Genomic DNA, 72,089 nt, shown 5'->3' with positions numbered 1-72,089 from the left:
GGCATGCTCATCTTCCAGTGGGTCTGATATGCTCTTTTTCTGGGTCTTGGTCATGTCCACGAGCAAATAAGTGTCAAGTATTCATTTTGAATGTCTCTGACCTAAGAATGCTCGAAGATGTGAATAAACTGCATTTCAAGTCTGGTACTTGCCACAGATTTACAGCTGTGATCTATGCCGATCAGGGATGTCCAGAAACACCAGGATATCTCCAGGGAGGGATGAGGAGATACTTGTGGGTATGTGTGTGTGTGTTTGTGTTTAGGAATTCAAGTAACACAGTAGTCTTTAGATCAAGGTACAGTTTCTTGCAATATGTCTTTAGTTACGTTGTGTGCACTGGAGCTAAAGAGGTTGAAACATGTTCTCTGTAACTTAAAGATTCTAAGCTGAAACTTCAAAGCTGCCAATTTTAGTATGCCTTGAACAAGAACTACAGAGTGATTTGAGAAAAGTGCTTGAGAGTTTCACACACTTCTGAAAAAACTAGATTGTTTCCAGAATACGTCATTGTCTTTCTGGAAAACCAAAATTGTGTCATACTTCATTACCATTTCCAAACACCTCAATAAATAAGGCACTCTAACTTTGGCAAATTAGGACAAGCTTGCTCTGCAATCAAATTTTCAAATAAGAAGTTGCAGAGAACTATAGCCATTAAAAATTGTACTGGCATATATGAGAAATGAACCACTGAAAAGTAAAAAGTTTAGTATAAAAACCAAATTTGAAAAAAAGAATACAAAACCAAAAACCAGCAGGTAAACCAAGGTGAAGAGAGTTCATTTTATTTTTTACTGCAGGCTCCTGTGTGTGTTAATTGAAGTGAGAAACTTATGCAAACTTTATCAAAACAGTAGCAGTTGCTTGCAGAAATCAATATTTTTTTATGATCCAAGAAAGTCCTAAGTAGACAGTGTATTTCTGTGATAAGTATACATTAGTTTGTTTTTTTTTTTAAACTCCAAGCTCCCAGTCAAAAGTTTCATGAAACTAAAATCAATGTTTCTGAAGTTGAGTATGCGACTTTCACAAGCTTAAAACATTGTTGAAAATAATTCCCTAAAATATTTTAATTGCCAAATGTCTTTGGTTTTGTGTATCACCTTTGGTTTTATTACCCACTTATTTATATACAGGTAAACATACTATTTTTTTTTCCACTTTCAGTTACCTTTCATGCCTCTCTCAGCAGCCTTGGTGGGTACATTTGCAAGTCTGCTGGTCTCAGTCAAATGAAGCTGGTCATAGTTATAGACTATGTACCGCAAGCCTTTCTATCTCTACATGGGGCATGAAGTCTCCAAGTAGGGTCTCCTTCAGCACACGTCCCTCAATCCCAGTAGTTTCTCTTCCCCTGTTAAACAGAAGTACCAAGGTTCTTTCCCTTCCCCTACCCAAGTACTACCATGCTGCACCACAGATGAATTGTTAGATCACACTGAAGGGTATTTACTGGTGGCATTAATGTTTTTTGCATCCCTGATTTCATAAATTTGAATGTTAGATCAGACCTAATGTAAGATCAGCTACTTCCATGGAATTATAGCAGGAATTGCATAATTTCATTGTAACTTTTTCAGAATTAGAGAATAGATGCATTTTTCTAGAGCGGATAGAAAGTTTATGTTCAGCTTCTTTGTCACGTACTGTTTATGCAGAAGATTAGGTGGTCTGACACTGTAATGCTTTATGAAAAGGCAGCACAAGAACACTCCCTCAGCCTGACAAATGTTTCAAGCATGTTTTGAAAAGGCACAAAATTACACTGATTTGAATTTACATTCTGTTAAGGTTAGCATATCAAATTTCAGTTTTTAGGCAAGTAAGAACATACACATGCTTGTAATTACATGCACATAGACACTTTTTCATGGCCTTGATCAACACAGTAACTCCAAATACAGAAGGCGTGCAGAAATGGGAAACAGTTTTCCATAAAAAAAACTTTTATTGTGTTAAGTAGACAGTTTGTGTGTTTCACTGAGCTATGTACTTGAGCTTTAGTAGAAAATGCTAATAACTTTTCTGAGATTATATTCCATTTTTGCCTTTGTGAATGCACATTCTGAATAAGAATCTTCATAGAAAAATATTTTCACAAGAGTATAACCTGGCTGAAACAACAGTTTCCCCATCCAGCTAGCACCACAACTAGCTTCTTATATTACAGGCTATTACTTAAAAAGTCAGCAATTATTCTGAGTAGCAGATATGCCTTTGAAAATAACTGGAGAGAGTCTGTTGCCAAATGCTGACCCCAAAACTGCAATTTAGTGTGCCTGAGCAAGAGACACAATATCTGCCTTCTTAACAATGCAGCAGTATGCTATAGGGAAATTGGGGTGCATCTTTTGTTTGTCAACCAGTTAAATTACAGAATGCAACAGAAGAGCTTGGTATGGGTCCAAATATGATCCTATGGCATTATTTCTTTCAATATGTACCTTCAACTAACTTTCTGTGTCTGATGACACAGTCACTTCTATCCATATCTTTGTTCTTTTTGTTGAAATACCCTTTTGAAAATCTGTCTTCTGTAGTGAGTACGAAGTAATTGGTTTCTTTTATGTCAACCTTGTAACAAAAAAATCCTGAAACAAGTATAGGGCACTGTGAAATTATCAAGGCAATTGAACCTGTGTGTTGCACACAGAGAATTAACATTATTAGGTGAATCTGTGAAGATAAAAACCTCTAACCCGGAGAAAATTTTATTGTGAAATACTTTTCTTATTAGTGAGGTTAATGAAGATGTCAGCAAATGAGATGAAGTTTTGCCAAGTGGAATTGCTTTCACCTTCAATCCAGCTTGGAAAAGGTGTTCATCTGTACATTAATCTTATCAGCAGTTGAGAAAATGGCTTTGAAACTAGCCATTTCTGGTTTTCATTAGGAAAACCTGAAAAGATAATTATCTTTAAAATCCATATTACTAATATTATTCTTCCTTCTCACTCTACTTCAAGTGCAAATATATGGCTAGCATGGATGAGTGGGCAATGGAAGGGCAGGTAAAAGAATTACTTGCAAAGAAGCTGAATCTTTGTGGTTTTCAACATGGTCGAACAGTCTTTTTCATGAACAGTTGCAAAAATACTTGAGAAAAATTTGCATGTATAGCCAAGGAAACAGGTATATTTTAATTGATCATGTGATTGTGTGGTTCTATTATTGTTATTTCCGAGCATTTAAGAAAAGCATTTAGGTAATGCTTCTTAGAGAATTCTGGAATATGTACTTAGGTTGTGTAATACTTTCAGATAATCTTTGCTACAGAGATGATATTGTCATTTACATTTGTATATTTCTTGCATCTCTTATTCTGTACTATGACTGTTCTTTGAAAGTGAGATGATATGAATTCACCAGTGTTAATCAAATCTTGCTGCAGCTGAAAGGGGTATAAAAATAATTTAAGTAATAGAGCACAAGGAGAGCAATGTTATATTTATTTTGTTTATTTATGTACATAGAGATTCTGTTTTAAATTTAACACATCTGAATAGATGTAATTTCTAAAATGTTTATGTTGTTTTGGCTCAAACAACATACAGGGAGAAAAAAAACCCTGTTTTAAGGTCTTAGTGTGAGAGCCAATAACTTACAGCCTAAAGCTGTCACTAGCTTTCTGGCCTTGAACAAGAGAGTCTTTGAAACGACTGGAAGCAGAGTGGCAAAAGGTTGGCCTATGTCTTCTCCTTGAAAGAGACTTTAGCACACAAAGGAAAACTCAGTAGGAAACAAACTCTTAATGCAACATGAAACTTTGACTTTAATCTCCACCTCATTTCCTTATCTGAATAATAAATATAACAACAGATCTCATTCAGACAGGGATCCTTTGCAGCTAAATTCATTCCTGACTATAATGTACATAGACATGTTGATCTAAGTGAAAAGAGAGAAGTCTCCATCTCAGAGGAAAGATGAAATTCAAATGGTTTATTATTATTTAAGATTTTTAGAAATAGTTATACGCCCTTTACTCAAAAGCCAAAATACCGCAATTACACATAGAGGTTCTTTTTTATGCTTCCAAATTTTCAAGAAAATAATTGACAGTTTTAGCTAATAAACAGTGTTCTTGGCAATTAATGAAGCGATGTTCTGTCCTGTTTGAACTACCGAAACTCCCAATTACCAAGATTATGCTGCAGATGGGGAAAAGAAACAGTAACAGTCAGAGAAAATAAAAGATTATTATTATTCATTACTAATGGCTCCTCAGTGGAAAAGAGACAATTTAATCTCATTTCTCCTTGCACAGCAAAGGCTCTCTAGTTACTAGAGAAGCTGCTTTTCCATCTTAGAATCAATTTTACAGAATCGTTTCTAAGTTGCCACCACGGTGACTTTTGATTTTGGTAATTCATGCAGAAAGGGACTTCAATTCCTTAAAATTATGTTTACCTTTCATTAGGGATTTTAGAGTTCTGAGACTTTAATCATAGTCTACAGTATCATTCTAGTTGGGTGATCCTGGTTGGATGTCATGTGCCTACCAAAGCCACTTCATCACTCCCCTCCTCAAATACAGAGGGGAGAGAAAATATAATAAAAAGCTTGTAGGTCAAGGTAAGGCCAGGGAGAGATCATTCAGCAATGTCATGGACGAAACAGACTCAACTGGAGAAAATTTATTTGTTACAAGTCAAATAAGGTAGCTTAATGAGAAATAAACCCAATTTTAAAAACTCAAAAATAATTAGTATTCTATTTTCTTTGACTGCTACTAAATATTTTCATAAGCCTATATGTCATAGCTCAAAAATTTCAACCTTAATTATAATAGTCGGTTTTGAACCCATCACCATCCAAGAAAGGTAGGACTATGTTTTGCTTGGATGTGAGTGACATCACTCATCTCTCTATTGAATATCATCACCTGTTTTCCTGCCTAGTCATTCTGTAATAATCTTCAGCAATACTTCACAGTTAGCTCATATGCTTACCCCCTCAGATAAATTCATAATTTCTACTTTTTGCTTATTCTTTAATTCCTGATCTGAAGATCTTGAACACATTTTAATTCTGAAAAATGTTTCTTCAAATAATTAATTTCTGTTTCTAGCATTTACCTCTTGCTCCCTGTAGCAAACCAGTTTGAATTAGAACAGCTCAACAGAAGTGAACTGCCCAGAAACCCAGGGAATCCTTCGTCTTTGCCATGATTTGTTTTGCCAGCTAATTCACCTTAATCTTCGAAGTGATGGATTCTTGATCTCTTTGAAATAAGACCCTAACTAATTTAATTTTCAACACTTAAAACTGTAAATTAAAGTATGCAGAATTAAATTAATTTGGATTCTTTTGCATAATTATGTGTCTGATGTAACAAAGCAAATCAGTAATTAAGTCAAAAACAAAGCATGGGCCTTCTGAAGTCAGGAACATTGGCATAATGTGGTAGCTGCCAACACTCCTAACTAGACGTTACACTCAATAGGGCAAAACTTATCCAATAAAGCAAGTCCTTCCACTAGGCAGTGAAACTTTTATATTAAAAGATGTACACTTTTCAATCTCATCACACACAAACTTCATGGTTATCATCCACATACACAGGTCCATAAACCAGAAATGAAAGGAAAGGCAGCACCCAGATAGATGTTAAATACCTGGAGATATTCAAGACCAGGCTGGATGTGGTTCTGAGTAACCTGATCAAGTGGAAGGTGTCACTGTTCATTGCAGTGGGATCGGACTAGATGACCCTAGAAAGTCTCTTCCAACCCAAACTGCTATATGATTCCAATTTAGCTGTCTGCTTGACACAGTACTGATAAGAGAATACATATGACCTTTGGGCTTAGGCTCTGTTCCGGGACTGAAGAACAGAAAAAAAAGGCATTATGGCTCACATGGGCTGTGAGTGCCTGTAGGTACTGCCTTACAGTCTTATTGACATTCAGATAAAAGTGAGCTTTTGCTGACCCCATTGGGCCATGAAGTGGCTTGCAAGAGTGTCCTGGTTTGAGCCGTAGCAGTCATTTTTCTCCTTCTTGGTGGCTGGTGCAGTGCTGTGTTTTTGACTTTTGGGCTGAGAACAGTTGATGATAGCAAGTATGTTTTGAGTTACTGCTCAAATGTTTGGTTTGTCCAAGGCCTTTCCTGAGGTCATGGTCTGCCAGGGAGGAGGGGAGGCCGGGAGGAAGGAGAAACAGGACACCTAACCCAGGCTAGCCAAAGAGGTATTCCATACCATAGCACATCATACCCAGGATGTAACCGGGAGAAACCCAGAAGGGCTGGAGCTCTGGAGGGATGGAGGAGGTATCGGTCAGTGCTCGGTCGGGCAGGGTGGGGTGAGTTATGGGTTGGTGGCTGGTGAGGTGTTGTATTCTCTTCACTTGTTATTGGCTTTATCATTATTATTTGTAGTAGTAATGGAAGTAGTGATTTGTGTTGTGCCTTAGCTATTAAACTGTGCTTATCTCAAGCTGTGGGGGCTACATTCTTTGGATTCTCCTTCCTAACTCTCCGGGAGTTGGGGGAGCAAGGGGGGGAGTGAATGAGCTGTGCAGACTTGGTTTTAAACCACGGCAAAGAGTACAGAGAGATACAAGCAAAACTCTGGTCCTGGAAATGCAACTATGAAAAAGTACACTAGTACTAAATTTATTGAATACCCTCTCCCCGCCCAAAAAAAAAAAAAAAAAAAAAAAAAAAAAAACCCAAAAAAACCCCAACAAAAACAAAATTCCCACGACAGAAATTATTTTTTTTTTTTTACAGAAATTAATACAGCTTTTCTTCATGTGTATCATTTTAAACTGAGTAGGGTGTAACAATGAAAATGGAACTCTAGAAGAGCTCTCAGGTACACAGAAAAATGTGTAGGGCACTATGCAGAAAGATTAGAATTCTGGGACAGTTCTAGTAGTGAATGATTTTATTTGTTAAATTCATTAGTGTTCTGTAATCAAATTTTGGCTAGTCTCACCTGAATTTTTCTTCAATTTTTTTACCACTGTTGTGAAACAAGTCATCCTGGTGTAACTAGGGCCCTTACTATTCTATTTTCATTACAGCATATTATTCTATCTTCATCTAACTATAATGGATAATGGTATAACATTTTTCTTAAATAAAAGCCTCCTTTATGATATGTATAAGTCAGGCAGATAAATGTGGAGATATCCTTCCTCATTGTGAACAGGAACTGCAAAATTTGTGAATATAGGACACTTCATGATAGTCACAGAAATGTAGAGTTTTTCAAAAATACAACTGACATGAGGCAGTGACACTGTCATTTTATTTTTTTTTCTTTCTGTACTTTGGGGGACTTTTCAGAAAAATGAGATGAAAAGGAAGAGGGCCTTTGCAGTATTTTATTCCTATGATCAGCTCAGGATCCGTGCTGTCCAAGGGAGTTCTGTTAGGTTCCCTAAACCAAGATGAATAGCTGGGACAAATCTCCCAAGAGATGTCTCTGCAGTATGGTAAAATAGAGGCTTTCTGAGAGCTTTGATAGTAAAGAGGAATAAGCTAGGAAAAAAAAATACTTGAAGAAGAAATTTTATTTTTATTGTCTAAACATGGGGAGCAATTTCAATTCAAGAATTAATAATAATAATAATTATTTCCAATGAAAGCATCAAGTACTTAAGATTTTTTCTTTAATAATTAAAAAATATCATCCTAAGAAAGAAATTTAGCAAAAGATTAATCTGTAATGTTCATATTACAGGCTTGATCATTACACTTCACATCATTAAACGACCATTACACTTTGGTCATTATTCCATTTTCTGAACAATTGAGTAATTTCATTCAATAATAACCTTTCAAGCATGTTCAATGTTTTTTATTTTGTTTCATTGGAGAAGCTGTGATCAATTTAGGCAATAATTTGCCAACTGAAAAATTCAATAGCTCAGCCTTGGTACAGTAAGCCAGAATGTGCATTAGAATTACCATTATAATTCACAATGTCAATGGCAATGACATTGATCTGACAGTTTATGACACTTCAGAATATCTGGCAATGTTAAGTAACATGATGTGTATTATAAAAAAATAGAAAACGTGCAATACTAGATATTGATATAATGATCAAAAGAGCTGTCTAGTCACCAATATATCTCAGAAATCTCCAGTTCTACACATAGCAAAGCCCCCTACCCAAAAAAAAGTACCCAACAAAAAATCAAAAACAAAAACTAAACCCCAAAATCACAAGGAGTTCTTTAAGACAGTTACTGTACTTATATAATAGTTTTTGTATTTTGGTAAAGAAAATTTATTTCACTTTGAATGAAGGAAGTGTCCACTAAAGTTTGGTTTTCATCCAGAGAAGGTTATCACTACCAGTGGCTTCACGTAAAGCATAACTTCAAATCACAGTTCCAGAGTTACAGAAACATCCAACCTGGAAGGGACCTCTGAAGAGCTCAATGAAAGGTGAGTACTGCTTTCTAACAAAGGTGCTTAGCTCTTCCAGCCAGGTCTTGACAACATCCAAAGGTAGGGATCCTACAAGCTCTCTAGACAACCTGTTCTATTACTTAATTATCTTAAATTTCCTCTCCCTAAACTTCTACACAGTAGGAACCTCTCTGACTTCATACTCTGACCAATGCCTATCATGGTCACATAGTGCACATCGATAAAGAACATACCTTTGTCCCCTTGACAGCATCCTTGAAGGTATGTGTAGGCTACTAATAAGTTGTTCTTACCATACCCCCCACACACCAAAGCATTCTCTGCTCCAAGTTGATTCAGCCCCAGCCCCTCATTTTTAACTGCAGCCCCATTCATCTTGGTGACTGCCACTGAGTTTGATTTGGTTTGTCAATACTTTTCTTAGACTGAATGCAGTATTCTAGATAACAGTGGCCTGAGTAAAAGAGAATACTCCTCTTTAGTGGCTCCTGGTGTGTGCTCTATTCACTTCACCTTGGCTGTTGCTGGACTTGCCTACTGTCTGGGTGTAAAGCTGGCCCCTGCTCAGATCACTGCCCACCTGAGCATGTTCTGCTTCTTCCTCCAAACCACTTATAAAAATATGAAACGTGAAAAGTCCCATGGTGGATGCTGAGTACCTCTACTTGTGATAAGAATTTAATCAGGTTGGTCAGATTGTTTTTCACAAACACATTTATGTTTCCATCCTTGTTGATTCCGTGATTCTCCATCTGCCCAGAAATTACTTCAAAGGGGGCTTACACCATTATTTTCTCAGAATCTGAAGTAATGGTAACCACTGTAGAGTCCCCTAATTATTCATCTTGGCATTCTTGAGGATTATGCAATATTTGTCTTTCACCAGTGATTGGAGACCTCCTCCATCCTTTATGAACTATCAAAGAGATTTCTTACAAGGTCTTTCAGTACCATGGGTTTGGCTCACCTTTTTGGCAGAACCCCACACATCTAAACTGTTCCTCCAGGTGAAGGACATACCTCTGCTTCCTTCTCCTTTTAAGAAGGTTCATCTCCCTCCACCACAAAACAGCAGCCTTATGAACAGTTCCACCATATCTTAGTTATTCCAGCAATGCTACAGCTCTGCATCTGCATGCAGACCTCTGTCTAGTGGTAGAGAGAGTCTCCTTGTCTCCTGGGCTGCATGCGCTTGTGTATGGGCATTGAAGTGGTCTGTCTTTTGACCTGCTTCATCCATTCCCAGGGCTCTCTCACTTCCATCACTTTGTCCATGTAATTAGCGCCCTGACCTTTGCAATTCTTCATCACCCCTTTGTTTAAAGCTGCTTCACCAGGCTGCCAAAGTTACTGGGAAAGATAAAAACTCAAATGAGAAAATCCCACAATACTTCTATGAATGTGCAATGTTATATATTCCTCAAAATATTCCTTCCTAATTCTATTCACTGCAGGATATAAAGTTACACTTTGAAAAAAGGTGATCAAACTGTTTTTTTGGTTTTTTGTTTTTTCATAAACATAAGTGATATCAAATGAAGAACATAGAAGAAAATCTGTAATAGATTTTGTAAGACCTCTAACTGATCACACAAACATGTGAAATTATAGACCAGACCTACATAGCTCTTTGGAAAGACTTTGATCAGAATACATGGCTTAATATGAAGCAGTACTATTTGTAAGGTTTATCAGAGGATAATGTCCATTCCTTAGAACATTGAACAGTTGTGAATATGTAAACACACATACACACAAACTCATTTATATAGAGGAGAATTAGTGTACAGTGTGTCAGCAAGTAAACAGAATCACCACTATGAGGCCATTCTATCAGCTGTATCATGATGTGACTAGATAAAGGTTCATTTCCCTCAATATTTGTCAAGCTTCTTATCCTTTTTCTCACAAGTTTTAGTTTGTTTTCTGAACAATCTTCTAATTATTCAGCAAAAAACAGCCAGGATATGATTATGGTTAGGGTTAAGCAGGACTAAGCAAGAGGACTTCAGGAGTGTTGGATAGTGACTGTACCTCAGCTGCATTTACAGCTGCATTGCACTACTATAGTCAGCCCAACAAGATGCATTTCCAACTCCATCACAGATTTTCATTTTGTGTAAAATTAAGGTCCACTGAACATGGAACTTTCCTTTGTGATTTATTTCACTGACTTCAACTGGCAGTGACATAAATACCATGTTTTGGTGTGCAACTTGAAACACTCTATGCCCACACCAAATGTCTGGAAAGTATTGTACAGTGTGTAAGTGCAGAAGGCAGTATTATCAGGGTTAAATCAAACCTAAATAATACTTTTTTTTTTTAATTCATGCATTAAGTGTGTAAGTATGGTATAAGACACATATTATAGAAAGACCAGCAGCTTTGTTTAAAGACATCAGTTAACAAAAACCACTTTATACCTGTGAAGTCAAACTAATTCAGAGCTGAATACTTTCCAGTTCTGGAAAGATAATGAAGTTCTGAAGTTCAGAAAACAAAGTTCAAAAAAGTTCTGAGAATTTCAAAAAAGGTAGAAAGGAAGTTGACAATATATCTATGCGCTAAAAGCTGTACAGAGCATGAGTGAAAATAAACACTAGTACAGATTGCAACAGTGCAGCAGGGGTACTGTTATTACAGAAAATAAATATACAGACTCATCAAGAACTTGTACTGTATATATCCTAGCAAAGGATGTCTGAAAGTTACATAGCTATCATTTCTAATCAGTTAAAATTTTCCTAGAGTAATCTAGGGTTCAGAGGGGAACAGGCCATCCTTTAAATCACAGGCCAAAAGTACATTTACAAATTAAGTAGTATTCTCAAACTGATTCTTTCAAGACAGGTGCAGCTTGTTGATTAGAATAGGTGCACTTAATTCCAGTTGGGAAAAGAAAGTAGAAAATAAAAGAAACATGAGAAAGAACCAACCTGAAGAATTTTTCTATTTTCAGATAATGCTGTAATATCCTGAAAGCTGCACAGACAGCTTCTTATTTCTCTTGTTCCTGAATAGGCAGTGAAGTGTGAGAGACAAGTGCAGAGCAGTCTGCTCATGCTGCCAGTTTCAGAGGAAGTTATTTAAATGCTTGCATGGGTGACTGGCAATACATCAGATATCCAGGCTACTTTTCTGTTTGCCACTTTGCTCATCTTTCTGAAGAGCCTTCTTCATTGACAATATATATCTTTTGCACAAAACTGGATGTTCCTCTGCAGAGAGTTTGGAGTTTTCTAAAATTCCATAATAAAACAGAAATCTATACAGCTTGACTATATAATGCAATTGTCATAAGGTAATATAAAAAGCTCATCCCAAATACCAATTCCCATTTTTGTCTTTCTTTGCATGTATACCCCAGTTATGTTTCTGTAGAACTTCCTTGTAATTACATAACGGGATTGATGTAGAGATTCTGCATAAATTTGAATTTCCACATAATTTGCAGAATTTTATCATAAAAAACAGCAAGGTCAAGACTAATCTTTCTTCACAGCTTAGACTGGCAAGCGGAGTGCATCTGTCAAGGGAGCATATGTGTACCATGATACCCTTGTTGATACATTTATAATGCAACTGAGGTATATACTTACCACAAATATGTGAAATGAGCAATAGCATATGTTTGAATAGTGGCCCAAATCCTATCATAGGGAGATAAGATAGCACCATGGATGCAACTACATAATTCAGCATGCAAAGTGTCATAAATGTGTCAAGTGGCAATACTGACTGTAAAAACACTGGCCATGTGTTTCCAGGGGTCCTTCTGACATACTAAGGAATATAGAGCAGAACAGTCACATGGTCTTGTTAGATTGCACATTGTTTCATAGACAGCTGATAAGGTTCTGCATTGTACTCATTGCAAAAATTGTTAGTAGTGTGAACTCTCCATTCCCCTAGTGAAATGTCTTAGTGTTTTCCTTCTCAAAATATGCTGCTACCAAGACCTTAACACTACCAACCCCTATTCTGTGCTTTCCAGAACAAATCAAATCATTTTACATTGCTATAGTAAGCAAGAAATTTTCAGGGTAACTCAAGTGGTTGGACTGAAACCCCTTGAAAGCATTTGATCTAGCAGCCACCTATCATATGAAATGGTTTTGAAAAGTCATTAGAGAAGCACATAGCTAAAATAACCACAATGTCCAACGTATTTTATTACAAATGGATAAACAGAGGTGTACGATTGTTTTCAAAGCAAAGGCTGTGTGAGCCCTTTTGGGATTTCAATGATTTAGGAATAAGAATTTTGCATAGCTCTTTTCTTAATACCTGTGCAGAAGAAAAACTAGTATAAACAGGTGCTAGATATTTTTATTAGTACCTAAAATCTGTGCCAAGCATGTCATTAGGTATCTGACAACTAAGTTGCTACAGGACTCTGTCTAAGCTCATCTTATCAATTTAATGTAAGTGTCCCAAGTGCCAGAATACCAGTAAAGAAAACAGGGTAGCACTGCAATCATGTTGTCCATTTTCCACCTTCTTCATGAAAAAAAATGATATTAAACCGGGCAATTTTAGGTTAAGGTAAGTTTTTCTATTCATCTCTGTGTTCATGTTCTTAATTGTTCTACCTATAGTAGTACAGGTATGCTCTAATTATTATTATTTACAATACTAGAAAAAGATCTGTAAAAGTACCTCCTTCAAGCTTCTCAAACTAGCTGGTTTCTAGTAATTGGGTTCAGAATATAATAGGAATTATGATTAACAGTGTACATTCCTATGAGTTGTATCCTTAATACTCTTCATTCTGAGTTAGATGCTGAGAACAATTCAGCCATAAACTCACATGCCAAGTTCCAGCTCATTTCAACAGGAAAATCTACACAGATGGGACTGATTTACAGCAGTGCATTTGAAGTATCAAACAAAACTAGAGAAAAGTTCACCTAAACAGCTTGTCAACAAACAACCATAGCAAAAAAAATGGTAAATTTGGAACTGAGGTGATTTAGGCAGTCAGCTAAACCTGTTAGCTTTTATAGCTCTCATGCTGAATTCTCTTATACATCATCTAAGTACATGCTTCCCCTGAAGACAAACTAGGGTACTTTCACCTTTCTCTGGGCAGGTCTACTCAGACTTCTCTCATCTTCAAGATATTCTTATCTCTAAAGCCCTTTTCCTCATCTTAATTAGTTTCCTGTGTCCAGGAACAGTAGTTTTCTATGGGAGCAAATACTGTCTTTTTGAAAAGCCAATTTCTTCTTCCTCATTGACAATTACTATAATCTGACATCTTCCTTACACTGAAGGTGAAAAGGTCTTGCTGCCACTGTCATAGCTGCTTGACTCTGACTGGGAGAAGGATTTCAGGTGTTTCAGTCTTGTTAAGCTCTTTGCATCCAATGAAACAATAAATGGACTTCTCCTGGAGGACTTCTGGGGGGGTTATTTGCTTCACACAAAGGTGGAACTGCTTTCTTTTTCATGCATAGATACACAGATTCTCTACTTACCAATAATGTTTGCTGTAGGCTGTGCAGTTCACAAACATGAGTTTGACTGTCACTCCAGACTTTTTTTTTTTATTATCAGGCACTGCAGTTCAAGAAAACAGTCACAGCTTTTAAATAATCCTTCTATATGTATACTATTAAGCCCTGGCTGTCCCTGTGGTCTGTTGCTGGTTCTTATGCTTCTCTCTCCTCTGATCTTGAGTGGCTGATGTGCAACACAGCATGGGAAGTTGCAGGCTGCTACTGAGGAAACTGTTATTATTGCTTGTGAACAAGATCTGTTGGCTCTTAGAAGATTCTGGCTGAATGTTTGGCTGTGAAATTGCACAGAGGAAATGGTTAGGATATTTCCCTGGTAATTGTTAGATTTCTTTTATGGCACAAACTTCCGGTACTTCCACTGGTTTGTTCCTGGATGGGTATGGGTCTATGGAGATATAAATAGAGGCACATTGCTTGACCAGGTACCATATACCTGCATTTTTTCCACCACTGTTCATCTGGAAATCAGCTGCAATACCAAACGGCATTTAAAGCCAGCTGTTGACACAACAAGTACCTAACTCAGTAGGTTGAAAGCTACTAGGTTGGAAAAGGATGAAGCTTTTGCAAATTTAGTATTTTAACTAGAGGTTTGCCAGAACTTCACATTCTGAACAACATATATTTTTAGCAGGATAAATTAGCCACTGCAAAGCTCTTGTACAGTCAGACCTAACTTAATTTTAGCACTTACTGTAACTGGCTCAGAACTCCAGTATCACAGAATTGCAACATGGCCTACAGACAGCAGACCCACATACTTGCTGATAGAAATTGTAACAGATAGACCTCTAATAACCATTTGCCACTGCTAACAGGATATAACCTTTGTAGCAAATTTGGAAGACTGCAGAAAGGAGGCTGTTTGGGCTTGCTCTGCCAAAACTTTTCTTGACCTGCCTCCAGCTTTCTTTTCATTTTATTTAACTGTGACTAGCCGACCAGGTGTCTATCTCTGATTTCATAGAATCATAGAATAGTTAGGATTGGAAAGGACCTCAAGATCATCTAGTTCCAACCCCCCCTGCCATGGGCAGGGACACCTCACACTAAACCATATCACCCAAGGCTTCATCCAACCTGGTCTTGAACACTGACAGGGATGGAGCATTCACAACCTCCCTGGGCAACCCATTCCAGTACCTCACCACCCTCACAATAAAGAATTTCTTCCTTATATCAAGTCAAACCTCTGCTGTCTAAGTTTCAACCTGTTACCCTTTGTCCTATTACTACAGTCCCTAATGAATAGTCCCTCCCCAGCATCCCTGTAGGCCCCCTTCAGATACTGGAAGGCTGCTATGAGGTCTCCATGCAGCCTTCTCTTCTCCAGGCTGAACAGCCCCAACTTTCTCAACCTGTGTTCATATGGGAGGTGCTCCAGTCCCCTGATCATCCTCGTGGCCCTCCTCTGGACTTGTTCTAACAGTACCATGTCCTTTTTATGTTGAGGACACCAGAACTGTGTGGTACAACCATATTTTTACACAGCTCTCAGCAGCAAGCAGTGAATCTGTGAAGAATGAGGTATTTATGGTCCAAACTTTAACTACACAGTGCAGAGAAAGGCCTGGTATGACAGCAGAAGTGGAGACATGGGATGATCATAAAGAAGCACAGTCATGCAATGACAGAAGATAGGGCACAGGTTTTCCACTGGTGACACCACAGCTACAAAAACCTCACCCATTGTCAGCTAAAGAAATACAAACCTAGAGCTGGGGAAACTGGATTTAAGGGCAACAAGAGAAGAAGGAAATTATTCCATGTCTGTGTTTAATATAGGTAAAAGTCTCCTTCTAGAGCAAATTTACTTTATAAGCTGGAATTCTTAGTAAACATATAAAAATAATTTTGTATGGATCCTAAAGTGAGAAGAAGAAACCATCAACATGGATATCACGTTCTTCCCAGGACAACATTCCAGAAGCTGAAACCCACTCCCACCAGCAACATCAGTGTGAAACCATCAACCTTAGGACTCAGAGGACCATCAGGAATATTAGCAGAACATGAAGAAAAAGGGGAGGAACAAAGAGTTTGTATAACAACTTTAACTAATTTTTTAATTATTACATGTAGACTAACAATGGTTCTTGAATTAGACTGTTAAGATTTCAATTATGCTATCAATAAATTCTTCGCTACATCTATCTATCTATCTAGTCTATCTCTCTATCTATGCTCTGCTTCCACTGTCCTTGAATATTAGAAAGCACAACAGCTGAAGCAAACACAAAAAAAATGGACAAGGCATATTATATTTTAGCTTGTGGTGTTGCTTTATTTTTAAAACTATATTCATAATTCTTTAACAAAAAGTATCATAATTCAAATAGTCAAATCATTTTGAGTTAAAGCAGTTGTAAAAAGCATATCTAGGATATATAATTCTAAATGGCCTAATATTTTATTCTGGAGCAGTTCAAAGATCAACTGCTATGCAATGGCATTACATGACATCTTTGATTGAGTCTTTATGACAATTATTCAAAATAAATGGCTTCATCTCAAAATTTGAACCACAGCTGGAAGCCAAATTAGGCTGCAGGACAGCTTGTCAGTGTCTCATGTTATATATTATTTCCAACTTATTATCAAAATTGCCTTTATTGTTTTAAGCCACATAATATTTTCTACTATTTATCAACCACATTGTTATTCACTTGTGTGACATGCATAGTTTTAAGTAATTTACTGAGGGCTTGTTTTGCTTCTTCCCTTAACATGGAGAACATGGAGACTATTGTTTTGAACAAAACAGGAAAAATATATTCCTTTGTTAAATACATTAAAATCTTTCTTGCTGCCAAAGCAAGAGCTGGTCCTTTCAGCATAGTTTAAATATTAACCTTACACTAGTCTGAAATTTCACAAAACTGTTATAGATCATGCAAAGTTTTCTTTTTATTTTTAAAAAGCTGGAAATAAAGGCATACCTTAATTGTTCAGAATTCTCAACCAAATGTTAAAAGGATGACAGATTTGTCACTTCATTGCCAAAGAACTTAATCTGACAGTGATTATAACAAGGCTTCCTTTTCACTAAAATGTAGTGGTGAGACTACTCTGACATCTTTTAAACAACCAATTTTTCTTTTCTATCCTCCCCCTTCTTTCTGAAAGTTGACTTTGAAACCAGTAATTATGAAAGGAGACCTATATTCTCAAGAAAACAGCAGGGAAACTCTTTGATTATTTATTGAAGATACTTTTAAAGAGGGTGGTACTTTGATCATGAATGCCCATTTTCAAAGACTCTCCAACCCTGCACAAGAACTGAAGACTGCACCGTGATATTAAGTAACAGTAGCGGGATCTTTAGCATCTGCACGGAAATTGGAAAAGAGTAGATATTATTGTAGCTCCATCAGTGTCTAGGTGTCACTTGATGTTTACCTGGCAATTTTGATATGAAACTGTTTACATTTAGACATCTGTCTTATTTATACATATGTATTAGAATTTTCAGGAAAGTCCCACTGAACTGCCAGTGGGCTTTAGGGTTTATGCAGCATCACAACATATACATCTATGTTTACGAACTTTCTTTTTCTTTACAAGACTGAACTTGGTGCCATGGGAGTATTTTGTGAGTGGAAAATTACCAATTTAAGAGCTAAAGGCCAAATATCACTGTAAGACAGATATTCCTTCTTCACTAACATAGGAAGGGCAATGAGGGTAAGCAATTACAATTTAGATTTGTTCCAGCCATTTGAGGAATTTCATGTTCCCTAAACAACCTGAGCAGTACTTATCTGTTATAATCTCTGAAAAATATTTCTTCTGAAATGCATATGCTCTTGCATCTATGCAATATCTAATAATTGAATTGCAGCCTCACATGGGTTGCAGCTAACTTGAATAGCAGTAGTCAGCTGACACCTTTATAACTTCCCTGAAACTGTGTATGTGTGTCTGGGGGTATATTTAATGCTGTGAGTTTCGACATATTGCTGATGTTAAGAGAAGGAGGGCACACTGGCCATGCAAAATGTCCACTCTCTTTGTCTGGGAAGCCCAGAACTGGTCTAAGAACCTTCAATAACTTCTAACAGACTTAAAAATCCACAAATATTGTGCCAAAGGAAATCAAGAAGGCACAGTGGAAAACCTGGTGATATCCAGATAGACTTCTAGAAGTGTAAAAAGAATAACACTGGGTTTTGAAAGTATACCTTAGGCAAGTTTGTTCAAAATTCACAGCACCTTGATAGTTGAGACATCCTGCTTCATGGTCTGTCCTATAATGAGCCTGTTTTTCATTATTTCATTAAAATTAAACATCTTACAGACATATTTGAAATATTTATGGGTCTAGGACAGTAAGAGTTAATCGCTACTGACATTCCATTCATGTCAACAAGTAAATATTTTTAATAAAAACAATAATTAAATTGTGTCCATTGGGTATTCGAGTGTACAGAAAGATTTTGAAATCAGAATGAAGAATAAGCAATCTGACACAAAATATTCATTACATTTCTCTTCTATAATTTCAAAATCTCCTTAAGCTTTCTCTTTTCAGCTATCTTCAGCCTGTTTTTCTGGTTCTAAAATATTTATTAGCTTAAGTGAGTTACAAAATTTTGCTTAAAAACAAATGTAGTCTAACATCTGGTCTCTACTGTTGTATCATGTTTCACTGCACCGAAGTAAGCCATTCTTCACAAATTTCAGGAAGCAGAGTGAGTGCATAGCATGTCAGCAAGGATTGAGTTTTTCTCAAAAAAAGAAGTGCTGTTATGATTGAGTTTGAGTATGTGTATTTATAGATGACAAAAGTGCAGAAAAGGATTAAAAATTAAGAGGCTTTGTTGGGGGTCGAGCATGGGCGCTTTAACAGGCTTGCAGCAAGCTGTGAGAAAGTGAACCTCTGACCCCAGGCTAAAAGAAGAAGCGTCAAGGTCAGCAAAACAGGAACGCAATAACAAGATGCCAGAAGCATGATGTAACGCTAAGCTGAAGCGAAGGTGTGAAACCAATCAGGAGAGGCAAAGTGGAGCGTGTATCCCTCGTGGGCAAAGCGAAGCAGCCAATCAAGTAATGCGTGATCGCGTGTAAGACAGTATATTAAGAGCAGCCTTGTAATCAATAAACGGAGCATTTTGTGAACCTACATCGTATCGGTGTTTTCTCCCCTCCACCTGGCCGCGGCATTCTGGTGACCCCGACGTGATACCAGGAGAGAGAGAGACCGCGGACGAGAGAAGGTGGAGATCCCGGCTGCCCGAGAGAGGCAGGCTGTCCGAGAGAGGCAGGAAAGGAGCTCAAATTACGTGGCCACGGCTGACCGGTGAGTCAGGCAGACTGCGGTCTGGTTCGGGATGGGTTTCGCTGTATCAGCGATAGAAAAGGCTACGATAGAAGGAGTGCTATGCGTAGCGAAGAAAACAGGGTACTCGATACCCCAACAGGAACTTGTGGACTTTTTATTTTTTGGTGCCGACGAAGGGGGTTGTTAGAAAATATGGGACAGTTATTCTCCAAAGATCAGTGGCGTAAGATAGGGGAAGAACTGTGGGAGTCGGTGAAGCTTTTAATCTCGAGACTTGGGAGAAAATTACCAAGGAAGAAGCCCCTGATTTATGGATGTTTTCAGTCCTTCCTAAGGTGAAGGGAGCAACCGTTAAAGAGACAGACCTAAAGTTAATGTTGAAATGGTCGAAGACACGTTACCCAGAGATTTATGAGTCTACCGGATTTGAGATATCCTTGTGGAATGGGGCAAGAGTTAAGCTGTGGAATGCAGCCACGAAAGGCAATGAAGCTGTGAAAGGAGTTAAGCTGTGGAATGCAGCCACGAAAGGCAATGAAGCTGTGAAAAAGTTTGTTAGTCAATTTGGAGAACTGTTTTAGAGATGTTAAAGTCAAAAAAAAAAAAATGAGATCATGGAAACCCGTGCCCCCCCCCCCCCCCCCCCCCCCCGAATCTCCGCCGGTTGCCGCTATGGCTGCGAAGATTGAAGATGGGGATGAAGATGATGCTTTTGATTCAGGTCCTATTGACCCCGAGAAGGAGCCTGTGCACGTTCATCAGTTTGCTGTTGCTGATCCTGAGATTCTGATGCCTGATAATGCCGATGCTGAACCTGGATGGTGCTCTTGACCTGGAGCCTATTCATCCGGAAAAGAAGCCTGATTTATATCCCCCATATCCTCACGATAAATGGGTAGCTGTAAAGGGAGAAGTGAGATGGGTGGGGGATGTGGATGTATTGCACGGTTTCCCGTGGTGTGTGTACTTCCCACCTGAGATGGGAAGGTCTCTTGTATGCTCTTATCAGGGGTATCGGGCAGAATGTGTCAGACCGTGGAGTTGGGACCCCATATACAACTCCTTTGATACAGTCTCTCTGTGATACTCATGCCAGAAGTTGGTAAATATAAGTATGTCCATGTTTTCTTTCGACCCTTGGAAACCTTTAGAGGTATTGCTGGCAACTTCTTCCAAGATAGGCTGGCCACCTGTGTCGGAATGAGTGTGCATTTTGGTCAGTAAAAAAGCCAAGCCTCATGCGATGTGAGGGAGGCAGAGCCTCTGCGGGGACGCCTGCTAAGGTTGAGCCTGCCACCCCACACTGTGATGATGCTTCTCGGAGCTGGTTTCCTGATAGTCTTTACAGGGTCCTTGTGCCACGTCCTGTATGTGGGACTGGTGCAGTGGGAGCAATGATTGTCTGGATTTTGTGTTTCAAATACTGTAGTTGTGTGCAGTGTGCTTGTGCGATCCCATATGTGCATATATGTGTGTCTGTGTGTGTGTGTGATGAGGGCAGACAGTGTTCTGTATATTTTTGTTGTCAGGTTCATGTAAAAGTTTTAACAGGTAGCAGTTTAAACCTTTTGGGCAAGAAAAGGTTAATGCAAAAGTGCGGTTGCCGATAGGCCGGGTGGTTTTAGCTGTACCCAGCAGGCGTGGAGCGGTGGAGACACATGCCATGCCAGACTTTGATGTGAGGGATGGCCTCCGCTGTTATCAGAGAGCCATACAGGAGAAAAAGGGTAGGCCCAGCTGTGTACAGCTATCAACAGGGCCATACTGACTGCCAGAGAAAAGTATGAAGCCGCAGAACAACATAAAGAAACAGCAATGATAGAAATCTGTGTAAAATCTTTGTAATATCTGTTCTATTATGTGTGACCATGGGTAATGGACAAGTATACTGAGCACATGTGTTAAATCCTCATTATTCCATCCTGTTACATGGTGTGTAGGATTCACTGGTATGCCACATGTTATAAAGGTTCAAGTGACTTCAAATCAGACTAATCTTACTGAAATAATGCTGCCTAGAGTAGTGGGTTTGTAATGTTACACAAGTCCAGCAGTGATAGAGCAGACATACGAAATTGTCAAAAACCTTTAGTAAAACTAAAAAGGGGGAGATGTGGAGACAGTTCTCACAGGAGAATGAATATTTGGTACATAAGCTCTGAATAACTCCGAGGGATACAGCAAGGCCGTGAGAGGCCCGAGGAAGCCTAAGCAAGCAAGATAAGAAGAAGCTGTAATTCACTGAGTTATGAGAACTGTGGACTGTTGGCAAGTGTTCGAGGTCAAGTTCTCACACCTGTGCTTAACCAATTATATGTTAGTCACTAAGGGTCTTCAAGACAAGTATCCAATCATGATATGCCAAATTGCTGTAGGTGTGCGTAAGCAATAGTATATAAGGAGTTAATGCTTTTCAATAAATAGCTTTTTGTCTGATCAAAAAAAAAAAAAAAAAAAAAAAAAAAAAAAAAAAAGGGGGAGTATAACTCCTTGACTGTTAACACTGTACAGTTTACTTCTGCAGCTGCTTCACATCCCCTTTGCATTAGAATGCTTCTGGGCATGTGTTGTATGAATCTTTCTGATCATTCTGAACTTACTGTAGAAACAAATCCTATAGACTCTTGGTTAAAATCGTTAGGAATAAGTAGTTGGCTAAGGAGTTTAATCATGATGTTTAGCGGACCAATAATGATTATGTTGTAAATTTTGTTTTTTGGACCTTGTTTGTTACAATGTACTATGCAATGCATGCAGCAGATGACGAACGCCTTATTTGAAAAAAGAGGGGGAGATGTTGGGGGTCGAGCATGGGCGCTTTAACAGGCTTGCAGCAAGCTGTGAGAAAGTGAACCTCTGACCCCAGGCTAAAAGAAGAAGCGTCAAGGTCAGCAAAACAGGAACGCAATAACAAGATGCCAGAAGCATGATGTAACGCTAAGCTGAAGCGAAGGTGTGAAACCAATCAGGAGAGGCAAAGTGGAGCGTGTATCCCTCGTGGGCAAAGCGAAGCAGCCAATCAAGTAATGCGTGATCGCGTGTAAGACAGTATATTAAGAGCAGCCTTGTAATCAATAAACGGAGCATTTTGTGAACCTACATCGTATCGGTGTTTTCTCCCCTCCACCTGGCCGCGGCAAGGCTTTGTTATAGTTATTGAAAATTAGAGAGATTTAATATATTTAATAAACAATTTTATTTTCTTTCCTCTCAAACAGGTGTACAATGAAGCCTAAGAACTAAAAAGAGTAGGTCTAAGACACAGATGACAAAAATTAAATTAACAGGAACATCTGATAGCCACTCTACCTAATTGTAGTCTAGTCTTCCGAGTTATTATAAGAGGTCCCATAAGGCACTGAATTATCATTCCTGATGCTGTATTCTGGAATGAAGACTTTTTATTTGCATGCATAATTATGTTTAATAAAATAAGAAAAGTGTGGACATCTATAACTTAATGTAACCTTTCTTACATCCCCTTTTCTACATAAAAAAATGTCATGCAAGTTTTGACCATCCTTGTAAAGCATCATAGTTTTTACTTTTCTTTTGATTATGAACCATACAAGGTAAATACACTTAAAAAATGCAAAATACTCAAAATATATTTCATATTGCCATATGAAAATATGTCTAGTTCTGGTAGACGTGAAGTATTGCAATGTAGAAAGCTTGAGTAAGGTATTACAGGAACCCAAATCTAAATTGTACTTTCATGTGTGATAAATTTCATAACGTGAACCAGTAACTAATATCATTACTGCAGGGCAGCTTATGTAGAGTTCAGATATTTAGAATCAATAAAGCCAAAGTTTGATAGTAAACTTTGTTTAGTTAACAAAAATACCAAAGTTGTTAACTCTGAAGTATTTGTGCTTCAGTGATTTGGTTGCTTGACTGCTCGCATGTCAAAATTAATCATCTCAGATATATTTTAATAGCTGATGAAGAGGAGAGAAAGTATCTCAATATGTCGACATATGAAGTGTGGCTGGAGAAATTTAGTGAATAGAGATTAAAAAGACCAGTTTTTGTGGGCAAATTTTGTCTTTTAAACACTCCTGAAAAAAAAAAATTGGTTTATTGAGATGTTCTAGTTCGGTGAAAAGAAGTTATTTTATAATTTTGGTAAAGAACCTGTGCCAGTTTGAAACTAGTGCTGTAGTGGGAGCTTCTGACATCAATTTGTAGAAAGAAATGTAACTATCTCACTAGAAAGTTCCCTGAATCTTTTCTTACCCTACAGAAGGACAATTCTGAATAAACTGAACTTCTTAGTAAAGATGTCCTAGGGGGAAAAAACAAACAAACAAGCAAACAAAACAACAACCAAACTCCATTTGCAATACCCTTTCTATATACTATATTTCTTAATTGCAAACCCACATTTGGAGAAAAAGCAGGTCCTATAGCATATCAGACTCTCCCCGCTGTGAGCAAATGTTACTTTTGAAACATCATTCCCCATTATACATCTTTCACAATTTTTTTTTAGTCCTGCCTACTTTACCAATCTAATTCATATATATAAATGAGAGCAGGTCTAAGGAATATTCATCAGAAAAAGTTGATGAAATTAAAGTGTAGTCTCTTATATTTTTTCCAGTTTATCAGCATCTGAGAGACAGAAGTTGCAGAGTAAGTCACTAGAAATACATGATAGTTTAATTAATAATGGAGAATAGAAATGGAAGTATCCAACTGTTTATTTGGCTGAAGAGTCATAACAGTTTAGCAGTGAAATCAAAAAGGTAAAACTGATAGTGAGGCACAGTGGTGGTCTTACAGTTTCCCAATATGGCTTTAAATTAACTTTAACTAAACAGAATACTATGAACTTTTAAAAACAGCTGTTATTTTATAAGTTTATTGTTTTTCCTATTACAATATTTTTTTCCTATACCAATCCTTTCCTTCCAAAATTGTACAAAAAAACACTGACGAAGAAACCTTCCCAGAAACTGAGACATTGTACAAAAAATACGCTAGCATAGTGTGTTAACTAAAACCATTAAAGAAATTCCAGTAAGTTCGTAGATAACTCAGATTCCCTTTTATATTTACTTTTAAATTTCTCCCTGCAAGAACCTTTGCAATTCTGCTGCAAAGTTGTTCAAACATTTGATTTCACTGTTAAAAATGGAAGAATACATTCTCAGATCCTTAAATAATCATTAGTCTGGTATAATTCTCATCCTTCTTCTATAATCCATGCAAATTTGTTGTCAAGAATGTGATTCTTTCACTTTCTGCCCTTCACACAGCAAAACCTTTTTCTCAAGTGCCTGTTTATCTCACAATAGCTAGCTATTGCCTACATTTGTACATAACCTGGTCATTTTATATTTGCTAGAAAAATCTCCACTTTGAAACTAGATCTGTTACTTCGGTCTGCAAAGCATTTTCTAAATTATGCTATTGCAATAGCAACAAAGATCTACTTTTCCCCCACATTTTTTTATGCCAAGATTCAGTAAAAAAATCCCTTATTTTGCCATACAAATTTAAAGTCTGAAAGAAATTATTAGTCTTTTGAATAGAAAAGAAAAACAATTATTTCATGAAAGCCATTGGTCTTATCAGAGCTAAGCTAAGTTGGACATGGTTAAATGAATTTACATGTCAGGTGATTATTTTTGGACAATGCTGCCACAATCTGCCAGAACAATCTGTTTGTGACAGAAAATGACAATGGCTGGTGTAAACTTCCCTATCCTATCTAAACAGTGTCACTGTGCAAGGTGCATTTTTTTCATTGCTGCTAGTAGAACTAAGCAAATTTAGGAGAAAGTGGACTGGTGTGACGTCCAAGATGTGCAAGATGTGACAGGTATTCTGTGCACATAATTTAAATAAATCGCATGCAGCCAAAATCAACCAAATTATTTCCATGCCCATTCTCTGAGGAAGTCAAAAGTTGGAAAATGCTGCAACCCTATAAGCACTTTCATATTCCAAAAACAGCTGAAAAGGCAGCCCTTTTTAATGTTCTTTTTCTTGATGTTTTGCAAGTCATAATGTAAGCATTTAGTGTCAGATTTACAAACTACTAGCACTCTTTTATACTATGAACATGTAATTTTTTTTTTCTCAAAGTCCTTTGCTTCAATTCAAGTGCATGGTTTGTACATGCAACATTTTCCTTGATTCTGTGCCTATCAGGAATTTGTCTGTGGTGTTGTTTTATATAATTTCATTATTAAAATTGAGACAGACAGTTGTCTAGTATTTAACTAATAAATGTAATTCTCTGAAAGCTGTTTTCCTGTGAAAAGATATGTATGTATGTTCCATTCATTTTATCAGTTCAGCATCCCAGTATCAGCAATTCAACCACTTATGGATCAGTAACAGATTGTCCAAATACATGTTTGCATCTCAATCTGCATCTACATTTCACCAGTATTATTAGATTTTTTTTTTTAGTTATATCTGCATAGTGGCTTCTATCTAAATTGAGAGAATACGTTAGCAAAAAGAAGTCTGAGTCCAAATTAGCGGAGTGATACATCATTCTGTTGTTACTGTTTACTTCTTATTTCCTCCACTTCATGTTTCTTCCACTTGCCATTCTAAATGCAGGAAGAATTTGAGACGAACTTTGCATGTAACTGCAAATGTGTGTGTTATGTGTCCAGAAGCATTGTAGTGCAAAAAAGAGTACATGAAATACTAGCACATACACAAGCAAAGTGGCATAGTCAGTTACTAATTGCTCAGTCAGCAACTGTGATGAATGGCCATTATAGTTGCTAGCTGCTGATTGCCTTCTGGGCCCCAATTCAATGCCATGTCAAGCAAAATTATTGTAGCAATGTAGCAAAATAATTAGGCAGGGGTAGCCACATTGGTGAACAGATAAAGTCAACTAGCTTGAACTTGCTTGATTAAAAAAAAAAAAAAGAGATAACAAAGTGCAATTTTATTTACACTTGCAAAAAATCTTGATGCAATTACATTTTATTTGAAAGGACATGTGTGTAATTAGTATATTTATCAAACAGTCAGTTCCTGGCAAAGAAAAACTGAAATGCAATTTTGTTATGCAGTGATTGTGTGCCAAATGAAATATATACGCTCCTCTGCAAATTAAGTTTTCACTCTTACTGTCTTCTAATTTTCTTATGAAGTTATTCCTGTTTCACATAAATACAAGCTAGTGAAGAACAAAACCCATTCCATGAGTCAAATTTCTGAATGGTGGTGACTTTTTTTATATTTGAAATTTACATAGCAAATTTTTATTTTTACATAGTTTACATCTTTATTATACATCCTCCCTTCCCCAAACCCTTTGCAAGAGAAAATAAAAAAAAGTTTTGGATGGCAAATTTAAATAAGTTTAAAATTAATTATAAAATAAAATAGCTTCCAAATCTACTGGAAAACTGAATTTACTACTCAATGTATTCACCCACCTCCTGTGTCATACAGGAGTTCTGTTCATGACTTAGGTTTCTGTGTGCCTGTTTCATTGTAAAACCCCAAAAGATTCGCAGGCTCAGATAACAGTTCCTTTTTATAGGCAAGTATAAGCAAAAGTGCTGGAGTCTTTCATTTTTGAGACTGCTTTATTTTCTCCTACAAACTCCTACAAGAAAGGTGTTGATTGGAAGATGACATGCTGTAGCCAAGCAGATGGGCAACAATCGTGGTAATATTACATCCCATGTTGATGTTACCAGCCATAGATCACACAGAAAAGAGCTGCATCCACAGGACAAATAGGCCGGACATCAGTCTACCAGGAGGACGTGGTGAGTGATCACCTTCACATCACTTCCCTTTCTTATTTTCTTTCTCTCTTATTTCATATTTTCTTTATTTAGTGAACAATTTCTATCTTGACCTTCAAATTTTCTTGCTTTTACTCTTCTTTTGCTCTTCACCATCCCCCAACTTGAGAATGATGGGGAAAAGGGGATTGAGTGAGTGGCTATGTGGCTCTTACATGCTTATTGAAGATACAACAGTGACAGAAAAGTCTGCAACTTTAAAACCTTCTGATCAAAAAAAATGTTGTCAAATGCCAATCCCATATATAGCTTCTAGTATTGTTATATATTCATGCAACATTCAGGGATTTCACAGATTCAGGAATGGCTGCAAAAGCCTTTGAAAACCTTATTCTGACACCTGCTTCCATCTGCTGTGAAGCTGAAAACTCGAGTTTTAAATCTCTCAGACCTCTCTTCTCTATTTTGCCAAGCAAGTTTAGGTAATAGAAGGAATAATGAGAAAGCTCACTTCACGGAGTTCAGTGAGTACAGCTAATCTGCAGTGCTTTGTTCTGTCCTGTGTGTTTCTTTTCAAGCCAAATCCAAAGATGGCATAGATGAGCTGGAGGGCAAAAGGGCTCTTTTCTGCTGAATAAAAAGGAGGACCAGGTAGAGGGTAGAGAGAAACTTGGTCAGTACTGAAAGGTAAAATTAAATAATTATGGAACATAGTTGGAAATGATTCAAGATTTTCTTTTGAACTGATGGGGTGCTCTGGAAACTTTGAAGGGAAATGAATGTAAAACCAAAGCAGGAAATGCATTTGTATAATTTCATCAACGTAAGATGTTGAAATTGTGATTGAAGATATAATTCACATGTACATTGTTAGTCCCTGTACTGATTGCCATGAATATGAAAACAATTTGCTTCACCTGCAATGAATACCATTTAGATGTTACTTCTAATGTTTATTTGGGGATTATTTTAGTCAGCTTCTCCTCCCTCCGCCCAATTTTCCCAATTTTATTTTTCTTCAACTGAAAAAAGTCCAACTAACGTGTGTAAAAACAAAATAAAAAATTAGGGAAAACATAAAAATCAGCATAGCCGAAATGCATAAAAAGACTAAAGTTGGAATTTACTTCTTCAGTTAAAATAAATAAACCAACCGTTAAAAATAAGTAATCCAATTATCTTCAGATAAGCACAGATAAATTCAAACAAATTCCTGTTGTTTTTCACAAACAGAAAATCCCTTCAAATATTGTGTGAAATTGACAAGAGAAATCCATCTCTTCTGGATTTACAATTCCCTGTAATACTATCCTGTCTGTTTGTAAAACTGATAAGAGTTTTAGACAAGAATGAAATTCTAAATTAAACTTTTTTACTTAGCTCTAGGTATTTTGAGATTTTGGCAGGGAGCCTTATCATTGTTTATCTCCATTTAGCTCTCTTTAACACTAGCAGTTTATACCATGATGCCAGATAAATAGCCTATTGAAATGTTATCTTTTTGTTCAGTGTAAATTAGTAGCTATAACAAAATAAAATCCTTTAGCTGTATTTCAGTAGGGTAGTGAAATGTTGAAATCAATGGAACATTAAAAGTTGCAATCTCTTTGTGTCACATTTTATGACCTCATCACACAGCTCCCCAAGCTCATAATTGTCTACATTTCTTTGCTAATGGAACAGGCTCGATAAGCCTTTTTTCTGCATTACTATTTGAACTGTTGTGTGTTACAGTATAGCTTTTTAAGCTGCTATGGTTAGTTGTTAAGGTTATAAGTAGCAATAAAATCCATGATATTATGCCATTAGCAGTCTATGTAAAATCGATTCACTAAAGACTTCAGAGTCTTCAAAACAGTGATAATTCAATCTGTTGATTGGCAAAAACTTTGATTTTTTTTGTAGCCAAATATCACAGAAGAAAACTGCACATTGTTGACATCCCACAGAGGAACAAATTCATAAGTTTATGGGTACATTTATCAGACAAATGCCTGGAAGACCTTCTGACAGGCCTAGATCCTGGAAAGCAGAGATCTGCAAGATGGATTTGATCACAGATGAGCATTTCTTGCAGAAAAATAAAATATTGTTCTGTTTTCCTTTTGCTCAAAATTATGTTTACTATGTCTTTTCTTTTTCTTTTTTTTTTTTTTTTTTTTTTTGTCTACCACAGCACTATAAGTTGTATTTGGGCTTTTTCATAAAGATATTTTGCTGATGGCTTGGTAACTCAGTTTAGAGGTACTATAGTGTTTGACATGAAAAAAATGTTTGACATAGATCTTGACTTTCTTTTTTTCTCTTTGTCATGGTTTAATCCCAGCTGGTAACTCAAGACCACACAGCCACTCACTCACTGCCCCCATTCTTCCTTCCCCCATTCTCAGAGGGATGTGGAGGAGAATAGGAAGAATGTAACTCCCATGGGCTGAGATAAGGACAGTCCAGTAACTAAAGTATAACACAAACCACTACTGCTGCCACCAGTAATAATAATAAGGGAAATAACAAGGGAAGGGAATATAACTGCTCACCACCCACCAACTGATACCCAGCCAGACCCAAACAGCGATCTGAGCCTTCTGGGTAGCTGCCTCCAGTTTATGTACTGGGCATGACATGCTGTGGTATGGAATACCCTTTGGCTAGTTTGATTAAAGTATCCTGTCTCTGCTTCCTCCTGGCTTCCCTTCCTCCCCGGCAAAGCATGAAACTCAGAAAATCTTTGGTCAAAGTAAACATTACTGAGCAACAACTAAAAACATTGGTGCTATCAGCATTGTTCCCAGGTTGAAAGTCAAAAACACAGCCCTGCATCAGCTACTAAGAAGGAGAAAAATGGCTGCTACTGCTGAACCCAGGACACTTGTGAAATAAGCTCACAATGATAGTGTTAGGATACCCCATAGAAATTTCTCTAAAGGCTGCAGTGGAGCAATGGAGGTATTTATAGCTGTAGTTAAAGTCTCTGAGAATTTAAAGTCTACTATTATGGAAGCCTATCATCGCCCAATGGATTGGTGACCAAACTTGACTTTTCACATTTCCTCTCCACTGCATTGCTTTGCATGATGTAGGTGGAGTGATGATTTGCCTGAATACATTTTAAACATGCTTCTAAAATTGCTGAGGTGTCTGAATTGCAATTTCATGACTTCCACTGTCTTCAGCAGGAAATACATTAATATCTCCTTTGTAGCACTTAGTAATCTATGTGCAAAGGATTTATTCTTACTAAGTTGGAAAAGAAATTCATATGTGCAGAGGGTTTTTCATTCTAGATTTTTCCCCTTTAATTTAATGTAGGTTTTCCCATTAATTTCAGTATTTGAAAAAAGCAGATATTGCTTCATGAATCTGTGACAGTCCTAAACAAAGAGTCTGAGGCATACGTGTCATCTACTTCCATGTCAAATGGGGTATATTAGTAGAGTACATCACCCATGCTGACACTGTTTCATATCTAAATATGTTTGTGCCCAAAATGGATTTTTTTTTTTGTTGGGGGTTTTGGGAGTTTTGTTCAGAGAGGGGATTAAATTTTCTTAGGGGAGGCACTAATGAAAATTTCAATTCTCTAGTTAAAGTCTGCGTAATTAATTTTTTTTTATTACATTCTTTTTCCCTTTATGACCACAACCCCCCCTATATATATATATCATTACTGTACGCATGGTGGTCTGAGTTTTTCAGAACATTAGAACTTGGTGAGAAGAAAGCATGAAAAACACAACTATTTTCCATAGCAGTGAATTCTTCCAAAGTAGAGGAATCTCTCAGAATACAACATCAGTATAGTCTTGAGGACACATTGCAATCTTTTCATTTGGATTTCTCTAAACAAGACTCAAGAGTTACAGAAACTTGAGTATTATCACTGGAGTAAAACCATAAAGCATAAATAACATACCTACTCTTTAATAGCATCTTTTGATACAACTGTTAGCTTGTAACTTCCCTGGGCATCTGAGCAGTCCGACAAACTGCTCTTTCTGTGTTCAGTTATGTTAATACTTCAAAACATGTCTATGGAATAAAATAATAAAATAATGCACAATTATAATGCACCCCTTTTGTCTGAGGCACTAAGATTTTCTGTATTCTCCAGAAGCCTCCTAGTAACATATTAAGCCATCAGAAGTTTGGCTGCTCCATTCTCCCCACATCTTATATTAATAAAATTCAGGACATTTACTTGATTGTCTGAAACTATCGCATCAAATGATTATGAAGAAATCTTCTAAAGGCTTCTGCTCATGTTGAGAGTCTTGGGAATTGTTAATTTGCTTTTAAATTAATATCAAAATAAGACATACAAGCATTGGAGGGGTGATCTGAAGAAAGCAGGCTAAATATAAGAAGATAATAAGAAATACAGGAAATTAAGAAATGAGATAAGGAGTTAAAACATTAGTATAGTGTCCCAAGTCAAACAGTACCTTATCAATAACCATCCCCTTCAGAAGACTGCTAGAAGTTCATCTTCCAGCAGGGAGTTCTTCAGGAAATTATGTTGATAATACAGAAAACCACTGTATTTCCACAGGAATATTTCACAAACTCAGTTTGCAAGTGTACATGGAGCAAGGATCCAAGCATCAAATTAACTATATGCTCTGTATATACTAAGCACCCACTCTATTTCTCAAAAAAAGTATTAAAACCACAAGTAGTTTTATGTATGACATATAGCTGTCAAAAATATTCAGTTGCTCTCAACATGAGCTTTGCTCAAAAAGCTCAACCTTTTCAGTGACAAGATCATCCCTGTATTCATTCAATGCTATAACTAAAAGCACTTAATATAAAGTTAATGAAAACATTGTTTTGGGTTGTTTTTTTTTTGGGGGGGAGTTGGGGTTTCATGGTTCTATGAAAACTGTTGCATTTCTTATTGCTGCACAGAAATTACTTGTCAAAGGTCACTGCCTGAAAGACACAGTTAAACAACAATGACAATGAAAAAATAGCGATATCATGTGGTGCTCCTAAGCACTTGGTTCTCTGGCAGTACTGCTATGTTCAACACACAAATGTGAATACTATGCCAGCTGCCTCAAATTTAATGTCAGTATCTCCTGCCAGTAAATGTGACAAAACAAATAAAACAGAACTTTCTTCTCTGAAGCGGGGAAGCTTATTTATTGTAATCTGATCTAATGTATTTTTTTGTATTGGTGGTAAGCCTGTCCTTCAGAAAAATGGGAAAATAAACTTCAGTGGAAAGAATTTGTAAAGAAAAGAAAATGTAGTAACATTACTCATAAAAGCAGAAAATTTTGTTTGTGATACTTGCAGAAATGTGTTGTTCCAGCAAACCTGGGAAGTGAAACCAAGCCGTGAATAAATCTTAGGAGAGGCAATGTTAAAAGATATCCTAAATTAATACAAGACACAGAAAAAAAAAAACAATAAAAAACAAACCAATTGGGATTGCTGTGTTTTTTTGTCAGAGACTTACAAAACAACTTGTGAAATCCAAAGAGATTCAGTGACTGCTTACATAGTATTGTCCTGTGCTTTTCTTGTGTTAAATTTGCCTCACATATGTTCATATAATGCTGTTTCTTCCCCAAGAAATGTTTCTTAAGACATGATTTTGATGTGGCAGTCTTTAATGTCTGTCAATCTCTGTAGTGACACTAGCCTAGGACTACTATTATAGACATATATAAAAATAGTTAGATTTCACAAAAGCTGAACACTCTGCTTGTAAATCAAGGGACTTCTTGCACTAGGGTGGACGTGGATCACATTTTACTGGAGAAAGTCTTGAGGGTGATCAGGACTTTTAATGCCAGATGCAAGACAGAGAGCACTCAAAAGAGAGGAGGCAAAAGGATCTTATGCAGCCCCAGAGAAAAGTGAAGCATATGCGATGAAAGGTTCTGAATTGGCAGTCTTGGGAGAGATTTAGGATCACTGCAGAACTTCACCAAAACTGTGACAGGACTAAGATAATGTACTTTTAGTCTTTATGGCACACGTGGCATCACTTAACTGACATTTAACAGCAGACACAAGATGTATCCCCTGACACTGATTTTTATACATGGCTTCCTTAGCTGGAATATGAGGACCCCTCTCCCCCCTTCCCCCAGAAATAGTAGAAAATCCCTACAGGTAGAAAACAGCCTGAGGCACTAGAGATAAACTAAGCTTTTTTGTCTTGCACCACCTTCAGTATGAGATGTGAGGAAACCTGAGTCAACAACGTTGCTGTTGATCCTTGTGCATAACAGAGTACAAGGCTGAAATTATTTAGTAACTATTTTGAGTAGATAATGTTCCTAATGTACAGATCTCATTAGTTTGTATGTTGCAAAATTACAATTTCTTCCCATCTACAGTGGAATGAATTATATATTAAATGATGCACTATATATGAAGCAGTAATGACAATAAAAATTAATTCAATCTTATAAATATCTTTCAGCTTTTGGAGTTTACTGTTATGAAAAGCATTTACAATTATAAAAGAAGAAATAAAACCCCCTCAGCAAGGGGGTTTGTTGACCCCCAATTTGCTGTAAATCTCACCTCTTCCTCCGAGTTTTGGACTTTCAGTGCTACTGCCAGCTTGATATCTTCTTTGGTACTCTACTTTCAAGTGATATGGACGAATTTTATTAATAGTTTGCTGGTCTGTCTTTTTCTATATATATTTCTTATTTCACCTTTATTACTCACTGGGTTGCATCATCACACTTCTGTTCCTTCTGTCTCACAATTTGCTCATTATGTTGTCTTGTCAGCTAAGCATTAGTCATGAATACCAGATAATTTGAAATGAAGAAACACCAGTGAAAATATTACTACTGACACTAGTTGAGGATGTGGCTTATTCAATTCACTTCAAACAGTTTCAGACACAGAATGAATTCCATTCACCTTAACATCTATCTGTAAATTTGAGAGAATTTAACTCTTGTAATAAATCTTCAAGATAAGGCATTTGCATCACAACCACAATAAACCATAGAGTAACACACAACAAATCATATTAGTAGCTTGGATTCATTAGAATTAAAATTACAGCTGTAAAGGGAACATGAGCAGTCCATGTTTATTGATTTCTATGAACTCCTAAATTTAGCTCTCTAAAATATGAACAGTGAAACATCTTTTTTTGTTTCTTTAATTTCTTCTTCTTCTTTTTTTTTTTTAATTCAGTCTGCATGTATGTATTTTGAAGGCCCAGTAGCAGACTGTCCACTATACACTAAGGTGAAGTTTAATGCCTGTCAAGGTATCATGATTGTTTCCTCTTCAGAATATTTTTTTTTTATTAAATAGACATAACTTGTCAACAATAATGGTTTAGTATGTCCTGGGTTCAACTGTAACAGTAATTTTTTTTCTCATGGTGCAGTGCTATGTTTTTGACTTTAGTCTGAGAACAACGCTGATAACATCCCAATGTCTTAGATGTTGCTCAGTAGCACTTTCCCCAATCAAGGACTTTTCAGTCTCATGCTATGTCAGTGAGAAGAGGCACAAGAAGCTGTGAGGGAGCAGAGACAGAACACCTGACCTGAACTAGCCACAGGGGTATTCCATACCACAACACATCATGCCCAGTATATAAGCTGGATGGAGTCACCTGGAAGACCCAGATTGCCGATTGGCTTGGGCTGGGTATAAGTCGGTTCGTGATGAGCAATTGTATTGTGTGTCACTTGTGTTTGTTGTGGTTTTCTTTCCTTTCTTCTTATAGTTCCATATTCTCTCCCCTTGTTATTTCCTTTATCATTATTATTGGTGGTGGGAGCAGTAATAGCTTTGCATTATACCTTAGTTACGGGACTGTTCTTATCTCAACCTATGGAGTTTACATTCTTTTGATTCTCTTCCCTATCCCTCCAGGAGCAGTGGGGAGGAGACAAGGTGGGAAGAGTTAGTGAGCAGCTGCATGTTTCTGAGAGACCGGCTGGGCCTAAACCACAACAGAAGACAATGAAGAATTAAAAATACAAACTGAAAAAAAATTGGTTTCAGTATATACTGATCCATCTAACTCTCTTATAAGATACTGTTATGCTCCAAATACGAACACCTGTCTTTTCAGAATCACAGAACCATAGGTTAGGGTTGAAAGGGACCTCCAAAGATCATCTAGTCTAACTCCCCTCCCAAGACAGGGCCACCTAGAGCAGGTTACACAGGAGGTGTCCAGGCACATTTTGAATGTCTCCAGAGGGGGAGGTTCCATGATGGTAACTTTTAAAAGTAACATTTGTTATTTTTAAATTTTTGTTTCTAAGACAGGAAACTTTTAGCTATAGATTCATTTAATGACGGACATCAGTAAATTCATGAGATGAATCCCAATGACAATATCAAAAAAAGCTTTTATCTTCTTTTTCAGTTGTCTCTTGTAGGTGGACCAAGACTTAGAATAACACACAGGCTTTGACAAGCACCTCACAGGGGTGTGAAAGAAAAGAGTGTACTCCACCTGGGTCACTATTCATGGGGAGCATCAGTCCTCATGGCCATCACTTAGTTCTGCCAGATGGTGAAAAATCTAATATTCCAGGAGAAAAGTCTGGAGTATATTTCAACTGTTGGTTATTTAACAAAAAAGGGGAATTAAAGCCTTAAAGCTCTGCTTCTCCAGATATAAACCATTTAACTATGGGTCTCCACCTGCTGGCACCAAGTATCTTTTACTCACATGTATAAAATAAAAATTTATTGGAAGACTGTACAATAGATAAAAGAATTTCTAGATTTTACTTTTTTATGAGAGAACTTGGTCATTTTGCTCATTCTAAAACCAGTGTCAATGATAGTAAAGAAAAGCTTGAAATAGAAGTGATTCAACCTAAATTAACAGAGAGCTGAATAACCAATGTGTATTACTTAGGCAAACAAGTTTTATCACTGCAGGATTTTTCCAAGACTTACTATTCCTTTTCCTAATATATATAATAATATATTTATATATTTTACAAAGTAAATTAAGTTTGGAAATTATTAAAAATGTAACTGGGGAAAATGTTTCTCATCACAGCTTTTTTGGACTGCATATGTGCAAGTAGTGCCTCCCAGCACCTCACTATCCATTATCTCTTCTCTACAAACAAAGGAGCCTTTTTGCTCCATCTGTTCCTCCACTCTGCCTTGATTCATGATAGAAAAAAGAGCCTTGAACACAAAATATCAAAACATACTTGTCCTTATTTAAATTTTACACAGTATTTTTTTCTAAGGGTTTTTAATATAAAGACAACTCATGCCTGAGTGAAGTGGTAGTATTAGCATAAATAATGTTGCACTTAAGTAAAATCCAGAAAAACTATAAAACATAGAGCTATGGGAATTAAATGGTAATCTGAGAAAGGTTTTCTAGGAGAACGTGGAAAAAAAAATCTAATCTCCAATACATATTTGGAAAGGATAAATATCATCAAGATAAATTACCACAGAGGTGCAGAGTTTAATTTCAGGACAATAAATTGAAAGTGTTTGTATGTACTTTAAGTACATTATTTTGACCTATTATGAGATGCTTATTTGAACTAGGCATAAGAAAAAAACATCAGTTTCATGTTATGAATTATGCACCCATGATGCTGTTCTCTAGAGTACAAATGGCTAATTTTTCAATGCATGGTGTGAGTCCCAATAACTGATTGTCTATATATAGAGAAAACTGCAAAGGTAAAAGATCCTGATGTAACTAAATGAGGACAAAAAAATGCAGTTGGCAATGCTAATAAAGATTAGAGGCTCAATAGAATTCAAGAGACAAAATAATGCTATGGGAATAAATATCACCACCCAAATATCAGCAATACATACAGTTAGAGAGGCTTACAGATATACAGCTTTTGCTAGTAATAATATTATAAGTTCTCCATGGGGATCCAAAATTATACATTTATTTCAACAAAATTATATAGATGTATTCCATATTATATATGGCCTTAATTCTGCACCTCTCTCTTCATATACATTCTTAAGTTTGAAGAATTGCTAGTCAGCTTCAAAAGACAGAACTTTCTGTGAGATTCTTTTAATTAATGCTGCTGCTCTCTCACTAAGTAAAATTTTAAAAATGTACATAACAATCATAATTATTAGTTCCAGGTCTTGATACAAAAGGTATTCCAGTATTCCTTGTCACCTTCTTTCCTGCATCTGTTTCTTTCTAATCTTACAGTGTAGGCTGGTTTGGGGTGTTTGTTTTGGGTTTTTTTTTTTTTTGGTATTAATTCATGAGCAGACTAACAGAAATCCTTTCTGTAGCAATGGATCTTAAGTAATTATACACAAACCCCACAGAATTTCAAGTTTTAAAACTATGCATTTGTGCTTATGGTATTATCAAAAATCTATCTTGTGCAATTAAAGTGTGCCCAACAGATCAAGTTGTTTACATACCAAATCAAACAAGACCAAAGGCGCATGTGTTCTGTGTGGATAAATTAGAACTTCTCAAAATGCAAGTTATTTTGTGTTTTTGTTTCAAGAGGAAAAATTAGACAGAAATACATAGAGAACAATATGTTTGACATTGTTAAAAAAAAAGGTGGAAAAAGAAAACCACTTTGCGATGATTTTTTTCTTTCTTCAGTTTCTTGCTTCAGTTACATAAAAAAAAAGTCCAGTCTGAAGGAACAGACTGCAGAAATATGATTTCTTTTCAATGAGATTATTGTAAAGGAAAAAATTATTCAAAATGTTAAATTAATAAGGGTTACCAAAGGAGCGTTGTGGGAACTACTTCTTGAGTATCTATTCAGATTTAAAATAAGCCAGTGAAATGGCATTATTCAACTGTGTTTCTCTAATTTCTGTGAATGAAAAGTTGATCCCTGGATGAAAGGAGGGCATTTTCCAATTTGAGTAAATTCTGTGACTTAGTGAATTCTCTTTAGAGCAGAGAATTTCATTCATCCCATTTTATCATGTGTTGCGGGCATCACAGAGGGAAATTACATTTCCACAGCATAGTTTCACTAGAAAAAAAAAAAATCTTATTTTCCAAGCCCTTTGCCAATTTCTCTACATATAACCTAAGTCTGATTCTGATCTTTTAAGACTAATCGCTAAACAATGACAAGATTTTAGGAATGCCTCATCAGCAAAGGTTTTTGTGAAAGGCATATGTTAAAAAAAAAAAGAAAAAAAGAAGAGGAAAGATGAGATTTTGTCACATATAAATATCAGGAACTTAAAGTTCATAAAAACTTTCAAATGACAAGAAAGGATATTGTCCTAGCTACCTTCTGGAAAATCTGTCCCTCACACATAGTCTTCGCTGTGTGGTCCCCAGAAAGTTTCAGTGATATCAGAAGGCTGCAGTACTCATCCATGGTTGATTGAAAGCTGACTCAAGATGAACAACAGTGATTCTTATTACTAATTCATTTTAGAGTTTACAAACTGTGTGGAGGTAAGTTTGCCTCAAAGTAGTCAAGTGAAGAGCTATCACCTTTGCTTATGTTGTTTACTAGAGATATTTTAAATTAACAAATAAGATTTGCTTTCAAGTTTTAATATTTTCTTCCTTTTCTAAATTTTAAAGACATTAATACAGTCTACTCTCATCACAAGAACAGGAAAAAAAAAAGGATAACATTCATACAGTTGTTCTACAGTAATTACAAAAATAAATAAGATTTTTCATATCTCTCATCCTATGCTGTAAGAAAAGGACCATCAAATTCAGCAAGGTCAGGAGCAAGTGCGAAGTTTTCAAAGGAAAGTTCAAATTTTAGTTAAATGACATTTGATTTTTTCTGAGGAATTTGGAATTCTGAGTTGTAATTCAAAGTGACTAAGTAGGCAGAGTACGAAAATTTATTTGACCAAAGGTCTCCTAAACCTGTAGGCATCACTACCTTCTTAGTCACCAGAGCCAACAGAACTTTGACTTCATTTACTTGTCCACTTTTGAAAATTATTCTGCAAATATTATAAAATTAAAATGTGAACATGAAAGGCAGGAATAATTTCCCATTATTAACATTGCACACTTCAAATAGTAAAAAAGTCAAGAGACTAGTCAGTATTTAATGAGAACTGTATATGTAAGTCTTTACAAAACTGACTGAACACGCTTTCAGTTTGATGATGTTTCTCTGGTTCTACTAATAAATAATACTAAAAAAATCTCAGTCCTAGATAATTTAGTACTTCTCTTCCTCTGTCCTTCTCTCCAGAGGATTAATTACTTTCCCAAATATTCTCCTCCACAAAGGGATAGAATTTATTTCTCTGTCTGTTGAACTAAGGGAAATCAGAAAACATTTTTGAGCTATTTTTAGTTTCTTGTAGAAAAGTTAATTATTTGCCTACAGTAAAACTAAAGATTTTTTTTTTAATTTAAAAATTACACTAAAGATTTCTTTTTTAATTTAACAATTACACCTCATATTCACACAAGTCTGAGAAGCACCAAACCCACTACAGATGCATGTTTGCTATCTAATCTTTACTAGATGGAATTTGGCAGAAAAAAAATGCATCCTTAAAAAAGGATAGCAATTAGACTTGAACAAATATTAGGAAAAAATGTGAAAACCATTTGCATCTATAAAGAAAATCGAACATATTCTGGAATCCTTTGGTCTCAGTTTACTTTACTTCAGATTTTAAATCAACATGAAACCATGAAAGATAATGAGATTTCGGGAAAATATTTAAATTTTTCTTTCATTGAGAACATGATAATTAGCGTTCTGTAGATATTAATTTAATGTATGTAATAATATTACTTTTTCCTCTTGATTAGAATACACCAATGCAGTCAGCAGCATAGCTATATTAAATTACAGGTAAATATGCAAGTGTAAATTTGTTGTCTGTCAGTAACACAAGGAATTTGTAAGCATTACTAATTAAGCTATTTAGCTGTGTCAGCCAAAATTCTAATTTTAGAATGTATACTTATAGCTTGAATAATTTCAAGAACTGTTTAAAATTATGAATAATTTAGAATAATTAGCATGCTTCAGAATTTTGAGAGATGCTTGCAGCCAATTTGTTTAATAATAATCATAATAATAAAGGATAATCTATTTATTGTGTATTCTATTTGAACACTGCAATTTGCTGAATTTCATTATATCTGTGTAGCAAACAGTAAGCAATTAATAGCACATGGTACAGTGAAATTAATGAGAACAAGAAGATACAAAGTCATCTTTTAACAACCTATGCAAAGACTGTATAATCTCTTCACATCCATACAAATAATGTCTGGCATTATCACACAGAACAAGTGCTGTTGAGTAACAGCATTTTTTTTTCGAAATACTGCTAGATAAAAACTTTACAGTGTTGTCAGTTCTATAATTTTCTAAGAATGGGTTTGGTCAATTAAGCTTTTAAAAGTGAATAAGCATCTATAATATTTCAATTTTGTACTTTGCAGATTTCAGCATGAATTTTATGATGTAATTTTGCAAGTGAATCATCATGAGCTTGGTGATCAGGATTAGACACCTACAGAGACAAACTTGGCCATTCAAACGTGTTCAACAAAGAAAAAAATGGAAGATAAAGCAATTCAAAGGACTGATAGTTAGGCCACCATTTTGCTTTCTTAAGAAACAATCTGGAACCTAGATTTTTATAGTTGGGCAATACGTAACCACTGCGAGCTCTGAATGATTCTGAAAATGTTAATGATTGAATACTTTATAAAATATATGGAACCATAAAAAGCTCTATAGAAATTAATAAAAAAATTAAATCTATGTATAATAATTCTTATAGAAAACATATAGTCTAGTTCAGACCCGTGTTCATTTTGTTTAGTATGAATTAGCTAAATACTTGTATGTTATTAGATAGCTTTCATCTCTTTTTTCTTGTCTGTCTGTATTTATGTCCAGCTTCATTTATTTTTTAAAAATGAACATCATCAGTTTAAGATTTTATTCTATAGCTTTTTACTTGAATTAGCATAATTTTCATGTTTCATTCAAGTTTTCTAGCCAACTAAAAGGTATTTATTGCACTTGATCTCATTTTATTGTTTTGACAGAATTCTGTAAAGTCTGTTGTTCAGAAGCTCTGGAGCTTTGTCATAGAATCATAGAATAGTTAGGATTGGAAAGGACCTTAGGATCATCTAGGTCTTGAACACTGCCAGGGATAGAGCATTCACCACCTCCCTGGGCAACCCATTCCAGTACCTCACCACCCTCACAGTAAAGAATTTTTTCCTTATATCCAGTCTAAACCTCTGCTGTTTAAGTTTCAACCCGTTACCCCTTGTCCTATCACTACAGTCCCTAATGAATAGTCCCTCCCCAGCATCCCTGTAGGCCCCCTTCAGATACTGGAAGGCGTCACTCTGTCATTTAAATTTTCTGCTCTCTTTTTTCCTTAATTCTAAATTATTATGCTCTTTTAACAACAAACGAACAAATACAATGTATTATTTCTGCTTTAAAAGTGTCTTATCAGTAAAGAACTTACTGGTTATTCACAGAATTCAGACCTTTTGGGAAAATCAGATATAAAATGTGTGCAAAGATGACTTTGTATACTAACCTTTGAAATCAATTAAAATATTAAACTTATTACATATGCTAATCAGAGTCCTCATTTTTGAGAACTCTTCAACTTTTTCTCAACCCAGTTAATTTTTAATTCCAAGGTAATCTAAAACTGAAAACCAAAACAGCAAACACTCGCATAATGAAAAGTAGTATTAGGAGCACCATCTTGTGAGCAGCTGCTTGGGGAAATAAACTAGTTATTTCTGCTTTTTTAGGCCTGTTCAGAATGATGTTTGTACTACATAACCAAAGTCCTCATGAATGTTACAAAGATTATTTGAAGAAGCAGACAGCCAAGATTCTGCTGTTCTATTGGTCTTGCTTGCAATACAGAGCACACAACATATCCACACTCTGGTTTTGTTACTGGGAGATTCATGGACAGAAATAACTAAAATTTTTACTGTTTAGACTGTTTATTTATGATCAATGAATAAATGTTCAGTGCAAATATCTAAGGTTAATCATTGGCATCAGAAATTGCACCTGCTGAAATAAGCATTCCTCTCATGACTATTTGGACAAATCATGACAATCTGAGCAAAAATTTTTTGTTTGAATTCCAACACTTTAAAGACAATTTTAAAAGAATGTTTATGTCAAAGAAGCAACGTGAAAATTTTGCCCTGATTTTGTACTGTGGCAAACTACCCCAAAGCAAGTTCCAGTTTGCTTTAAACAACATGTAAAAGAGCTTAAAATATCTTCATAGGTAACAGGAATTTGTAGCATTTTTGGGTATTGTCCTGGTTTGAGCAGTAGCAGTCGTTTTTTCTCCTTGGTAGCTGGTGCAGTGCTGTGTTTTGACTTTCGGGCTGAGAACGGTTGCTGATAGCAAGTATGTTTTGAGTTACTGCTCAAATATTTGGTTTGTCCAAGGCCTTTCCTGAGCTCATGGTTTGCCAGGAAGGAAGGGAAACTAAGAGGAAGGAGAGGCAGGACACCTGACCCAGGCTAGCCAAAGAGGTATTCCATACCATAGCACATCATACCCAGGATGTAACTGGGAGAAACCCAGAAGGGCTGGAGTTCTGGAGGGATGGAGGAGGTATTGGTCGGTGCTCAGTCGAGCAGGGTGGGGTGAGTTATGGGTCGGTGGCTGGTGAGGTGTTGTATTCTCTTCACATATTATTGGCCTTCTCATTATTATTTGTAGTAGTAATGGCAGTAGTGATTTATGTTATACCTTAGCTATTAAACTGTGTTTATCTCAAGCCGTGGGGGCTACATTCTTTGGATTCTCCTTCCTAACTCTCCGGGAATTGGGGGAGCAAGGGGGAGAGTGGGTGAACAAGCTGTGCAGACTTGGTTTAAACCACAATAGTTCTATAAAGATTGATTGGGGAAATTCTGTGTTCTTTAAATAATTGATTGACAAGAAAACTCTGTATACGAAAAGGTCTTCAGGATCTACATGCAAAAATATGCTGAATATTATGATGAATATAGAGAACTGCAAGAATGTTTCAGGCTGGAAAGTGCCCATCTATGAGAAATGCTAGTCCTGTATTCTTGGTCTACTGGCAAAATACCCCAAGCCAAAATCATCTCCACAAAATCAATATTAATAGAGGATACCAATTTATCTGTAAAATTGTTCATACTTTTTTTGATAAACTGACACAATGTTAAAAGTTTTTACCATCAGAACACTTTCCTGTAGAAACAACTTACTTAGGCTCATGAAGAAGTATAAATGCTTTGAAATACCTGAAAAAAAAAATTGAATTTTCTTCATAAAGAAGAAAATATGTATTGAATATATTGAAAATATATTGCTCTGATGGTGTAAACATTTTATGTTCTATGTTAAATAGATTAAATTTGCTAATAACAGCAACTGCTTCTGCCATTAGAATCTATTATTGCATTATATAACCTGAAACTACAAATCACAGTCAGAAATGTTACATAATGACACAATGATTGCTATGTTCCCCCAAAATATTTCAAAGCATTTTAACTTTTAGCCAGGAATATTTTATTAATCCAAATCTTAGAGAAGCTGTTAGAACAGCTCTGAGACAGCATTGAAATGTGTTGTTTTGTGGGGGGTTTTTTTCTGTCATATTGACTATTTCTGATTGCCCAAACTAATTCCATTGAACATCATCAGATAATACTATTAGCCATACTTTTTTTTGCAGAACACCGAATGATCATAAGTGTTCCCTATTTTTCTGTAAAAAGAATCATAGAAACATATAGTTAGGATTGGAAAGGACCTCAAGATCATCTAGTTCCAACCCCCCTGCCATGGGCAGGGACACCTCACACTAAACCATATCACCCAAGGCTTCATCCAACCTGGTCTTGAACACTGCCAGGGATGGAGCATTCACAACCTCCCTGGGCAACCCATTCCAGTACCTCACCACCCTCACAATAAAGAATTTCTTCCTTATATCAAGTCAAACCTCTGCTGTCTAAGTTTCAACCTGTTACCCTTTGTCCTATTACTACAGTCCCTAATGAATAGTCCCTCCCCAGCATCCCTGTAGGCCCCCTTCAGATACTGGAAGGCTGCTATGAGGTCTCCATGCAGCCTTCTCTTCTCCAGGCTGAACAGCCCCAACTTTCTCAACCTGTGTTCATATGGGAGGTGCTCCAGTCCCCTGATCATCCTCGTGGCCCTCCTCTGGACTTGTTCTAACAGTACCATGTCCTTTTTATGTTGAGGACACCAGAACTGCACACAATACTCCAAGTGAGGTCTCAGGAGAGCAGAGTAGAGGGGGAGGATCACCTCCTTCGACCTCCTGGTCACGCTCCTCTTGATGCAGGCCAAGATACGGTTGGCTTTCTGGGCTGTGAGTGCACACTGCTGGCTCATGTTCATTTTCTCATTGACTAACACCCCCAAGTCCTTCTCCACAGGACTACCATGAATTTCCTTTTTCCCAACCTGTAGCTGTGCCTGGGATTGCTCCCACCCAGGTGTAGGAACTTGCACTTGGCATGGTTAAACTTCATGAGGTTGGCATCAGCCCACCTCACAAGTGTGTCAAGGTCCCTCTGAATGGCATTCCTTCCCTCTAGCGTATCAACAGAACCACACAGCTTGGTATCATCGGCGAACTTGCTGAGGGCACATTCAATTCCATTGTCCATGTCAGTGACAAGGATATTAAACAAGGCTAGTCCCAACACCGATCCCTGAGGGACACCACTTGTTACTGATCTCCAGCTGGACATTGAACTGTTGACCACAACTCTTTGAGTGTGACCATCCAGCCAGTTCTTTATCCACCAAGTGGTCCACCTATCAAATTGATGACACTCCAATTTAGAGACAAGGATGTCGTGTGGGACAGTGTCAAACGCTTTGCACAAGTCCAGGTAGATGATGTCAACTGCTCCACCCCTGTCCATCACTTTTGTAGCAGCATCATAGAAGGCCACCAAATTGGTCAGGCAGGATTTTCCCCTAGGGAAGCCATGCTGGCTGTCACCAAGCACATTTCTCTTTTTCATGTGCCCTAGCATGCCTTCCAAGAGAATCTGCTCCCAGATTTTGCCAGGCACAGAGGTGAGACTGACGGCTCTGTAATTCAGCGGATCATCCATTTTCCCCTTCTTGAAAATGGGGGTTATATTTCCCTTTTTCCAGTCATCACGAACTTCACCTGTCTGCCATGATTCTTCAAATATGATGGCCAGTGGCTTTGCAACTTCATTCGCCAGCTCTTTCAGGACCCGCGGATGGATTTCGTCAGGTCGCATGGACTTGTGTACATTCAGGTTCTTAAGATGGTCTTGAACCAGATCCTCTCGTACAGTGGGCCCAAGTTCTAGGTTTTCACAGTCCCTGCATCCACCTTCCAAGACTCGGGTGCTGTGGTCAGAGCCTTTGCCAGTGAAGACCGAGGCAAAGAAGCCATTCAGAACCTCAGCCTTCTCCAAGTCCTGTGTAGCCAGTTCTCCTGAAAATTTGCGGAGGGAGCCTACATTGTCCTTAGTCTGTTTTTTAGCCGCTACATACCTATAGAATCCCTTCCTATTACCTTTAACATCCCTTGCCAAGTTTAGCTCCAATGGGGCCTTAGCTTTCCTAACTTGGTCCCTAAATACCCTGACAACATCCCTGTATTCATCCCAGGCCACCTGTCCTTGTTTCCACCTTTTATAAGCCTCTTTTTTCTTGTGATTTTTTCTCAGCAGCTCCTTATCCATCCAAGGAGGTCTCCTGGCCCTCCTGCTGCACTTCCTTCTGGTCGGGATGCAACACTCCTGAGCTTGTAGCAGGTGATCCTTGAATGTTAACCAAGAGTCTTGGGCCCCCTTGCCCTCTAGGGCTATATCCCATGGAACCTTGCTAAGCAGGTTCCTGAAGAGCCCAGAGTCTGCTCTCTTGAAGTCCAGGGCAGTGAGCTTACTGCACGCTCTTCTCACTGTCTTGAGGACCTCGAATTCAACCATCTTGTGATCACTGTATCCAAGACTTCCCTGGAGAGTCACATTTCCAATGAGCCCTTCCCTGTTGGTGAGCACGAGGTCAAGCAGGGCACCTCTCCTCGTCAGCTCCTTTAATGCTTGCAGAAGGAAGTTGTCTTCCACATAATCGAGAAACCTCCTGGATTGCTTGTGCCGGGCCGTACCGTTGCCCCAAGAGATGTCAGGGTGGTTGAAGTCTGCCATAAGAACAAGGGCCTGTGAGCGTGAGGCTTTTCCTATTTGTCTGTAGAGTTCTTCATCCACAGGTTCCTCTTGATCAGGCGGTCTGTAACATATCCCCACAGTAATGCGTCCCATCACCGATTTCCCCTTAACCCTGACCCACAGAGTTTCTGTTAACTGATCAACTGTCCCCAGAGAGAGTTCCATACTCTCCAGCCTATCCCTAACATAAAGGGCAACTCACCCTCCCCTCAGGTTAAAATTGCAGCTTTTTTTATGTTCAGAAAGAAAAAAACCTACACATAGGTGCTTTTGCCTGTCTTCCAGTGTTTCTAAGAAAGCAGGAACTTAGTGGTTATTAGACAGCTGAAAGGGATTGTGATTAAGATTTCTCATCTCCTAGAAAGAAGAAAAAGAAAAAAAAAATCACTTGTCTGCTCAAAATTTCCAATTACTGCCTATCATAGTATACATTTTTCATGATCAATTTCAGTGAAAACATGGAAAAAAACAAAACAAAACAAGCAAAACCCAGTGTTTCCATCGTTTGGGATAAAGACAGCACATGTAGAACTTGCTTTAGAAGTTAGGAAAGCCTCATGAAGGACCGATACCATCATTGGCTTTGAAAGCACATTATCTCATTCTCACTACATTGGCTTTTCCCTGCTTTGGGAGGGGGGAGAACACAACTGTTGTGAGTTTAACACCTTTGCAATTATTGCTATCACAGCTGCTCTTACCAGGAAGATTAGGTTTTAATGGACCACTTTGTTCTCCATCTTGCATTTATTAGGTTCAGTTTCAGAAGGATAAGGGAAAAAATACCAACAAACTCTGTCTTTATAATTTTACAGGGTTGTTTTATTTTGTTTTGTTTCAGTTTTGTCAATGGACTGAGGGTATAATAAAAGGAACTTTTATCTTAGCAACTGGAAGAGGAAAATGTAATGTACCTGGGCAGAATTTGTGAAATTGCACACCCAGCACCTTGTTAAAGGGGGATTGTTCTCCTTAAGTTGTTTAAGTTAATGTCATAGCATTGGGTCATAAAGTTACTTAGACTTACTCTGATATGCAGCACTCTACCAAGTTCAGCAAATATTTTCCTGATATATCAAAGGGCTCCTTCATTCATCCCTTGCCCCTGCTTATACTGTGATACAGCAGTATATCTCATATGCCATATCTTCACTTGCCTCAGGGAAAGCTGCATTCTACATGAGAAAGGTTGGTTCTGGAATGCTTGTACGTTGTTGATACTATTCTTCCCTGAAGCCGAACCCAAGGATTTAGAAATGCTGTGTGTAATAAACAATTTTCCCTAAATCTACATAATAGACAAATCCAATCAATATAGAGCAAGAATATCCTGAGATGATGTAAACAGGAAGACAGCACAAAGCAATGTAGAATATAAGGGAACAATTTTTTGGGGAAATAAAAAGGGAGGCTGAGAAAAATTGAATATTATCTCAGAAGCAGGGCAGAACTTCAGATATAATGACAAATGTTTGCAAACAAGTTTTCATACATATAAATATCTCAAAGGCGATTGTCAGGGTGATGATGCCAGACTCTTTCCTGTGGTGCCCAGTGACAGGCCAAGGAACAATGGCAATAAATCAAAACACAAGAAGTTTCATCTCGACATGAGGAAGAACTTATTTACTTTTTTACATTGAGGGTGGGAGAGCACTGCAGCAGGCTACCCAGGGAGGTTGTGGAGTCTCCCTCTCTTAGAGACGTTCAAAAACCGCCTGAACACATTCTTGTGTTACTTACTCTAGTGGCCCTGCCTCGGCAGGGGTTTGGACTAGATGATCTCCAGAGGTCCCTTCCAACCTTAGAACTATGATTCTGATTTTGTTGTTCTTTCACTCCACTCTTAGAAATTATGACCTACCAGAATAGAAAATGTGGCCTACAAGGTAGGAGAAATACATTGGCAATGACTTCTGGGGGGGGGGGAGGGAGGGGGTGTGTCAATGGATGTTTGTGATCTATTGAAAATAATTTTTCTACTTTTAAGTTTTCGTTTTTTGGCAGGGTTGATGAGGGTAGGTTACATAGTGTATAACAGGATCGCTATAGACTCTCAATATGCATTTATATTCTCTAAGGTATGGGTCAAATTCTGAGCTGTAACCCATGAATGTTTGTTTCCACTCCAGAACAGCTGTAAATATTTGGCCATCCATGGATTTTCCAAGCATTTTGCAAACAGGAAACAGAAGAATGTTTGGAAAATGGGTATTTTTTAGAAAGTCCTTTTCACCAAGAGAATTCTTGCTGGTGACTAAGTAGGCTGCACTGAAGACCGTGTTTGTTAAGTGCATCAATATAGATACAGTTCCATTAGAATAGCTTTCAAATCCCTACAGAATTTATATTATTGTGGAGATACAAACTAACAGTAGAACTGAAAGGGGACAGCAAGTTATTTCAGCCCTTGTTTTAGAAATTTTATCCAGCTAGATATTTCATATTAATTTTAATATTTCATATTAATATTAATAGCAGAACCATTAAGGTAGATGCCTACCTTTTATTTAATCTCTTCTGTTGCACTTTTGTATAAGCTTGGACAAGTATTTTCATTGCTTCAAATTTCAATTTCTCTCAATAATAAAATTCATACTGTAGAATTAAAAAGGCTATAAAAGACTGCAGTGTTATTTCACTTGTTCATTGGTAAGGATAGTAATTCCACATGTGCTTAAGCATTGCTGCTCTGTTTGTATGACATCATCTAAACAAATTTAGAGAGAGAGATAGGTCTACGTATAGAAATACCCATGTTATTAATTGAATTTCTAGCATAAGGCAGTAGATTTCTTAAGGGTCTGAAGCATCTCAAGGTGTTTCCTGAGCTCTTTCAGAGTTCAGGATACCCTGTTTATTTGTATTTTTGAGATAGTATTTTGCGTCAAAATTATTCTAAAAAAAAACCCAAAAAAACCCAAAAAAATAATTGTGTCTTTCTTTCTTACTGTACTACAGCTAAAAACTGGTAAAGTGCGGAGTTAGAATTGCTCTTTCTCACCTAGGAAGCTCTACACACTGCTAGCTAAAAAATTCCTTTGCTTCATGGGGCACAAGTTAGCTGCAGATGATGAAATATTTCAGGCATTAGTCAAACCAATAACAGACTGCATCTCTTCACTGCTCTTCTGTTGCTCTTCAGTTTAAGTTATGGACCTTGCTTATGCGATTCTGTAACTAGAAGGGATATTTATTTTAATGCATTCTTCTAAAAATCAGTATTTGTTAGTCTAAACTTTTTTCCTCTCCTTTCTCTTCCCCTGCCTGGGAGGAAAAGGTCAACATAGAAATGTTAAAAGCAGTAATTGTGAGATGCACCTTCCATTGCATCTGTCCATTCAGTAATTTGCTTTCCACTTGCTACACTAGCATCAGTCTCCCTCATATTCACACCATATTTAGGTGCATGAGCAGCAAAAAGGAAGTTTAGAGATGAACAATTTTGGATGAAAATTAAAAGAGATTAACAAAATATATATATATATATATATGCCCGGAGGCAAGTAAAAGTGAGTAAAACTGTTGATCAGCTTTCAATCTGACAATAGATGTCTGCCAAGTTTGTGTAATACATAAACATGAAGTTAAAAAAAATCAGGCTGTATTGCTAAAATGTATTCTCAGGTTAGCAGGAGATACTACATCTCTGGTCACTTTTGTTATTGAAAATGGCCTGGAGAAAAAGAGAATATATGTACTTTCAAATTTACTCTAGAATTTATCTTGAAAATGTAATTGTCTCCTACACTACACCTTCCATACATATGAAGTCTGTGTGCTGTGTGTATTAGATTTTAAACATAAAGTTTGTTTTTTTCTAATGTTTCGAAGAGCTAATTAATTTTTCTCCTTGCAATCATTTGTTAAAATCACAGGAGCATGAAAAACCTGTATTAAACATTTCAGAAAAAAACTAATTTTTGCAGCAACTATACAATAATATTGCAGGCAATGAATACTAATATAAATTTCAGATCTTTATGGCAATAATTCCATCAAAATATTATAACAGTAGAAATTTTTTTTCCTGGTTTCCCTTAGAAGGAAGAAGAAGAGATAAGATGGTTATGTTGTGTCAGTAAGAGGTAGGGTGAATATGCTGTGTTAAAAAAAGCCAAAAGGGTCTCCCAACATAAACAGCAGGAAGTGCAACAGGAAAATGTCCTTAAGCCTCCATAAATAAGTGCTATGTGTCCTTATAAACAAGATGCTTAAAACAGAACTTCTTTTAAACTCCTTGATCTTAGGAGAAATGAGCAGGAGAGGGTTCAGTTAAGAATAAGAGAATGAGTGATACATTTAAAAGATTAAAATCTCATAATCCTTAATTTTTTATTACAGCAGGTTTTGACTCTTACCTAGTTTTGAAAAAAAAAAAAACAAAAAAAAAAACAAAACCCTGAAATGGATCAAAAAATCTTTATTGCCTCTGGTCTGTGTTTCCAGAATGAATGGCAGAAAGTGAGACATAAGACTGTTTAAAAGATACTCTACAGGGAAGCACTTAAATTTATGAGACAGCTAAGGACAAACTGTTGATTACCATAATCCTAGAGAAAGTAGTTTTGCCTTTTGTTCCCTAGATAGGCATTGGACGGACATGGAACCCAGTTCAGAGAGCAGGTTTTATTGCCATCATTTTATCTTCACACACTGCCATAGATTTGGCTGTTAATTGCAGTTTTCTTCCCGAAAGCTGATGCAACACCATGTTTTGGGTTTAATCTGAGAAAAACACTGATAACACATTGATTTTTAGTTGCTGCTAAGTAGTGCTTATCTTCACCAAAGACTTTTCAGTCGCTCATGCTATGCCAGTGAGGAGGGGCACAAGAAGTCTGCAGGGAGCAAAGACAGGATACTTGACCCAAACTAGCCAAAAGGGTATTCCACACCATGGAACTTTATGTTCATCTACAGACTGCGGGGGATTTGGTCTGGAAAGGCCAATTGCTGCTTGGGGACAGACTGGGCACCAGTCACCAGGTGGTGAGCAACTGTATTGTATATCACTTTTTTGGGCACTTCCGTTTTTTTGTTTTATTCTTTTCTCTCCATATATATTTTCTATTATACTGTTATAATTGTTGCTATTATTATCATTATTATTATTATCTTATTTAAAATATGAAACTGTTTTTATCTCAACCCACAGGGATTTGCCTTTTTTACGATTCACCTCCCCAGGGCTCCTCCTTTCAAGGCTGCAAGCAAGCAGTTGTGTGATACTTACTTGCCAGCTGGTCTTAAAACACAACACGCAGGAAGCAGGTACTGTGTTCTCTTAGATTCCTTTAAGATGAAGTCATCAATGTTGAAGAGTTTTTCTTCACTTATTGGACATCCTAGAATTTATGAAAGGCTTAGAAGGATCACCAGAAAATTATGTTCCAATACAGAAAAGAACCAGTCAGAGAAACTTCTTCAAGCATGCCTGAAACACTGAACTCTTGGCTTTATTTTTTTTCCTAAAGATTTTCACTTTATTCACTATAAATTTATCACTTATAAGTTTTGGGGTTTTTTTTTGTTTGTTTGCTTTTTTGGGGTGGTTTTGGTTTTGTTTTTGTATTTTTTTCATGGCTTAAAACTCCCCACAATTATAAGACAGGGAGTCCTCCTTTCCTTTACTCTGCTCCTTCCTTGTTCACCTACGAGGTGAACCTCTTTCTAAATGTCTCTTTTCCTTTCCACAAGCAGAAGCAATTTACAGCTTGGTGTAACTGGCTCCATTCAGAATAAACCATTGTGCAAAAAAATGTTTATCTTTGTTACTCTTTTAGTTTAGTTCCACTATGTGCCCTTGAAACGCATTTCCCACTTATAACCATGTTCACTGCTTCAGATCTCAGCATAGAGCAATTTCTTTCAGAGGCACAAACTGGATTTCATTCAGTTAAATGTGAACTGGAAGTTGTGCTCCAGCTGGTAGCTATGCTTGCAGACTTCCAAAGTATCACAGATTTCTTTGAAAGTGTACCTTATCTTTGGAAAAAATTGCTGTTTCATAAGAAATAATCCCTGAAATATTGATAGTCTTCTCCTGAAAAAAAGCACAGTTATCCCACTGGGAAACTACTATAGTTATTTCAGGAACTATGGAAACTTTGAATGAGAAAGAGTAAAAAACCATGAACACAAGTTAAACAATGTCTAAAGACTAGGTTAACCTAAATAATTCATCTTTGATGAGCATTTTTTAAAAGAAAGCACATATTTTGAGCACCATTGATTTTTCAAAGAATAAATTTTATTTAGCATTTTAGAAACATTTTTTATTAGTAATTATAAAACATTTTTTTTCATAAAAATATGGAAGAACTTAATAGAAAGAGTACAGTTGCATCCCAGCCAAGTGGAGGCCATAAGAACATTCTCACAGAGGGCAGTATACCATACCTACATGCAGCAAAAATAAAAAGGGTTCTTTTAATAGCTACTTGTTAAAAGTGTATATGGTCTGTAAAGGCAAATTTTTCAGTTAATACAGACATACATTTTTCCAAATCACAATGATATTTACAACATAATGCTACAGCATGTTAGACCAGCACTTAATAGTATTTCAGAATGGGTCAGGACATTTACACGGGAAATTACACCATCTACTGCTGTACAGCTAAAGTGGAAAAAAATTGCAGTAAGATCAGCAGCGGACAGTGTATAGGGAGAAAATACTTCAATTCTGTGGAAATATTCTGGGTTTGGCTCAATATTTTCATCTTTCTTTCCTCAAAACATAGTTTTCTGGTTCTAGTCTTTTACCTGTGCCATTACAGAAAACAGGGATTGGCCCATGGTAGCAACATCTGCTAACAGGCACAGCTTACTTATTTTGGAGCGTGATAAAACTTTCTTAACCAAAAGAGAATCCACACAGAATTAATCTTTACGAGGGTTTATTAAGACCTGCAGGTCTAATAAACCTATGGTGAGTGTGAGCTGAACTCAGTTCAGAGAGAAAATGATAACAATTTTACTATGTTTTTAACTGGTGTGATAATGTTCTTCTTCCATGCCTTTCCTGCATTTTATCAAAGACAATTAACATTTTTCATTACTAATTTTGAAAACAGTCGAGTAGTGATTATTCACTATGATCCCAATTAGATACTACTCACATAATAGTCACATAATAGTCATAATAATCACAACAAATGAGCTTCTTGGATTAAATGTCTCTGGCGAATTTCAAAATGCCTTAAAAGGATTAATGCAACACAATTAATGTTCTAAAATTCAGTGAAAAAAACAACATGCATTATTGTTACCTTTATGTAGACGAACTATTTATTTGGTTCCATGTAGGATCCAATAACTGGATGAAAGTAGCTGTCCTGAGCTAAGCAGGGGATTAGACTGCATGATTCAATCATTCTGTTTGGCTCTGAAATGTATGAATGTATAAACAGGGAAATTAAAGCATAGATTAATATAAGTCAAAATCTTCAAAACTGTTTATGCACTCAGGCATACATGGAAGGAAAAAAAAAGGAGCAGAAGGGTGACTGATTATGTTTTAATGGAAAAACACGAACTGCTAAAACAAATTTTCTTAAAGTAGTTCCCTGCTGTTGATAGTTTAACATCAGGTGCTTGGGCAGAGTGAAAGAACAACTTCTGTTTTTCTCCCTTAACAAATATGGACCAGGCAATTCCAATATTGAACACATTTCTCCAGAGGATAAGATTGAAAATTAGAGAATAGATACTGTTTACCTTAACAAGTGCCTCAGCAACTGCATACATCAAGTCCAGGCAGGTTAAGGGTAAAGGATCCTTGAGACAGTTCAGAGCTTTGATCTTACTTTAGACAGACTAATAGTTTTTAAACACATGCTATAGCTGCAGAAAGAGTTCTTTTTCATCATGATTCTCATCATGAAGGACAAATCATATTCTTAACCTGTAAAATTAACATTTTCATCTCATTACCTTACAAGCTAATTTTAAAGTCAAATGTATTTAGCCAGTACAAACAGGGAGAGACATTTGTTACAATTGCAATGATGGGAATAATTAAATTTTCAAGCTGTTTGGCAAAGCTTTCATGGCTTTGTAGCCTTAATTCAGCTCCCAGAGTGCAGTAAATCAGACTCCTTAGATCACATGATTTAGAGTATGTAGAGAAGACAACAAAACCAACAAATTAATTATGTGTAGAGCAAAGGGTGATTGCAATATTATTTTTTAGAATGGAGCAAGTAATTCACAGCAAATGCTCTCTGCTCAATAGACTTTGTGTTTCTGGAATTACTGAACCAAACATTTCTTGACAACATTTGCTGATTTAAAGTATGTGGGTTTTATTGGGGGTTTTTGTGGGGTTTTGTGGGGTTTTTTTGCTGAACTGATCATAAGCAGTTTGCTGTTTTTGTGTCTAGTTTCTCTAAAGGTCTTTCACCTCTCCAGCACCCAGAGCAGTATAATGAAAAAAAAAAAAAACAACAACAAACAAAACCAAACAACAAAAAACTTTTCAGGTAAAATTGAATTATTTTTTTTAAAGTTATGGCAGAAAACACTCCAATAAAAAATTTCAGTTTTACCTGAGACAACAAAAAATAGGCTGTCTATTTCCTTAGAGCCCATGGAATGCTTACCCGTTTCAGGATATTTATTGTTAGAATGATACTATACCTTTTTTAACCTTTACACTTGAAATGCTATGTCTAAATACTCTATTTTCCTCCTAAAACCATTGCCCTGTATGGGCTTGAGAATGGAGACAAAAGAATTGCAAAGCCAATAAAACTACCAAGAACACTTACTGACAGCTCTTTTCCATTTACGCAAACTTTAAGCAAAGTTTCCGTCAACTGAATTAAAATGCCAGAGAGCTAGAAAGAAAGAGGACAGGTTTCTAAGGGATCTTGTTATGAAGCATCCAAAATCCAGGATGTGTTGGGAAAGAAATTTTAAAGACTTAGACAATTTTGAGAATATGGACCTCCCTTTTTATAATTGTGCAGTTGCAAAGCCTTTAATAAAATATTAAGCAACTTCTGGAAATCATTCAAAGTACTTCAAAGAATATACGGACCAGCATGTTCCTTGAAGGAATTTTTTTTTAAAGTGGAAGAAATGCTCAGTTAGTGGATTTCAGTTTTTCCCTGAGATTTTGCTGCAAGGAGTGCTAGGCTGATATATGAGGGCTAAGAAGTATACAAGTAGTGTATATTATCCATAGAATAGATTTAAATTATTACATATTTGCCATCATACTTGTTGAAAATAAGAAATATCTTATATGCTTCCCAAATAAAAAGTATGGCTTTAATTTTAAACAAGAACTTTAGATTCAGCTTTTTTCATTCTATTCTAAGCTTTGTACTGTAACACTGGTAACCCAAACTGAAATGTCACCTAATTCCATGTGCCTCCTTGAAGTGAGATAAACAACAGCTATCATGTGCAAAGTTAGGAATTTTTTGCATTTTTTCCTCACTATATTTTTTATAAACAGGAGGAATTTCTTAAACTATAAAAAGCAATGGCGGAGCTGTGGATTTGGAGGGCGGAAATAAGAAAGGGAAAAATTGTTTCATCTTTAATTTAAAAGTGCTTAGGTTCAATTATACACTTGAAATCCATAACTGCATAAAATAATCAAATCTAGCAGCTTTGCAATTTAATATTAACATGCTTATTAAAAGCACAGCAATTAGCAGACAAGCACAGAAACTTAAGTATTTCATAAATAACATTGCAGTCCTTCTTTTCTTTATCATTGTAACTTTAACTTGTGCAAACACATTACGTAAACCCAAGCATCTTCACCTATTTTTTAAAGTATTTTTGTTTGCTTACTATGAAAGTAGTCTTTCCTTTTCTCTCCTCCCCTCCCTTCCCCTTCCCTTCCCTCCCCTCCTCTCCCCTTCCCCTCCTTCCTTCCCCTCCCCTTCCCCTTCCCCTTCCTCTTCCCCTCTCCCTCTCCCTCTCCTTTCTTCACCTCTCCTTTCCTCTCCTCACCTCATCTCTCCTCTCCCCTCCTCTCCCCTCCTCACCTTGCCTTCCCTCTCCACTCCTTGCCTCGCATCACCTCACATTGCCTCACACCTCATCACATCGCACTGCCTTCCATGCCTTTCGCTTCCCCTTCTCCTTCCCTTTTTGCTTCTCCTTACCCTTCCCTTTCCTCTCACCTTTCCCCTTCCCCTTCCTTTCACCTTTCCCCTTCCCCTTCCCACTTTCCTAATTAAGCTAACGACATTACCCTATTTGTGTAGCAATTCTTCCCCTATTCTAATAAAATCAGCTCAACCTCTGATAATGAGATAACCTGAGTTCATAACATGTTTTAAAAGTAAATATCAAAGTATCATATGTGTGTGTATGAACTCCCATGTATTTGGACATTGCCTGAGGGAGAGCAGACTTTAGCAGTTTTGTGTGACTAATACTCCTTTCCTAGAATGTAGCCATAAGATCAAAATGAAAACCAGCAAGAAAAGCCAACAGACACAGCCTCTCTCCCCACCCCCAAACTAATATCTAGGCAGCAGCTGCCAAAGATAATGGATGGACTTACTTTTTACATTTTTAACCACATGAACTGTATGAATTATTTAGAAACTTTAAATATATAATGCTTTCAAGACAGGGAAATGGACCAGGTTTCTAAAGATATTGACCTCAAAATTGCTATATGGAGAGGCAAAGTATTAGATTTCTAAATATTCTGATCTTAATCTTTACCATACAGTCTATCAGTGTATTGATTAGAACATTGTGATTTCTTTCTTCTAGTGAAGGCCATTTGAAGATATTACTAGCTGACATTCTAGGAAATGCATTATTTTGTCTTCTTTATCTTCCCACATAATCACAAAGTCCCAGAGCTTGTTTTGTCAAGGTTGGTGTTTTGTCAGCTTTTTTTAAAGCATGATGTTCTAATTTTCACAAAGACCGGATTTTTGTTCAATTCTTAAAGGAATATGGACATTACCGCTTAAGAGTAGGTTTGGGTTTTACAAAGTCAGAGGTGCTGTTCCAGTTGCCTGACCTACAAATTGCATTCTAATGTTCATTAACAAAAGGGGACAGAGAAACTGAGTTAAATTAGCTACTTATCCTAGAAATAAATGAAGTTAATAGTAAAAGAGGGATCTAGAAATATCCTATTTAGGCAGATATTAAGAAATTCAAGATTTCAGAGATATTGTTAAAAAAAGGTTTACTGATTTCTGATAGAAATCAGTATAGACCTTCAGTTATTAATGTGACCTAAAACCTTCCAAGGTGTGATTAATTTTCAAGTCATCTACAACACTATGATGTCTTTTGTCAAAAAAAATCTGAAAGAATATCAAGATGCCCACTTACACTCCACATCCCCAGGTCAAAGTGCAAAAAAACCCAAGAGTTCTGAGAAAAATTGGTTTCTTTTATTTTATAGTGGTACAACATTATATATAAACAAGGTTAATAGCTTTTAATGTGATATAAACCCAGCGAAATTAGTTTAGAGCTGTACTGCAACTTCTATATAACGCTGTATTTTTTGTTTTCTCCCGTGCTTTTGAAAAGTGGGTCAGGCATTGAGAGCTGTAGATTCAGGTCAGAAATGAGGAAAACTTTCCCACAAGCAGTGAAACACTGGAATAGATTTACTGGGGCCTCCAGCAGTTGAAGTCTTTAAAATCAACTTAGACCACCCTTGTCAAGAGTAATAAAACTGTAGTTGTTTCTGCTCTGGAGTAGAAGAACTGAAAATATTACCTCCTGAGTCTTTTCTAGACCTATAAAGGATTCTAGGACAGTGCCTCAATAAGACATATTTTTTTAGTACCTTCTTAGATGTTTAATGTACCACAGATTGACTGGTACAGTTTTCAGGAGAAAAGGAAAAATCTCAAGTAATGTATTCTAGAAAACTTTCAAATGTAGTATTTTAACACTCTTCCTTTCCTAATTATATGATTCTCCTTGTTTTGTATGGAAAGAAAGGAAGATACAGAATCATTCATGTTTTAATCTTCCTCAAGCAAATCCAAGCTGTAAAACTCTCAAACTCTCATTGCACATTCTGAGAAGAAATGGCATGAGGTTTTACTGATCTATCTTAGAACTTTTTTACAACATCCATTGCTGTAGTTTAGCTATAGCCTGAAAACAATGCAAAACAAAGATGAAAAGAAAAGATTTAGAAACCAAAAGAGGAAAGTTATAGTAGAAAACCTGCCAGTAACAATATACTAAAAATTACAGAAAGCAACTGTATTCCAAACTTCTTGTTTCCGTGCCTTCAAATTTTTAATTCGATTTCACTTCTAAAGTACTTAATAGCTGATTGTCGTTAGTATGGAGGGTTACATTCCTTCCAACAAAGATGATTAGGAGAACTCTTTGAATAGAAAGAGTAAACGACATAAGAATTCCTTCCATCTGAATTTCGATGATACATTGAAAAAAGAATTATAAATAACCTTCTACTTAATTAAAACATAGATAAAATACTGCAATTAACCAGGTACAGATTTAAGTATGTCAGTGCAATCTTGATCCTATTAAAATCAATAACAAGATTTTTACTCCCTTCATTAAGGCTGCAATATATGTATATTTTCTTTTTTTTTTTTTTAATAGGTATGTATTACATAGGAACCTGGATAAAAGATGTTCAGGAGTTCCAGTCTAAAAGAAAACTTACTTAAAACATATAAGGAAGAAGAGCCATCTGGACACAAGCACCTCCAGTTTTTAAGAAAAGGTAAAAAGAAGACCCCTGGGAATTACTGGCCATTCAGCCTTAGCTCTGTGCCCAGCAAGATCATGAAGCAGATTCTCCCTGGCGCTATGTCAAGGCACATGGATGAGAGGGAAGTGATTAGAGACAGCCAGAACGGCTTCACAAAGGGCAAATCATGCTTAACTCATCCAGTGGCCTTCTACAATGGACAGTGGGGGTGGATGTCCTGGTTTCAGCTGGCATACAGTTATTTTTCTTCCTAGTAGCTGATGCAGTGCTGTGTTTTGGCTTTAGTCTGAGAATAATGCTGATAACACACTGATGGTTTAGTTTTTGCTCAGTAGCACTTAGCCTAATCAAGGACTTTTCAGCCTCTCATGTTCTGTCAGTAAGGACAGTCCAAAAACGCTGGGATGGAGTAGAGACAGGACACCTAACCTGAACTAGCCAAAAGGATATAAGGTGTATTCATACCACAGCACATCATGCCCAATATATAAACTGGGAGGAGTTATTTTGTTAGTGTAAGAATGTACACATAACCACCGGAATGGTTATATGAGGTGCTTTATTGCAGCGCTGGGAAACCAGGGGCATGCGCCCAAATCTGGCTTCGACCTTGTCACATTGCGCTCACAATTTATACATCAAAAGTTTCGCAATTAATTCATGTTCAACCTAAATTGCTACCTTAACTAATGCATATGCATCAGGGATTGCTTCATTCGTCTATTATGACATCAACCTCTTCTGCGCTTGCGTAGTCCCCCTCTGGTGGTCGTCCTGATGAAGTAAGGAGTCTTCCTCAGATGAAGTAAGAAGTCTTCCTCGCTTTGTCCTTTTCACCTGTCCGTTCTTTGGACAGGCCCCAACCATTATGTGGATACCAGCATTCTCTTGTTTTCACTTGGCTGCCTCTGGTCGGTCTGCATGTCCTGCTTGAATAAGGTTTTACAATACTTTCTTAAATCCACCCATGCCTAAATTACAACTAAGGTACAGAACAGCAAAGTTACAACTAAGGTACAAAACGATTAACTAAGGTACAGAACAGCAAAATCAAAGGCCTACTACTGATTTGCAAACATTCAAATATAATTATTTTTAACATAAATTTTCACCCTTTTCTAACAATCTGGAAAGAATGGATCACTTTTCTGGTCAGGCTGGGTATCATTCAGCAGGTGGTATTATGCATCACTTATGTTTTCTGAGCTTTCATTTCTTTTTTTGTTGTTGTTTCTTATTATTATCACTATACCTTACTTTATTTTAATTATTAAACTGTTATTTTCTCAACCTGCAGAGTTACAGTCTTTCCATTCTCCTTGCCATCCCAGCTAGTGGGGGTAAAAATGGGAGAGTGAGGAAGCAGCTGCATGGTGCTGAGTTACTAGCAGGGCTTAAACTACAATAGTGGATAAGAAAAACGTAACAAATATTATCTGCCTTGCCTTCTCTAAGCCTTTTGTCGTGGTCCCACACAGCACCTTCATTGTTAAATTGGAGAGACCTGTTTTGGATGGATGGTCTACAACATGGGTAAAGAATTGCCCTGATGGCCAAAGCACTCAAAAAGCACAGTCAGTGGCTCAACATCAAAATGGAAGCTAATAACAAGTGGTGTTTCAAAACGGTCCATGGTGGGACTAATACTATTCAATATCTTTCTTAATGACAAAGAAAGTGGGATTAAAGGCACCAAGCTGAGTGGTGTAGTTGCCATAACTGAGGGAAGGGATGCTATCCAGAAGGACATTGAGAAGCATTTTGAGTGGGCCCATGTGGATCTCGTGAAGTTCAACGAGGCCAAGTGAAAGGTCCTGCACATGCGTCAGGACAATTCCCAGTATCACAACAAGCTAGATAATAAATGAACTGAGAACAGCACTGCAGAGAAGCTAGAGATACTGGTAGATGAGTATTTGTCTATGAGCTGTCGAAGACTAGTTGCAGCCCAGAAAAATGTATCCCAGGCTTTGACCAGCAGGTCAAAGGAGGTGTCTTTCTGCCTCTACTTCATATACCTTCAATACCTAGAGTATTGCATCTACTTCTGGGTCTTCAGCACAAGAAAAACATGGGCTTGTTAGAGAAGGTCCTCTTAAAGAAGGGCTAGAAAAATTAGCAGAGGGCTGGAAATCTCTCCATCAAGAGAGGCTGAGAGAGCTGGGGTTGTTCAGTCTGGAGAAGAGAGGCTCTGGGGAAACCTTATTGTGGAGACTGAGAAAAAAAAAAGATGAAAACTTTTTACCAGGGCCTGTAGTAGTAGGAGAAGCATAAGCTAGAAAAGGGTAGATTTATATTGGATATAAAAAATAAATTTTTCACTAGGACAGTTTTGAGACACTGTGACAGGTTGCCAAGAGTAGTTATCAATTCCCCATCCCTGGAAGTGTTTGAGGTTAGGTTGGACAGGGTTTTAGCAACCTGGTCTTTTTGAAGATTCCCCTGCCTATGTTAACAACATTGCACAATATGACCTTTAAAGGTCCCTCTCAACCCAAGCCATTCTATATTTTTATGATTTATTCTTTCATTCTAGTGCTGGCCATTTCCTATTTTGATCTATCAAATCTATCAAATACATGCATTGACCATTCTGTTCAGACAACAGCATAAGCCATGTAATGAGAATAAAAAGCAGGGTTTAGGTTTTTCAAAGCTATACAAAGTGGCTTATAACTACACTATTTTCAATAGGGAAACTTCAAAGAGCAGGTAATTGTTAAAATACTGTCTTGTCGACCCTCATGTAAAAAAAGTAAAGGATATTTCAATATTCTGAAAAGAAAAATAAGTTTTCAATAGCCAACTTGTTTATTAGGAAATACATGGTAATTTGCATTTGGCTTGAGAACATTTCTGTATATTTTCTCTTTTCAAGGATATTGTATTTTTTGTGATCTTGATTTTAGTTCTGCTTTTGCAGCAACATTCTTCTTATTTTTAAATTTATTGTGAAATTAGAATATTATCATGATATATAAAAATCTAAACGATTATTGCACATAAAATTGAAAATTCCATGTAAGAAAGGATTCTCAATATGTTAAACCCAGTATTAATAGTACATGTTATACAAAAAGACCAACGAATTCTAGTGATAAAAAAAGGTAAAGTCTAGTTATTGTATGTCTACCTTTTTGATGAATCTTAAATCTGGTTTGCAAAATATTTTTTTTTCTCCAGAAACATTCAGAAAAGAGAAGAAATCAAAGCCTCTTGAAAAAAATTCAGATGTCTAAAAGAGTGCTTGAATCGCTGATCTTAAAGCTCGTTGGTATTGTCTATGTTGTGTCATGTTTGCTAGGCTTCGCATATTTTATTAGCTGTACGTCAGGTAAAAATCAAATTATCAATGTAGTATATGAGCTAAACAGTTTATTCTAACCTTGTTCCCTAAATGTAGGAGAGAAGAAATCAACATGCTTGTTTCATTTCTGGGAAGAGCATGTACACAGTCATGAAGGGAAGGAGTAATCAATTATAACTGACTACTTACAAATCATTGAATGTTGCCAGCAACAATTGTTTCAAAGTAAGTGAAATATCAAGACATAATTCAATCTGATGACATATGTCTTCATATCGGAGATCTTCAGGTCCAGTCATATATAAGACACACATTTCTTAATTACTCTTCTCCTTAATCAACTTATTTAGTCTCAGGTGTTGTTTGTACACTTATCAATAGAGACTCCTTTTGTAATAGGACCAAATATTTAAACATAACCAAGACCATTACAAGGAAGTTTGAGTCAAACATTACACGTAGCCTATCTGAATTCAGGCTAAGAAAGTAAGGGCTATTCAGCCTGGAGCAGAGAAGAGTGTGTGGAGACCTCACAGCAGCCTTCCAATATCTGAAAGGGCCCTACAAGGATGCTGGAGAGACTTTTCATCAGGGACTGTAGAGATAGGAGAAGGAATAATGGGTTTAAACTTAAACAGGGGTAGTTTAGATTAGATACAAGAAAGAAGTTATATGTTGTGAGGGTGGTGAGGCACTGGAACAGGCTGCCCAAAGAAGTGGTGAATGTTTCACCCCTGGCGGTGTTCAAGGCCAGGTTGGACAGAGCCTTGGATGACATCGTGTAGTGTGAGGCATCCCTGCCCATGTTAGGAGGGTTGGAATTATATGATCTTAAGGTCCTGCTCAACCTTAACTATTTTATAATCCTATGATTCTATGTTTATTGAATGGTCAGAGGTAAAAATAAAAAAAAAAAAAAGAAATCTGTATTGTGTTCCATTATCTTAGTCTTCAGGAACTTTCATGTTCAATTTAACATAGGAGTGCTAAAAAATAATTGGACTTTTAAGTTTAACTTCAGGGATATTTTAGTCTCCTAAATCTGTTCCTGAAGATACCTGTGCAAACTGTTATTGGAACAGGCAGCTCAAATGCCTCAACTTGTCAGTGTCAGGCAAAAGACATTCTTTATATACATCCTACTTGAGCAGAAAAAACATTGAGCTTTCTGAAAACATTGTGTTTGAGCATACATAAAGTTCTTTAGTGAACAATATACTATTGTATCTTTTGGAATATCACTTTGCGGTTCAATTAGGAGCTAAGAAAGAGTAAAAGCCAACACATTGATACTTGTTTCTGCCCTAGAATTTATAATAGCTTATTTCACTCCACATGGACCACTAAAAATATTGTTCTTAATGGTATAAAAGTCAATAGGACAAGATGCTAAACCTCCCTCATGCAGTGAAAATGTCTTTCCTAAGTTTCCTCACTGGGAGACCCTAACAAAGTCAAATGTCTGCCATTGATCCAATCTCTCCATCAGCAGAATGATAATAATAATGAAGCTGTCTCATTATTGTAAGGAACCCTGATATGCATAACTTAAAAATAGCTACAATAAGGGTTAAGAATTAGACAAAGACCAAAGCAGAAAAATTCAGTCTGTTTATCGTGTTTGGTTTTATTTTTATTTTGCTTTTCTTGTGTGTTGTTGCATTTCAGCAGGAGGATGAGTGAGTCAGCTGTTTCAACTTCCCAGAAAAATGTCAGAAATTTCACTACAGTAATGTAGTGTTCTTCTAGTTGAAGCTAAGCTATGTAAGAACAATGTACGACAAACCAAACTAAAGAAGTTTCGGATGCTTCTTTTTCACAGTTTGGAATAATTTCTACTGAAGTGTTAATATCAAGTATATTTTTTGAAAAGGATCCACCTACTAATTTATTAAGTTCTTAATTTTCTTAAGATCATATATTCTTTTTCCTAAAGTGATTTCGGCACAGAGTAACAGTCAATTGTGCTGTTATGAGCATAGGCTTATTCAGCATTCAGCAGAGATTACTATTGCAGATACAATAATAGAAGCCTTAGGTGTTCTGAATGATCCTCTGCAGGAGTCTCCTAGACATTCAACTGCTTATGGGAGAATATGACTTATGAAATAAGGACATATTTACAAGGAGAAATCACTGAAACCAAACATCATTAATTTCAGTGTTTCTAATTTCATTAGCTATCACTTGAATTTAAACTGCTCTTTATGATAACAGGATGCATATTATATGTGGTTTTGAGTCTTCAGATAACGTTTAGCATTTGCACCTAAAAGCCTAAGTAACTCTAATCAAGGTACCTAAATTGTATCAGACCAAACAGCTTATATTTGATAGCAGTAGATTACTCTGGGACTATATAAATTTTTAACAGAGAAAATACTATTTTCTGGCACTCTGTGGACTAAATGGAAGTTTAGGTGCATTTGCAGCAGCCTTATCTGCTGAGCAGAAGCAAAGTTTGGGCATAGATGCTGATATTCCTGTACACACAGTTCTGCATTATGAACCTTACTCTGCAAATCACTCTGAGCAGTGTGGAGAACACCATGTTAACTCAGGTGCTGCTCCTGACTAATTAGGCTAGCAGTAAATAAAGCCAGCTAAGCAGTAAGAAATAACAGACCTAACATTTTTCAAGCTCTTATCTCAGAATTTACAATGTTTTATTGTGTAGCTTCTAGTTGTCATTTATGCCAATGGAGGTGTTTTGCTCTGAAATGGTTCTGGGCAATTTTCTTTGGATGAGAAAAAGATTGTTTCAGCATTTGTTTGTAAAACATTTTGTGATTTTGAAATGTAATCACAAGCAGGATTGTCACTTTTCTGTGTATGCTGAAAGCAGCTTCAGAGTTAGTTTGTATAGTAAAATATGATTAAGACCTTGAAAACACGAAAGATGGTAACTAACCATTTCAAACAACAGGTGTAAGGCGATGGTGGATGGAGTTTTAACTCACTGAAGTGTCTCAAACTGGGACAACTTTCTAAAATTATTTGGTGGCCCAATTATACAAGACTTCTGTGATACATAAAGCAGAAGAGCCAAATGTATGACCATATTATGAATGAAAGCAAACAAATAACTTATAATAGTCTCTGTAATAGTCTCTTCTGACCTTAAAACCTTTAAATCTTCTGCCTTCATCTGAACCTTCTCTTTCCAAGAATAATAAAAATATTTCTGAATTTTGCTGGAATGAAGTAACCACAGCAACATTATTGTCTTATACTTTTCCCTCTACCAGAGGCAAAAAATATCAAATTTCTTCTCTCTTTTTTTAATGTCAGTGCAACAAATTTGTGAACATTTCTTATTATTTACAAATAACCACCTATAAGTACTATTTTCAAATAATTTGTAAGTGCAACACAACATAACTATATATGAGATGTAAATCAAGGACAAAACCTATGGTTACCTTAATTAAAAATAAAAAAAATTGAGCCATATTAACTAGCTGAATGTCATAGAAGTGCTGAGGATGGCAGTGACATAGTTTAAAAAACCCCACACTATTAGGTGGTTTGCTTTTCTTAAAACAGCAAATTCAATGAAATAATAATGAATGGAAGGAATTCTCTTCTACTTCATAAATTATATTCTTAATTCTCAAATAACAAATATACAAGTTGAATATGTACATATCAACGTGAGTTGCATGTTTGACCATTAGCTTACAGCACAAAAGTCTTTAATCTTTGTTTCTCAAAAATCAGAAAATACCAATTTTGAGTCTCAAAACAACCCTTTCTTTCCTTCCCTCATTCTGCCAGGACAATCATGCCAAAATATTTAACTTTTGTGTGCACAGATTGAATCAAAATATATTATTTTTATGAATAAATTTGAAATCTCCAATTATGTATTGTTTTGACTTGAAACTATCTGTTGAACTTCTCTTGAGAATAATGAGATTTGTGGTGCAAAAAATTCAGTCATGCTCTCTTTTGTGATTAGGGTTCTCTAGAAAAACACCTCTGTGGGGAAAATGAGCTTGAGGAATAGAACCAGATACTCATGACTACATTGTGTGTTGGCAGATGTATTTAGGTATAAGGGAAGTGAGTGTAGCCTAATAGAAATTAGAGATTTTGCATACAAATCACACTTCCATTAATACACAGAAGTTTAACAGAGATAAAACACATCACTGAGACAAACATTAATTTGTTTAGATATCACCAAGTGAAATATTTAAAAAAAAATTGTCATGTGAAAAATCCCCATTATTTCAGCTTGCATTAATAAGGGACAAAACCAACCAACTAAACAAAAATTGGAGTTTTCACCGCAGAGACACCCCAAACTTCTGCAAGCTATGGGAAAATCACTGCAACGGGTATTTTTTACTCTCATTGCAAAACACCACTGAGGTCCTATCTGTACAATCTGGTGCAACTTTAATGTACAGATTTTACACAGCCAACAGCCTATGTGTTTCACTTGACTGAGTTTAAAATTACTACCTTAGAAAGGCAGCCTAGTAAAACGGCTAAAATAACATGTCTGCAAGTTACTTTCTGCAACTGGTTATCTTTTTCAGTATAAACTGCTCAGTGGATAGCAGACAAAGAATTTATTCTTTTTTTTTAATGTTTTCAGTAGTCACTGTACAAAAAATGCCTTTCAATGTAACATGCATTTATTTCACATTATGTTTCTGGAGACTGTGGGAAGAATTACATTCTCTGAGGCCTCCATAAATATCAAAAGCAGCAAAAATCAAAGAAGAATTTTTGAACAGAATCTGTGGTAGTTTAGTACTATACATTATCTTGGAGAATATAGTTATGAAACGTGCTAATAAAATACATTCAAATTCTGTCAAAATACATTTTGAAAGAAAAATAGTAAATATGACAAAGTAGTTTATGATATTAAAATTTACTTACAATGAATTTTTTTAAAAAAGTAAAATGAGAGTTCTGTCTGAAAATTTAATGTTCTTGTATGATGTATTTAAACTGACAACACCTATCCACTTATCCTCCCAGTGTCTGCCACATCTTTTGTGTTAATAACACTCAGGACCTGACTTAAAATGAAGGGATTGATAAAAAGAGGTCAGCTTTTTTTCTTATTATTTTTTCTTTTTTTTCAGTGTCTTTACAATGCTTTCTAACGTATTTAACAGAATTTATTTATGCTGTGCATTTACCTAATAATTCTTCTGTAATGGGACTGGTTTTCATTTAAAAAGCAAATGCAATTCTGTGTGAGCTAATTCTCTGAGTAGTTGATGAGCAGCTGAAAGAAGAAAACCTATGACAACTGGGTGAATTACCTGTAAATGGTGCTATTTCAAGTGCTCTGTTATGCCATGTGCCCTTTTGTACTCTTCCAGACAGAGTTGAGAGCAGAGAGCAAGGTGCAACTGTTAAATAATATCACACCTGCTTTATGTCTTAAAGATATAAAATAAAAATAATCTTGAAAAAAATGAAACAATTCATAGATGACAAGCCCAACAAAATGGTAAACAGGGTGTATAATATAATGTAATGCATTACAGTTCCACAATCAATACAAATTATTGGATATAAAATTATTTTTTGATTACCAGAGTGAAAACACAAGCTTCTCAAGTAATTCCTCACACCACTATTGATTTTAGTCTACTTTTTCTATTGCATTTTTTAAGAATTACATGTCAATCCTTTAAGTCTCCATTCTACTGCTAAATGCTAATGAAATGCATGAAGGAAAAACTTGGAAGTTTTAACGGTAGAGAGCTCTAAATATTATTTTTCATCCATTAATCTCCATGCTCTTCCTGACACAGCCTGTTGGAGGCTAAAACCTATCTTCTTAGTCAGACTACACATGGGAACTACCAGAATTTTCCTGACCCTTTAACACCTTCATTTATTTCATGCTATTAGCCTTTACCACTCCATAGCAGCTTTCTGTCATGTGTCACTTCACTTCCTGCTGGTTCCCATGGCAATGGTTAGGTCATCTGTCAAATGACAGAGCAATATACTGTAGTCATCCCTCAACGCTGGTAAGTGGGTTCTTTTATTTTTCATTTGTCAAGTTGTCAAATACTCAGCAACAAGCACAGTATTTCTGCCTCTTCCTGAGAGGTGAAGTAGGAAACTTAAGGACTGAGATGAAGATATGAAGATAAACCTAGGAATAATTTCCCACTGTTGTATTCTCTTTTTTTTTCTTTTTTTTCTTTTTTTTTTTTTTCTGGATGAACTAGAATTCTTAAGGTATAAAGACTTACAATTTAGGGTTAGATGTGGAATTAGCTGATTTGAATACCAGGTGGTAAAAATTTCTCCCCATCCTCATCTGTGGTGAGACTAATGTGTGCATCTTGTTATTCTCTCCATTGTCTTGAATGTGCCAGTATTTCTAGTTTGTTGAAGTTCTAATGTTTATTTTGATGAATATCTATCTGTATTTACAATGTATGTCTGACTGCATACCACTGAAAAGCTATGTGTCAATATCTGTACAAGGAAAGTGTCAGCACAATACTGGAAACCTATCTTGGAAAGAAACAGAATAACTGGTTATCAAGCATCACTGCACACAGCTGAAAATTCAAGGGTATAACAGCTGTGGGCAGACTTTAGTTACATATAAAGTACTTAAGCCATGCCCCAAATGTCGTCATCCTATGCTTGCTAGACAATGGATTACATGATGATGAACATTAGAAAAACATTTAGTTTCAGGAGTAATGAGAAAAAGATGCACAAAAATGCCATCTGAAACCTACGGCCTCATCAAGATTTTGATAGAAAACATTGTGTGCAACAACTCTGCTGAGGGTGTGAAGAGCTATTTTTATTTTTTTTTTTTTACTCAGAGATTAAGCACACAATCACTGAACCTCGGGTTACTGTACATTGATGTCTTGGTTTAAGCCCAGCCTGTCAATTCAGCCATGCAGCCATGGCTCACTCCCCGCCAATTCCTTCTCCCATTCCCAGAGGGATGGGGAGAAGAGTCAAAAGAATGTAAGTCCCACGGGTTAAGAACAGTCCAGTAACTAAGGTATAACACAAACCACTGCTGCTAACACCAATAATAATAATGATCAGGGAAATAAAGAGGGAAGAAAATACAACGGCTCACCACCTGCCAACCAATACCCATCCCGAACCGAGCAGTGATCTAGCCCTCCCAGGTAACTGCCTTCAGTTTTACATCCCAGGCATGATGTGCTGTGGCATGGAATACTTCTTTGGCTAGTTTGGGCCATATGTCCTGTCTCTACTTCCTCCCATCTTCCCCTCCTGCCTGGCAGAGTATGGGACTCAGAAAATCCTTGGTCAGACTAAACATGAGTCAGCAATACCTAAAAACATTGGTGTTATCAGTGCTATTCTGAGGCCGAAAGTCAAAACCACAGCACTGCAACAGCTACTAAGAAGGAGAAAAATGACTGCTACTGCTGATCCTAGGACAATTGGACACAAGTGTAAAGAAGTTATTACTAAGAAATTGCCAAGTAATATCCAACCGTAAAGTAAGATAAGAAAAGCCCTTATTGTCCTTTTTGCAAGGTACTGTATTTGATCTTAGCTTGTTTGGTGCTTGAAAAAGAATATAATCATCAAAGTATTGCTGTTGACATTCAAATAAGAACCTCCAAAGCAGAATAAGAAACAAGAATACTGATCTGATCACTGGTTTGCAAAATTCTGACTAACAGATATTTTACATTTACACAATTTTCCTTGTTCAGCTTTCTACTATGTAGAGGAATTTATAAAAAACATTAATTAGAAATATGACAAAGTATTTGTAGTTTACAATTGGACATTGGACACTGATGCAAGTTCACAGTAAATAAAGTACAAACATATTTCCTACATTTAAAGAATAAATATGAGGAACACAGAAGTAATTTGTTTAAAAGAACAAAGTTTTCTCAAAGGGTAAATAAAGTAATAGCACAATATGGTCATTTTAGGTCAGTGTTTGCAGAAAAAGACTCTAAAAGAATGTCAGATTGGCTTTTATTAACCATAGCCATATATTTTATTAAAAGTAGTCCACATTTTTATTTGAATAATACTTTGAATACCAGTGGTATGGTTCATCACACTTGGATTACATCAATGAAGTCCATATTACTTCAACATTCAGTAATAGTCAGTAATTGTCGACTGTTTAGTTAATTTCCATACAATTTAAAAGATATAGCTAAACAGCCCCTTGTTTGCATCTTCCCTAGAATTTCTTTGTTATTTAAAGCTATGAACATGGCAAGTCTCAGTGGCTTTGTCATAGCTCTAGCTATCATGATCAAGGAAGTAACTACAGGCTTAAGCCTCAGACCTGAATCCTTCTTTGTAAATGACTGGCAAGTGATTGCCATACTACCTTTACTATTTATATGAAATTGCATCTTTTTCAAAGAGTTATTCAGAAATTAGCTCATGAAATTCTCTACCTTCAACTATATAGTTACTAGGTGTTTTTGCAGGTATGTAAAACGCCCATCCCCTTACTCCTGACATGACTAAACAAAGAAAAAAACAACCCCCACAATTTTTTTCATGTTTAAGAAAACATAAAAAAACACTGAATAAAATAGTGGTCTTCATTAGGGGTTTTTTGGGTTTTTTTATTTTTTTGTTTATCTCATCATGATAGAACAAAGGTAATGACTCCTTTTCCTCACCACTCATCAGAGTGGATTCAGGTCTTTGTAAAATATGCTGTTAATTAGATATTACCCTAAATAATACCAAACACAGTGGAAAACACATTAGTGCATTCAGCTGTATCTGTGGCAACATTTATCATGGGTTTTGGAAAATTCCATTTGTTAGAAAATTTACAACTTATTCTACTGTAAAAACTTTTATATTACATTATATTCTTGACAGTTACATAAAAAAATCTGATGTTTAATTAGCTGTTTGATTCTTTCTACTCATAACACTATGTACATAATTCACTTATTTTCTTCTTGTTTCTGAGTAATAATTTACTTAACAAAGTTTGCAAAGAGAAAAAATTATTGAACTCATGTACTGATAGTTGTTTTATATGCTGTATTTGCATATAAGTATTTAACATGCATGTGGATTACATCAAATTAAAGTCAGAAGACAAAATAAAAGATGTTTAGACATAATAAAAATTACTTGTTATAAGCTTTATGTCATCATTTAGAGCACACTCTTTTCCTGCAGATGTTACATTTCCGGTTTGTAAGAATAGACAGTATATTGTCAGCTTATCTGAAAATGCAAAAATACTCCATTCTTTCATTCAAGATTGCATTCTTAATGCTTGTTATTTTCTTGACCATTTCTGCAAGCTTTGGTTAAATGTGTAACCTTTTTTTGGTGCTTATTTGTGTCGGACTTTTCAGTCTTTTTATCTCCGTACTGCAGTAAGAATCCACTGTTAATCTTCAGGGTAAGTTGAAGTGAGTTGTCACGTTTTAAACTAAGTCCGCACAGCTCCTTCACTCACTACCCCCCTTGCTCCCCCAATTCCCGGAGAGTTAGGAAGGAGAATCCAAAGAATGTAGCCCCCATGGCTTGAGATAAACACAGTTTAATAGCTAAGGTATAACACAAATCACTACTGTTAATACTACTACAAACAATAATGATAAAGCAAATAGCAAGTGAAGAGAATACAACACCTCACCAGCCACCAACCCATAACTCACCCCACCCTGCTCAACCGAGCACAGACCGATACCTCCTCCATCCCCCCAGAGCTCCAGCCCTTCTGGGTTTCTCCCGGTTACATCCTGGGTATGATGTGCTATGGTATGGAATACTTCTTTGGCTAGCCTGGGTCAGGTGTACTGTCTCTCCTTCCTCCCAGCCTCCCTTCTTCCTGGCAGAGCATGAGGCTCAGGAAAGGCCTTGGACAAACCAAACATTTGAGCAGTAACTCAAAACATACTTGCTATCAGCAACCATTCTCAGCCCGAAAGTCAAAACACAACACTGCACCAGCTACC

The sequence above is a fragment of the Melopsittacus undulatus genome, chromosome Z, assembly GCF_012275295.1.
Source record: "Melopsittacus undulatus isolate bMelUnd1 chromosome Z, bMelUnd1.mat.Z, whole genome shotgun sequence".
Taxonomy (NCBI): Eukaryota; Metazoa; Chordata; class Aves; order Psittaciformes; family Psittaculidae; genus Melopsittacus; species Melopsittacus undulatus.
Note: the sequence above shows the minus strand (reverse complement) of the source record.